This window comes from Notothenia rossii (assembly GCF_949606895.1).
Source record: "Notothenia rossii genome assembly, chromosome: 1".
Classification (NCBI taxonomy): Eukaryota; Metazoa; Chordata; class Actinopteri; order Perciformes; family Nototheniidae; genus Notothenia; species Notothenia rossii.
The window spans coordinates 24,649,774-24,721,862 of record NC_136912.1 but is presented as its reverse complement, the minus strand read 5'-3'; the positions used below and the strand labels follow the sequence as shown (position 1 = coordinate 24,721,862).

Genomic DNA, 72,089 nt, shown 5'->3' with positions numbered 1-72,089 from the left:
CAAGTAAACTCCTGAATTAAGTGGCAGGGAGGCCAAGGGAGGAGGGATCAAAACCTGTTTTGTCTATTTTAACGGAGCTGGATTTTTTTTTTAATGAATGACTCGCGATCTACCAGCATTGCCCCCGGTCGACGTACTGGGCACCTCTGCCCTACAGGGTTTACTTTGAGGGTTTTTGACTGCAGACCGTTTACATGCATAAAAACCTTCATAACACACAAGGGGACAGGTAATAACCGGAAAAGCATGACATGTCTCCTTTAAGTACCAAAATTCCTGAGGTAGCTAGGTAGGGTTTCCCATCCTGACAAGACTTTATAACCTAGCAAGCTGTTTCCACCAACGCTGTCCATGTCCATCAAGCATACACAGACAACTACATCGAAAAAGAGCCAGACAAATAAACAATCAGCACGTTTGGAAAGTCTTGACCAAACTGTCTAGATTCGTTCCACCTGTTGTTGCAGGAAAATGGTGATGACGCAGTCGAAGAAGACAGGTGCAACTCCAACTCGGACAGAGCAACAGGGAGTTAACGTTAGCAGGCGCTAGCTAACTAGCTAGGGCAAGTTACTTATTAATTTTCGAACGGATTAACTGTCTAATGTCTCCGTAACAGCTCAAAAGAATAAATAAACTACAGTCAGTGTTTCCAAATATCAATTTTGCGAATTAAGTTTAACCACTGTCCGGAAATGAAAATCAACACATTTTCCTTATTACCAGGATCCTCATGCAAAAACGGATTTACCGATGGTAAAAGGAAGGACCCTTTGAGGAGGAACACAAGAAAGAATAACTCCAGACAGGTACGATTATTTTCTTTTCGTTCTCTTGCTATTGATATTGTGTGTTTTTGTGTCATCAAATGAGCCAAAATGTAACTAATTCTGAGCTGCTTCACCAAGGAGTAGTCACTTATGTACATGTTTCCAAACAGGCAGATAAGGTGAGCAACATTAACAGTTTAGTTTACACAGGGTGTTGCATTGGGGGGAAAAAGGCTATTGTATGATTTTATATTATACCTATAGACTAGTGACATTATTCCCACAGTGATGGCAGGTTGAGTCTAGACTCTGATAGCTGATTTAATACAGGTATGATGTTGTACCCTGTGGCTTTGTGTGAAGCCAAAATGCTTAAAACATTAGCTGTGGACTGTGAAAAACAAAAGCTTTCACTTTATTAGTAAAATTGTACAATCTCATGCAGAGTGTTATCTACCTTCATTTACATACATGGGAGAAATAGAATTTCAGTATTATTATTCAATCCAACGCATCCAATCAATGCAGAATCACCAAAGTGTTGAATCAACACATGAGGCTGTAAAAAACACTGAATATCAGAAGCTTCACAAAATATTTATAGCAGGGATATTGAATCGGGTGTAGAGCTGCATCTAATAAACCAATAACTTAGTGCATGTTTGCTATCAGCAAAACGCATATTTCATCAGACAAGGAAACATATTTTCTCTATTTTCAAAATGAAAAATAACCTTATCTTGGCCTAGTTATTCTGAAACAAGTCTAAACTGGAGTTATCCTGTAGTCCAGGGGTGGGGAACCTCCGGCCTCCGGGGCGTATACGGCCCGCGAGACCATTTGGTACGGCCTTCGAGGTAATTTATAAACACACGCAAAAAAGAAAAAAATTCAAGAAATCTAGACCGCAAAATAATTAAACAAGCTTGTTTTTCCTGGCCAAGGTCAGGGTCCTTGAACACAACACGAGCCTAACGTGTCATCACGTGGTATATGTCTCGTCTGACGGGAGTGTAGTTCTAACGGAGAGCACCAGAACGCGGCTCCGGGCCGGGACTTCACAAATTGCAATACCATTAAGGAGCTGTACACATGCCGCAGTTTTTGCGTGGCTGTGTCTTTAGTTGTTAGCCCAGTGGCGATCTGTTCATCTGTCATACTGATCATACAGTCAATAACTTTGTTGTTATTAGCATCTGGTTAGCTAGCTATGCTAACGAATATAAGAAGCTTTTTCTCCAACCAGTGAGGTGAAGGCACATCTTTATATGATCATTATAGTTATAGAAAAATAAGAGAATAAAGTAAACAGGTATACAATACTAATATGACAGTAAAAAAAAGTTGTTATTAATAAACAAGAATACAGTTTAAAAGGGAAGTGATTTGTAAAATATCCATAAAGAAAAAAATCTGCTTACAGTTCTGTTTCATATGGGTGTTGAGAGATGTATCCATAGATCTCTTCATGTTGCTCTCAAAGTGCACCAGATTGATGCTTTTAACTTCAACATTTAAAAAAAATCTTCCTGGTGGTGCATGCCCCCAAACCCCCCTAGATGAGGTTAGATCCGCCCCCCCCCCAAATCATGTCCACATGGATATGAAACTAAATACATTTGCACACATCTTGTGTCCATATCTTTCTGCTTTGGTGTTCATGCCACGGTGCATGATTGCGCGGGTCATGGTCAAATATTTGGATTAAGAGGTTGCTTTTTCTTTGCACAGCATGGGCTGTGATTTGAGTTTTTTAAGCAGACGTTGAGTTCAATAATTTGTACGGCCCTCGAAGGATGTTGTAAAAATTGAAATGGCCCTTGAGAGGAAAAAGGTTCCCCGCCCCTGCTATAGTCCATAGGGACAGCTCAGTGTGTGTCTTTACAGTTGGTGGGATGTTTTTTCTTAATTAATCCATGATTTTTTTATCTAAATATCTCTAAAAACGCTGTCCTTGCACTATGACTACACGCATGTTTTGGCTCCGAAACAAACAATTAATGCTGCTTCTTGGAAACCTTTTTCCAGGCCCCTTATTTTATGGCACATTGTTTTTGGATTTAATAAATCCTTACCTTGCTAATCTGAGCAGAGTGGAGATTGATGTGAGATTAATGAGTGCTTGGTCAAAATAAGGAAAATAACGTTACAATCAGCAATGACAGTAATGAGCTCAACTGTGTGGGAGGTGTCATATTGAAACCATAATGCAGCATGTCATTTGTACAGAAACACTACGAGATAAGCATGCACTATCCATGCCAGTTATCTGATTGTGGGCCGCTGAATATATTGTTTTTTTTTATCTTCACCGCAATGTCAACTTGAGTGATAAACGCATCGCGAAAGACTGCAGTACTACACACTTAGTTCTGTGTGGGTAGATAACAACACTTGTAACAATATATATTTGTTGTGCTTTTTCTGTTCCACATATTGTTCAATGTGTTAATATGAAAGAATGTTGAAAATTATTTTCTTTCATTTTGTTTTGATCCATCAAGTAATTTGTATTTTTTTAAGTGAAAGCACCAGAAAGGTAGAACTGAGTCCATTTCAATATCTTTCAAGCACAATGGAGTGGGCACATGTGAATAACAATATGTTATCCAGTTAAAGCTTTAATCATCATGATTTGGCGTCACTTTTCCCCAAATCCACTATCATTTACTAATCTTGTACAAAATGGCTCCCACGCAAATATTTTCTTCTTCCCCGACATATTTAATCTCCTTTTGACCTACAGTAACTGTAAAGGCAACCGAACAACAAATATTTGCCAGTGAGGGATATGGTGTGAAGCTTTTCCAGACGCGTGGGTTTGACAGCAAATCAGGTCTTCTCTTTGAGTGCATTTAAGATGTTTATTTGGATTGCAGGATGATGACAGCAAAACAAGAGCCGGGTGTCTAACTGATAACTAAACAACTAACTGTGATAAAGAAATAAACCAAAATTAACTCAAAACAAACAGAAAATAAGTGAAAACACGCACGGTTGAAAAACTGTGTGGCTTCCCTCTGGTGATTCCTAATCCCTAATGCTGTGCATCTGTGTCCTCCCCAAATAGTAGGCTGTACCCTGAAATTGGCTGAGTCCCCGCCTATGCCCAGGTCAATTCAGTAGTACAGCACCTTCATATACAAATATTAAAATACATGAAATTGGCTGCAACACACCGGCTCCTAATTGTTACTGTATAATAATATAACAATTCAACAACCTACAAAACATTGCAGCCAAATAGAATAGTCCATATCAGTATTCTCAATCCATAATGTTCATTGTTCATGTAGATAATCCAATAGGGTTGGTAACCCCAATAATAGAAGTTGGGTTTCAGTCTTTATTCAGCTTCCAATAGAAGACAGATCTTCGTGATTGGTCGCTCCAGGATGTTGTACTTCGTCCGGACTTTAACCGTCCGCACAAGTCCTTGTCTGTCGGGAAAGGTCTGCAGTACCTTGCCCAACAGCCAGGATCCGCGAGGGGCATTAGAGTCCGCTACGATGACAATGTCTCCTGTGACAAAGTTCCTCTTGTCCTTTGGCCACCGTTGTCTCTCTTGCAAAAGTGGTACATACTCCTGAATCCATCTGTGCCAAAAGAGATTGGCAAGGAATTTAACTTGCCTCCATCGTCGTTTGGAGTAGGAGTCATTTTTGTCAAAAAGCCTGGGTGGTAGAGAAGGTTTGCCTTTTAACAAGAGAATTCGATTTGGAGTCAGGGGTTCGAGATCATTTGGATCCTCTGAGGTTTTTGTAATGGGACGGTCATTCAATATGGCTTCCACTTCGCCCAGGAGTGTTTGTAGTCCTTCATCATCCAAATGTTGCTGATGAAGAATAGAGTTCAGCACTTTCCTGACCATGCGAATTACTCTTTCCCATACTCCTCCATGATGGGATGCGGCTGGAGTGTTGAAACTCCATTTCACTCCAGAATGAAGCAGTGAGTTTTGAATTTTCTGATGGTTCAAATGAGATAGAGCTTCTCTCAGCTCACGTTCTGCTCCAACAAAGTTGGTTCCGTTGTCTGATTTGATGTGTGATACTTGGCCTCGCCTGGAAATGAATCTGCGTATTGCATTGATGCAAGAACTGGTGTCCAATGAATAGGCCATTGCAGGTGAAGATAACTCCATAGCGTTTGATGAGGCTGCTGCCTCTCTTCACTTCAAACGGCCCAAAATAGTCAATGCCCACATTTGTGAATGGTGGAAGATCAGATTGCGGTCTTTCTTTTGGCAAATCTGCCATCTTTTGTTCACCCAGCTTTCCCCTATATCGTCTGCAGACAACACAGGAAGAGAGGATCTTTCTAACAGCAGCATTTGATCTGGTGATCCAGTATTGTCGACAAAGTCTGGAAAGTAGGTGATTTCTTCCACAGTGTCCTAACTGTTCATGAATGTGGCGTAAGATTAGAGTGGCGATCCTTAGCAAGAATGACTGGATGTTTTGTGTTTTCAGGCATTGCTCCTTTGCTAAGCCTACCTCCCACTCTCAAGATTCCTTGTTTCAGCACCGGATCAAGTTTATAAATGTGACTGCTTTTCTTCACTGCAGATGTTCCCTTTTTCAAAGCAGTGATTTCATCACTAAACTTGTCCATTTGGCAGTACTGAATGATGACACTTTCTGCTGCGTCAATATCTTCAGGAAATAAGAGGTGACCACCCATTGTGGCTCTGAATCTTTTCATGTCCTCTTCCTCTTTGTTCTTCTGTTGAGTTGGGTCAAGTCCACTGCTGGACAGAGAAGCTTGTATGTCTTTCCTCTTTTGACTCAACAACTGCAACGTCTTTCTCAGCTGGAGAAACCACGCAACTGAGATCTTAAGCCTTTTCCACGAGGAGAAGTGGGTTATCAGTTGATTTACTGCATTCTGTGGGTCTTCATCAGAGATGTTATTTGTTGCATTTGGTGCATCATTAATGATGACAGTATTAACTGAAACTTCTCCTCTAACCTCTGGGTCATCACTGCTGATGGAAGTTGAATCCAACATGTTAAGAGGCCATTCCTCTTCACTCTTGGAAAGAAACTCTGGGCCATGGATCCATCTCCTGCAAGTGAGAATGTGTTCAACTTTCACCCCACGAGAGGCCTCATCAGCTGGTGTGAAAGTGCTTTGTTTCGTTCCTGATGTACTTTAACACTGTTGTGCTGTCTGTCCAGAAGATTGAGTTTTCCGGCTCTAGTTGCAACTCTGCTTTCAGGAGTCTGTCAACTCTCGCTGCCAGCACAGCAGCTGTTAGTTCCATCCTTGGGATTGTCACATTCTTTAGAGGAGCAACTCGTGCCTTTCCTAGAACGAAAGTTACATGGATCTTCTCATCATCACTCTGCAGCCTCAAGTATGAAACTGTGCCATAGCCGTTCTCGCTGGCGTCAGAGAAATTATGTAGTTGGGCACTTGTGAGCTGTCCAAATCCTTTGGGTTTAAAACATCTCGGCACAATGAAAGTGCTGAGTCTTCTTAGATCTTCTCGCCACCCCACCCACTGCAACTGGTAGTTTTGAGGAATGTGCTCATCCCAACTGTAGCTCATCTTACAGAGGTTTTGCAGCATTATCTTGACAGGTAAGGTGAAGGGTGCTAAAAATCCTATGGGGTCGTAGACCGAGCTCACCACCGACAGGAAACCTCTTGGTCTTTCTTGGACTGCCATCTTGAACCTAAAGGTGTCAGTTTCTGCGCACCACTGCAATCCCAGGGTTCTTTCGACAGGAAGGCTGTCTCTGTCGAAATCCAATTCTTTCACTTCCTTGGCTCTTTTCTCCACATAAATGGCTTCCAACACTGACCTGCTGTTGCTGATCCATTTCAGCAGTTGGAATCCTCCCAACTGGCATAGAGTGGTCAGGTCTGTAACCAAAGACATGGCTTCTGCCTCTGAAGACAAGGATTTCAAGCAATCGTCCACATAAAAGTTCTGCTTGATGGTGTCTGTTACATGAACTGGGAAGTCTGCTTTGTGGTCTTCAACCGTTTTTCTAAGGGCAAAACTGGCACAGCAAACAGATGAACAGTCATTCTGTACTCAGTGAGCGGCTGTGTAAGATCACCTCTTGGCCACCATAGGAAGTGAAGAAAGTCTACATCCTGTTTTGCCACTTGGACTTGATGATACATAGCTTTTATGTCAGCCATCACTACTATAGAGTTTAGGCGAAACCTTGTGAGAACTCTGAGCAAGGAATTTGTCAACTCACGTCCCTGGAGTAGTTTAGTGTTGAGTGACACACCTTTGTAGCTTGCCGCACAGTCAAATACCACTCTCAGGGTTTTCTTTTTAGGATGGTACAGCCCATGATGCGGGATGTACCACACCTTTCCTTCTTTTCCTTTCACCTGATGCTCTGGCACACTCTCTGCATTGCCGTTGTTTATGACATCACCAAGAAAGTTGGTGTATTCCTCTTTAAATGTTGGATTTCTTTCCAATTTCCTTTTTAGGCAGAGGACCCTTTGCTCAGCAAGATGGCGGTTGTTGGGCATGACAACATTGTCCTCCTCTCTAAAAGGCAACTTCAAGCAGTAATGTCCATTGTTGAGTTCAGCTGAAGTGTTGGCAATTTGCATGAACTTAAGATCTTCTATGGACATTTCTGGCTTGTCTTCTGCTGATTTCTCATTGAAGTCATGGTTGTACTGCTTCACCAGCAGTTCTTCTATGTGAGCAATGGATATGCGGTTGGCTGTGACTGTGGGGCAGCTTCTCCCACTCTCATTGCCTCCTCTCAATGGTCCGTTGACAACCCATCCCAATAGGGTTCTAACAGCGTAAGGTCCTTTACCCCTGCTGTTTATCACTTCCCATGGCTCCATTACTTCTGGAGAGTTAGTTCCAATTAACAGCTCCACATCAGCATCGATAGCAGGAATTTCCACAGAGTCCAAGTATGGCCAAGCATACAAGTCTTCCTGTTGTGGGATGTTATTACGAGTCACAGGCATCTTGCGTTGGGTGTACACATCAGGCAACTCAATATAGATGTTACCATTGAGTGCAGCTACCTCTAGTCCTGAGATGACGTGACTGTTGACAATGCTTTCTTTATTCATTGTTTTTACCAGGAATTTAGTGTTCCTTCCTCTCACCTTTAGCTTCCTCATCAGTTGCTCAGAGCAGAAAGTAGATGAGCTGCCGGGATCTATAAATGCATAGGTCTTTAGAATTGTGCTGCCTTTCTTTGCCTTGATCTTTACAGGCACAATTGACAAGACGCAATCCTGTGCTCCGACTCCTATATGGCCACATGTCTTGGGAGTAGTGGCTTGACTCATCCATGTTGTTTCTTCCTGTGTGTCCTTTGATTTGATTTCTTTCCATTCCTTTGCATGGATATGGAGAATGCTAGGATGTTTCAGGTTACACAACTTACAAGAGAGCCGACTGTGACAATCTTTACTCATGTGTCCAACTGATAGACATCCAAAACAAGCACCTTTCTTTTTTAGGAAATCAATTTTATCCCGATGCTGCTTCTTTTCCATCTTGGGGCACACTTCCAATCTGTGGCCCTCTTCACACAGCAGACAAGGTCCCTTTGTTGACTTATCAGGTAAGTATTTCTCCTTTTGAGTTTCAGAGTTAACAGCTGCCACAGATGTAGCGAAACTGCTTTCTTTCTCCTTTATGCGTCCCTGTGACACTTTATTTCCAACTTTGAATTTTGAGAAAGAGACAACTGTGTCTTGAATGTCTCCATACAGTGGGTCAGATGCAATAGACACTTGTCTCTCAATAAAATTGACCCAGTCACTGAAACCTGCTTGACGATGGCGTCTCTCCTGATGTTCAAAAGCAATGTTTCTCCATTTTTCCCTCAGTTTGTATGGTAACTTAATGATTATAGCACGTATGTTTGATGGCATATTCATTTCTGACATGTAGCTTATGTCCTCCATAGCGTTACAGCTGACGCGTAGGAATAGTGAAAATGCTTGTAAGGCTTTGATGTCCTCTGACTTCAGTGGTGCCCATCCAAGTGCTTTTTCCATATATGCAGTGGCTATTTTTTGCTCATTTCCAAAGCGTTCTTCTAAAAGCATTCTTGCTCTTTGATACCCCCTGTCAGATGGCATGTGTTGACAGCTCTTGACCAGCTCTCTAGGTTGCCCTCGAGTGTACTGCTCCAGGTAGTATAAGCAGTCTACACTGCTAGCAGCTTTTCCTTCCACTCCATTTTCAAAAGCTCTGATAAATAATTTGTACTCAAGAGGGTTTCCATCAAACACTGGTAAAACACTGGTATGTCCCTTGGGGGTTATGATAATGAAGACTGCTGTTGCACTAGTAATGCTGTGATATCGTTTTGCTTTTGCATGATGGTGAAAATATTGCCTTGGTCCGGTTCCTCACTGTTTTGGTTTGATTGCTGTTATGGCTGTGCAGTTGGATATGACTGACGAGATCTTTGAGGCACTCTGCCTTGGTCCTCATCGACTTGGATACATTGCTGTTGTGTATATGCACTGGGATATGACTGCAAAGACCTTTGAGGCATGCTTGGGATGTGATTTGAAGCATACGTTTTTGATCTGGTTCCTTGTGAAATGGTTTCTTTGCGCCGTGCCCCTGTTCCACTTGGCATTGTAGCTGCAGTATTGAACTGGTTGTATGGATCCTGTAGCTGCTGAGACTGTAATGGCATTGCAGCTTTAGCAGCTCTTGTTGGTGGATTGTACTGGTTGTATGGATTTTGATGTGATTGAGTGGGTTTTGTAGTTTTACTGCCTCCTGTTGGTGGATGATTGACGGTACAACTTGAAGTTTGTGGAACAAATGGCACAGCAGAGGGTTTGAGAGCAGACTTGTGTTTTGACACATATGAATTTGTTCCATTTGTGACTCCTATGTCAGACCCTCTGTTTCTGAGTACTGTGACTTTTGCTGTCTGCGCAGCAATCTGACTTTGCACTTCAAGCAATTCCCTTTTCTTCCTAATTTGAGCCTCTTGAGCTTCCAGCTCATGCTTTTCCTTGAGAGCAGCCTCCAAAGCCAGGAGTGTAGCCCTTTCAGCCTCTGCCTTGATACGTGCAGAGCACGTTGTTGACCTTGAGGACCTTGAATGGGCAGAGCTTCCACCTGACACATTCGTTTTGTCACCAATGTTAGAAATACTGTCATTTGGCCCAATATTATCCAGCTCTTCATTTGAATGTAACACATCATTTTCATTTGAGCCACTGTTATGCACAACCTCATTTACATCATTTGTCACATCATCGATTTCATCATCCACAACCTGTATGCATTTCTCCCTGTTTGCATGGACCCATTTTTCCATTTTGTGTATTACTCCTTTAACATTGTGCATTTGATTTTGAAACCATTCCGTTTGTTTAAACATTTCATCCTCAGGCAACAAAGGTTTTAATGACTCATGCAACCTTGTAGTTTCCCCAGACAGTTTCCACAACATTTCATGTTTGATTTGCATGTCAGAAACATTTCCATTTGAAATCATCATTTGTTCCAATTCCTTTTGCCATTTTACACAATTGCTTTATCCCAGAATTTCTGTCCTTTTGCATAGATAATATCTTTGCTTCCGCTGCTTTATATGTGAGTTTAGCTGTCCTTTTACTAAGCCCATGCTCCTTTTTTCAGTTTGATTGACAGCAGCGTTTATTTCTGCGTTCATTTCCTGATTTTCCTCGTTACTCATGGCCATTATTTAGCAATCCACGGAGGCTTTGTTTAGAATTACTTTATGGGATTTGCCTGTATCCCGTTGCGTGAAGGCCACTCTCCTCCGCAAACTTTTATTCATTCATAAATACTCCTACCGTGACTTTGATGTTTGGTCCGTCCCCGTTCCTCTTGCGGGTGCATAACGTGGATTTAAGTCGGGAAAAGTCAATGAATACAGCGCTGTCCTCCTGTGTCCATCCGTCTTTGGAAGCAAGTTTTTCAACAAATGTAAAGGCAACCGAACAACAAATATTTGCCAGTGAGGGATATGGTTTGAAGCTTTTCCAGACGCGTGGTGTTGACAGCAAATCAGGTCTTCTCTTTGAGTGCATTTAAGATGTTTATTTGGATTGCAGGATTATTACAGCAAAACAAGAGCCGGGTGTTTAACTGATAACTAAATAACTAACTGTGATAAAGAAATAAACCAAAATTAACTCAAAACAAACAGAAAATAAGTGAAAACACGCACGGTTGAAAAACTGTGTGGCTTCCCTCTGGTGATTCCCAATCCCTAATGCTGTGCACCTGTGTCCTCCCCAAATAGTAGGCTGTACCCTAAAATTGGCTGAGTCCCCGCCTATGCCCAGGTCAATTCAGTAGTATCACAGCACCTTCATATACAAATATTAAAATACATCAAATTGGCTGCAACAGTAACCCTATTTCTGACCATTTAGTCTCAATATCTGTTGCTAGGCACCCACTTGGTTATATCTCCAGGTGTTTTTCACTGAGAAAGACTTGTTCTCTAGCCTGACCGTGTATGTCAAAACTTAGACATAATAGATATTTCAGGATCTGCACTTACTAGCAGAGAGTTTGGGTATAATTTTAATATTTAAACAATCCAAAGAGCCTTACACTAGATGATTCTGCATCATATTTAGAGGAGACCTTCCTGCCATTATAGGGGGTGGCCTTTCATTTGTTAAATGCACATGTGACCAAAACTCTCTGTCAGTGATGCTACAGTGCACTGAAGGCCTAGTCTTTACCAAACACCTGTACGACCTGAATTATAGGCAACCCATGTAAAAAGTTAATCTGGTCCTAAAAGGAAAAAAAAATTAAATATTTGTTGATCGACATTATCTGCTTATCATTTGAGTTCTGGATTGGTGGGTCTTTAATCAATTGGTGGTGAGTAAGTGACATCCAATGGGATGCTGTGTTGCTTTTTGTGTGCTGTGTGTGGAATAACGCACATTACCCAACATATTTGTTTGTCCTGCTAGTGGTTACAAAATTCCTTGATTGAGATTTTATGCAATTTTTCTTTTATCGCATGGGTTTTGCATAATTACATGGTAGACAAATGTTCAGATATGTAAATGTTGCTACTTTCATTGAACAGTACAATTACATTTTCACAAGTTAATAAAGAACCTCACATATTATTACAGTCTGAGATTATTGCAAAACAAAACCCACTATATAGTAGCCACTGGCTTAATAATTGTGCTCCTTCTAATTTTCCATTTGACTATATATAGGTCCGATTTGCATGCAATCGGTAGAGCAAACAAAACAAAAGTGGAGGAAAGACAATACAAAAGAGAAGCAGTGCACCTGCAATGTGTACTGTTTTATATTTATGAAGGCTCTGCCAGGCACGATGGAAACAAATTACCTTCTAACAATGTGAAATAGAATTTTGTTTACAAGGCTACGCTTCCCCTTGCTTTTTCAAATGAGATTTTTCACAGCTTCCTCATTTGTATCTCACAGCATTATCGTCTCAATCTTTCAAAAGCAATCAGTCTCAAGAAAAGAACAGAAAAAAAGAAAAGAATGAATCACTGCTGTTCATAAAACAAGCCATTAGGTGTATTTTATGAATGCACAGCACATCAGCTACAACGCCTCAGACACCCTCCTCCTGCGTGCTCCTCCAAACACCCCATCAGTTCAGTCATTCCACTGACATACCCTCTAGAATTGTATTTAAAGCCCAATACAGTGTGCACCATGGTAGAGTGCCCTCTGTGAAGAAGGCTGCAGTAGGTGAGAGTCTGAAAATATATACACAATCTGAACATAGACAGGAGGTAAAAAGAGAGCAGAATGGATACAAACGCAGCTAAAACACTGCATCACAGAGCTGCCGTGAACAACCATTTCCAGGTCTGGAATTCATTTCATAGATTATCAGCATTTGATAAGGTTAACCAAGCGAAGTCTTTGTTTGCACAATACAGCAGTGGGATTTGGCAGGCAAATTCAACGACTGTTAAATCCTTTTTTAGCTCACTTTGCTACATTTCCTCTGTGTAGCCGTTGGGTTTGTGTATTTTTGTTTTCAAATTGTTTTATTTAGTCTGTTTCAAATATTCATTAGTTTCATGGGATATCTTTTTTTAAATGAATACTGTTGTTTTAGAACAACACCACGGGACATTACAGAAACGTTATCTCATAAAAAGTGATCAATGTTATTTATTATGTGTTGTATAGACATTTCTGAAACAAATTAGCTACACCAAAATGAGCCTATTTACTTTGGGAAAAGCATCAGCATCATATTGTAAACAAACACTTGCACCTTGAATTTAAATGTTTGGTAGGAAGATTACTATTGTTTCAAAGTCCAAAGAGAATACATTCCAGCTTCATATCAAAAATGCGAGATAAAAAATTGAAATACAGAAAATGACAAATTGATTTGTAATTGTCTATTTAAATGAATGAGGCAGGGTTACATAAATTGATTTAATGCTGGAACGAGACTATTGAGCGTGGTCGATACCGTATGTGCATTGGTGTTTGGTTTGTGTATTTTTAAACAAATATTTACTCTTATATTTCAAGAATTCCGAAAGTTAAGCATTTTGACCTTTTCAGAAGTTGTATCTTTTCTCTTTGATCACCTGCAGGGACATTGAAGTTAAACCCTGTATAAAGTGGATGATGATATCCTACTTTGATCTGGCTTGTGGCTCAGTGGGAATGTTTTAGCTGACCACAACATATATGACAACATATCACACGTAATTACCTTGATATTTAGCTAAACTTGAAAGTAAGCATGGCGTAGTGAGGTACTTGTCCTTTTTTTGCTACTTAATCAATTAATTTCATTATCACATTCAAATATTGAACTTTTACCATAGTGGATCTATCTGACAGCTTTAGGTACTATATTTTTGCAGATTCTTATAAACGTAATAAAATATGATCAAGTGTCCCCTAGCCTTCTATGCCTCATGAGTACTTTTCTACGATTGCAGCAGTTTTACCAACCAGCATTTTAGTAAGTGGGCCTTGTAGTTTTTAATTTAAATCATTTATTGTTTAGTCGGCTCATACAGAGGCTCGTAATGTTTTATATCTGAGCATCTACTAGAATGGGAAATGCAGTTCTATTTAATGCTTGCCAATCTCACCTCTGATCAACATCAACACGGCTGTAAAAACTAAATGGACAAAAGAGGAGGTATAACTAACGGAGATCAGCGTCCACACCAATGCCTCTCCCTGCAGTGGTCCTTGTAGGAGGAATGAGTGCTGTTAAAATTTAACAACCCAGAGATGGTGGAATGTATTGTACATTTGTTATAATCTAACAAACAGCCTCCTGATGATGTGTGTCCTGTAAAAAATGGGCCAGTATGTGTTCTGCTGTTCTCTGCGCTTGTCAGCAAAGAGGAGATAACATGTGGTTTCTTCACAAGCGTGCACTAATGTGCTCACTGTAGTGATACCAAACCTGCTGTGCTGGATGGAACATCAAGATGGAAGAGGTAGCTGTGAACAGGAGCCCCAACCCACCCTCCCTATCAATAGAATAGTGCTGATGGACAAAATGAAAACCTGATACTGTAACATGGCTTTCTTTTTAGTCCCGCTTGAGTCAGCAGGGACAAGAGATGACAGAGGTAAATTGGGATCATCTAAGGAAAAATAATACTTTGCTTTGTTACCAAAGTACCCAAGGCTAAGTGATTGACATGTTGTTGACTAGCGATCTTTTATAGAGTGGCAAAGTCACGCCCATCTACTTCCGGTCCATGGGACCTTATTTCGTAAAAATTATGCATTGAAGTCAATGAAGAGAGAAAACTTATCTTTCGTTCCCGATTGAATTGTGCCATGAATTACACATATGATCTTTGTCAAGCTTAAAAAATCATTTCCATGTCAAAAAAGTCACAGTTTGTCGTAAAACTGTTGAAATATAATACTATGAAAAATACGCAACTAGAAAGACTACAAATCCAAGGGTCGTGTAAGTGATGTCATAACTGTTTTCCTCCACTAAGAGATAGCTAAAATCAGCGCCATATAGATATAATCTATCTATATGGCGCTGGCTAAGATTAGATAACTTTAACAAGATGCCTGTGTGCTTAGTGCCAGGTTGTTATCATACCAGCAATGGGTCTTGCTCGTTCTTTCGCTTCCCATCTGATGAAAGGACCAGGAGTGGCTGGATCAAGTTAGCTACCTAGCTAGTAGCTAGCACGTTAGTTAGCAATATAGCCTTGTAATTTTTATTAGCCTTAACATGAAATAACATCAAGTAACCCAACATGTTAAACAGTAAGAGTAGTAGTCATATTTCGTGAACCCTTACTTTCACCGGTGTGATCATTATATAATTATAATACACAACACAACTACACAACAGCCCGGGGGAGAAATGCTAATGCCACATTAGCATTTGCGATCTTTTCTACTTCACGCTATCTGCACAAATGGTTGACATTAAACATTAAAAAGACCAGGTGGTTCAGATAGAATCCGAGGAAGGCAGGCAGGCAGGCAGGCGGCAGGCAGGCGGCAGGCAGGCAGGCAGGCAGGCAGGCAGGCAGGCAGGCAGATTTGCATGACATTCTTCTGGACGTGTTTCATTGTGGTGACAGTGAGGGTAGTCTATCCTTTTGTTGACAAGACAGTAGTGACGGCCATCCTGGTGACGTGTGTTGTTCTGCTATACCGGAGATTACATTACATTACATTGCATTTAGCTGACGCTTTTATCCAAAGTGACTTACAATAAGTGCGTTCGACCGACAAAATACAAACTTGAAGAAAACAGAATCATATAAGTACATCAGGTTTCATTGAGCTAAAACATTTCAAGTAGGCCTACTACTCAACTCGTTTTGGATAAGCCAGTTCTTTATTAGTATATAAGTGCTTTGTTAATAATTATATCGCTCGAAGTGGAGTCGAAAGAGATGAGTTTTCAGTCTTCGCCGGAAGATGTGTAAGCTTTCTGCTGTCCTGATGTCAATGGGGAGCTCATTCCACCTTTTTGGAGCCAGGATAGCAAACCCACGTGTTTTTGCTAATGGGAACTTGGGTCCCGCTCGCAGTGCGGGTGCAGCGAGCTGTTTGGCTGATGCAGAGCGGAGTGCACGTGCTGGGGTGTACGGTTTAACCATGTCCTGGATGTAGGAAGGGCCAGATCCATTCGCAGCATGGTACGCAAGTACCAGTGTCTTGAAGTGGATTCTAGCAGTTACTGGAAGCCAGTGAAGGAAGCGGAGGAGCAGCGTGGTATGGGAGAATTTAGGAAGGTTGAAGACCAGACGAGCAGCTGCATTCTGGATGAGCTGCAGCAGGGCCGGCCCTAGACTTTTGGGGGCTCTAAGCAAGCTTTGGTTTGGGGGCCCCCTCACTCTAGCGCGTTCTCACTACACACAACACGGAACCAACTTTTGTCTTATGATGTTAGCATAAGCACACATATTGTATAAATAAGCATGTAAACACCGTGGACCTAACATCGTCTAAGGGGGTCCTCACCTCCTCTAGGGGGGTCCGGGGGCATGCTCCCCCGGGAAGATTTTTTTTAAAATATTGAATTTAAAAGCATCAATCTGGTGCACTTTGAGAGAAACATTAAGAGATCTATGGATACATATCTCAACACCCATATGAAACAGAACTGTAAACAGATTTTTCTTTATGGATATCTTACAAATCACTTAAACTGTATTCTTGTTTTGTCATATAGTATTTCATAACTCTTTTTCATTTATTCTCTCTGGCTGTCCATCATATAATGTTCACATAGAAACTAGCTGTCAATAGGAATATCATTCAGAAGAATTATAATTTCTTGCAAAAATCTGTCAAAAAAAGAGGTTGCACATTTAAATTCCAGTGTTGTTATGGCAACGTCAGTGGCCAAACAGCCACATTTACTGCTGCAAATACATTCAAACATGCTGTTGACATGTAAAGCAGTGGCAACTATGCCACCATTTCAGCTGACTTTTTATCAGAAATACTGTCACATAACATCCATATATTTCAGTGCTAGGTTGATGCTTAGCTAAGCTAACTGTGAAACACTTTAACTGAAAGGACTCCAGATCAAATGTGTACTGTAAGGTAGCTTCTAGCTTCATGTCGAACAGTAAGTCAACATTTCCCAGAGAGCTTTCTTTGAAATCACCAGGTAACGCTAAAAAACATTACATTTAGATTATATGACAAAGTGTTTATTTAATATATCTGGCTAGCTATAGCTACTTGCTAACGGTTTAGCTTACCCCCGCGATTCAAAGTAACGTCAACGTAGCTGTAATTTATGCTTTGCTTACATGTTCGCATAACTTGGAAGTTTACTGACATGTACATACCTTGTTTACCTGGCTCAAGTGGTGGCTCTGGGGTTGTTGTGTGAGCCACCACTTGAGAATTGTCGTATTTTTTAAGAAAATGTTTTCTTATGTCCATCTTCAAAAACTCTGAGTCCGACTGACAGTTGATTTTAAACATTGTCACAGCTCACAGGATAGGTACCTGTCAGCCAATAAGACAGATATTTATTTCCATTCAACTCTCTGGCTGGTCTGGTGTCTTGCCTCTGTTGCATTCACTGAACACGGGAAATTACAATCCTGCCGTCCTCTCTTGTGTCATGATGAGGTTCAGGTAAAGCACGGTTAATGTATTATATTATTGACTCAATAATATAATACATTACTTTGAGAGTAGGCAATCAAGGCATATTAACACAATTAATTAAACATACTTATCACGGCGACGGTGTACTGAGATTTTTTTTTTTTTTTTTTTTTTAAATAAATTTTTTTTTTTTTTTTTGTTGCTAGGGGGCCCCTTAGTGGCTGCGGGGCCCTAAGCGGCCGCTTATGTCGCTTAATGGGTCGGGCCGGCTCTGAGCTGCAGAGGTCGGATGGCACATGCAGGTAGACCAGCCAGGAGGGAGTTGCAGTAGTCTAGGCGTGAGATGACAAGAGTCTGGACCAGAACCTGCGTCGCTTTCTGGGTCAGCTGGGGACATATTCTCTTGATGTTGTAAAGAATGTATCTGCAGCAGCGGGTTGTAGCAGCTATATTTGCAGTGAAGGATAGTTTGTTATCTAGGGTCACACCCAGATTCCTTGCAGTCTGAGTCGGGGAAACAACAGGGGTGCCGATGTTGATTGTTAGGTCAAGAGTGGGACAATCTTTTCCCGGAAGGAAAAGCAGTTCAGTCTTGTCAACGTTGAGCTTGAGGTGGTGAGCAGACATCCACTGAGAGATGTCTGCTAGACAAGCAGAGATGCGTGCGACGACCTGGGTCTCTGAGCGGGGAAAGGACAGAATTAATTGGGTGTCGTCAGCGTAGCAGTGGTATGAAAAACCGTGCGGGCTAATGACTGATCCGAGCAAGTTTGTGTACAAGGAGAAGAGGAGGGGACCAAGAACAGAGCCCTTAGGGACCCCTGTAGTTAATTGACAAGGGTCGGACTCCGACCCTCTCCAAGTTACCCTGTAGGTGCGGTCTTTGAGGTATGAGGTGAGGAGGGAAAGTGCAGAGCCTGAGACTCCAAGTTCTTGGAGAGTGCAAAGGAGGATCTGATGATTCACTGTGTCGAATGCAGCAGACAGGTCCAAAAGGATGATGACAGAGGAGAGGGATGCTGCTTTAGCCGTGTGCAGTTCCTCAGAGACAGCAAGGAGGGCAGTTTCTGTGGAGTGACCTGCCTTGAAACCAGACTGGTGCGGATCCAGAAGGTTGTTCTGATGGAGGTAACAGGAGAGCTGTTTAAAGACAGCGCGTTCAAGTGTTTTAGACAGGAACGGGAGGAGAGGGACAGGCCTGTAGTTTATAACATCAGACGGGTTGAGAGTGGGTTTCTTTAGGAGAGGGTTTACTCTTGCCCAAGGGCGCCGGAAGCGGGGGGGCCAGGGGGCCATTGGCCCCCCCACTTTTCAGCCCTGCCCCACGTTTTTGCAGCAGCAGATGACGTGGAAAACTGTACAAATCCCTTTTCAATAATTCCCCTAAAGTCGCATCTAAAACGTAATCTGATCTAGGTGTGTATATTTTGTTATTTTTGATTGTTATATTCAATCTCACTAGCTACAGGCATGTTTGAAGCTTGTAAAGGGAAGATGATAGCTCTCACTCGCCACTCTGCTGTTCCTCAGCACCGCTCCCCCTCCCTCCCGCTGAAATTATGAATGTAAGGTGTATAGTAATCACGGCAGTGTCCGTTACAGTTTGTTTTTATCTGATTTCAAATAAGCAAATTCTTGGCTTTCAGAATATTAAACTTGTTTCGGCAAATTCAGATGATAAATAGGCCTACAACTTTGAAGCTTGTAACGGCATAATTACAAGCGGAAAACGGAGTAATTTAACGTCACTGCAGGCATAACAACAGCCGGTGTTTCTCGTGAGTGTTTTCCCCGGGAAACAAACACAATACACACAAACGCAAAAATACACAAACACACACGTATATAGGCTACACGCGGCGCGGAACACTGTACAAATCCCGTTTCAATAATTCCCTTCTACTCTAAAGTCGCATCGAAAACGCGATCTGATCTAGCTGTGAATATTTTGTTCTTTTTTATTGTTATATACATATTCAATCTCAGTAGCTACACGCATTTTTTAAGCTTGTAAAGGGAAGACCACAGCTCGACTCTCACTGGCCACCTTGATCTTCCACAGCGCCGCTCCCCCTCCCTCCCGCTGAAATTATGAATGTAAGGCATATAGTAATCATAGATAACACGGCAGAGTCCGTTACAGTTTGTTTTCATCTGATTTTAAATACACAAAGTCTTGGCTTTCAGAATATTAAACTTGTTTCGGCAAATTCAGATGATAAATACAGGTTTGAAGCTTGTAACGGGCGGCATAACAAGCGGAGAACGGAGTAATTTAACGTCACAACAGGAACAACAGCCGGTGTTTCTCGTGAGTGCAGTAATCCAAACGAAAATATCTTCCCTCCGTAGTATTTTGATCATTTGCTCCGCTAATAATCAATCAGATCGATGGATTCCAGAGAAGAGAAAACTTTAAAGGCCTTTTTCTCAAAATGATGACTCTGTAATAGTCATTATATAATGTGACATATTTTGCTTAATATTTGGAGTAGCCTACAAAAACAATCCTGATATCATTAGAAAGCTAGGAATCAAAATGTGTCTTCGGTTCAATGCGACTGATTTCGATGGAGCAGGTCACTTTGCATTAGGTCAAATAAAGCAGGCAGACATAACAGGAAGAATATGTACGTTTTAACCATAGACTGTATATATAAATGGACGTAGTGTCCGTGACGTCACCCATAGGATTCTGCAGAGTTGCCGAGAAGCCCTTAGTAGGCGGAGTCGGTCACTAACGGCTCGACAGTGACGTCAGAGTTCAACTCCCGCCTTCTCCAGCCTGCTCCAAATAAGGGCAAAGAGGCAGAGCCGAGGCGGGACCCGCTGCCTCCAAACTGTAAGTAAACAGAGCTAGCTCAGGCTAAGAAGCTAAGCTAACATGAAATACATGCATACCAAGTTACTGCTAAAAGTGTAGATCCCCTATATAAACGAAGTACCGATACATAGCAGAACAATTGTGGCGATGTTCAGCTTAATAAGCCTTTTTCAACATAATTTATTTAGCTAATACTAAAGCAGGCGAACCAAGTCTGCGTTTCACTGCATTCCTTGATCTCCAGTTATAACGACGGACTCCATCGCCCGGACCTAACGGAGCCGCAGTGGGCTAGCTCCGGGACGCCGGCTGGAGCTAGCCCCTTGCGGCTCCGTTAGCTCCGGTGGCCACCACTGGGATAATTGGGTCCCCTATTAACATTTGCTCCCGTTTAGCATTATGGGCGTCATAGCCAGACTATAAAAGTCTTACCCAAGGCTGAATCATAAACTAAAATGTATATGTATGTATAAAGGGTTATTTACGTCCTTAGCTGGCTAGTAAGTAACAAGCTAAGCTACCAAGCAGCACACAAACACCTGCGAACAGGATTAACATGTATACTATTATAATTTTAGACTTCTTGGAAGTTCTGTTAGTACATTCAAGCGCACAGCACGACATCTTAATTGTCTGGTATTTGTAACAATATTCCCTAAAAGGCACAATCACCACGAACACGGCTAAAGCTAAAGGGTCAAGTACAGTACTATGACTAACTAACGTTGTAGCCTCTATGGTTGTAGCCTAGCAGAGTGGACAAGTTGCTGTTAGCTGACAGTGAGGCATGTACATGTCCATCAAAGTGACCACGCTCTAATTTATGCAAAAACTTTAAGACCTAATATAAATAAAAGGGTTGTGTTAGAAAACAATTCACTAACAGATTCATAATCATGAAGGTGGAATCTAACTATATCGATAATAATATTTATTGCATCCATGGGTAGAAACATGTTTTTTTCTGCTGTAAAGTTGGGCATTTTAACATGGGGGTCTATGGAAATTGCTCCTTTCTGCAGTCAGTCCCTAGCGGCCCATGTATGAACTGCAGTGCGTTGCACTTCCGTATTGGCGTCCCGGCTGTTCCCCAGAGTTTGCCGCTTGGTTTTAACCCAATCAAATAGGACATTGTCACACCATTCAAATGTATCCATGTAAATTACAACCAATAAAAAAGCTTAGATTTGTTTATTTGTTACGTTGTTTACTTTATGTGTTACGTTGTTCTGTGTGTCAGCCGTTAGATAGAAAGAATATATAGCCTACACTTTCAAACATGTCAGAAGAACCGACGCAGAAGAAAACTAAATACAGTCAATCTAAACTTAAATGTAACAACTGGAAGGTCACATCCCTGACATCCACATCTCCGGAGCCTGGACCTTCTTCAAACAGCGAAGCCAGATGAACCCAACAGCAGCTCTGCGGCCGCAGAAACGGTCAAAACCGCGGCCGCCCCCACCGCCGCCGTTGTTGAACCGAAACAGGCTGGTTCTGACTGCATGGAGGTTTGTTGTCGGGACATTGAGTCGGGTAAAGCTGTACAGCTAACTATTGGAAAAAAGGAGACCACTAGTAGATTATTTGGGCAAAGAGAAGGTACTTCAACGCAGAATGGTACAAAAACAGAGAGTGGTTAATTCTTTGCAAAACCACTAAACGATAGTGATAAATTGCGATGTTAACGAGCTCATGATAACCTCATATGTTTTTAATTTAGGATCATACCTGTGTGTTTAGTCTAGAAAAAGGTAAATGTGTGCATTTTATTATAAAGTTGTGTATATTTACAGACTGTTGCAAAAACTAAGAAGCGTATAAACATCAGGTTTAAAACTAAAAGAGCTTTACAAAAAAGTAACACAATTAAAGATGTTTGGAGTTTTATTTGAGTTATTCATTTACATTTTTTGTCAAAGAGATTCTGATTTGAAACCGTTGTTAGGCCTACATATTACGGTATTTCCTGTTTCTGCCGGAGAGAGGGGAGTTTGTCCCACAGCTTGTGCTGTATTTACTCCCTCCATCTGACAGGAGGGAGCCTCATGTGTCACTCCACGGAGTTCACTCCGTCACGGAGGGGGAGTGTGTAGGGGTAGGGTGTAAGGCGTGGTTTGGGATTGGGCCATACACACACGCACTTTTTTTGGTCCCCCCACTTCTAAAATGAATCCGGCGCGCCTGCTCTTGCCTCATTGAGACTGTTTGGAAAGTGACCAGAAGTTAGAGAAGTGTTGATGAAATGGCTGAGAAACGGTAGAATATCAGGAGCGATAGTCTGAAGGAGGTTTGAGGGGATAGGGTCCAGAGGACAGGTGGTAGGACGGGCAGAGGTAATGAGGGTAAGAACCTCACTTGGAGAGAGAGGGGAGAAGGAGGTCAGTGTGTGGGTGAAAGGTGGGTCTGGTGACCCAGCGGTGAGTAAAGGTGAGTCAGAAAAAGAAGAGCGAATATCATCAACCTTTTTTTCAAAGTGGTTAACAAAGTCGCTTGACAGAAGGGAGGAGGGGGAAGGGTTTTTTTTTGGGATTGGAATAGGAAGATTGGATCTTATCTTGAAAGAAAGTGCTTTTTGCCTGAGAGATGGAAGCAGAGAAAGAGGAGAGGAGAGCCTGATAGGTAAGGAGGTCGTCATGGTGTTTGGATTTCCACCATTTCCGCTCTGCTGCCCTAAGGATGGTTCTCTTAGCACGCAGTGCGTCATTTAGCCAGGGAGCATGAGGGGACTGACGAGGCTGCCGAGATGTGAGAGGACGGAGAGAGTCCAGAGAGGATGAGAGAGTAGAGAGGAGAGTTTCTGCAGCAGAGTTTGGAGGCAGGAGTTGGAACGAGTCAGGAAGGGAGGGCTGAGAGCACCGATGAGGCAAAGGTAGAGGGGGAGAGGGAACGAAGGTTGTGGCGGACAGGTGCAGGATGAGAAGAGATTAGTTTGTTATGTTTGGAAAGGGGTAGAGAGAATGAAATGAAGAAGTGATCGGATGTGTGAAGCGGGTTTACAGTGAGGCTAGAAGTAGAGCAGTTCCTTGAGAATATGAGATCAAGGACATTGCCAGCGTTATGAGTTGGTGGGGATGGAGACAGTGAGAAAGCAAAGGCGGTTAAAAGAGATGTTAGTTCAGCTATCTTCCCTGTCTGGAGGTTGAAGTCTCCGAGAAGTACAGCGGGAGGGCCAGTTTCAGGGATGTGTGAGAGGAGATTATCTAACTCCTCCAAGAAGTCCCCCAAGGCGCCTGGTGGACGGTAGAGAACAACAATGGTTAATTGTATAGGATGGGTTACTATGACGGCATGGAATTCAAAGGTGGAAGGAGTGAAGTTACGTAGCTTGAAGAGGGAAAAGCTCCATTTGGGAGAGAGCAGGAGACCAGCGCATCTCCTCTGCCAGAGGGTCTGGGTGTGTGGTGGATGCTGGGGTGGATGTGTTGGATGGAGTAATCCAGGTCTCAGTTAGAGCAAGGAAATCCAGAGACTGCAGGGAAGCGTAGCCAGAGATGAGGTCAGCCTTAGGAACAGCTGACTGGCAGTTCCAGAGGCCCCCTGAAACTAGATGTTGGATCTCAGTGGAGCATGTGGGATAGACGAGAGCTGGGCGGTTATATCGATTAGGAGATACACGGGGCCAGTGATAATTGCGAGAAGACACATGAACAGTAATGGAAAAAAAAAACATGATTATAGCATGAGGGGATAAAAGGGGAGCTGTAGTTCATTGAGCGTTTCACACAAACAAATGTGTTACTTCACAGTTTTACGACACATTTTAATTTTTTTGACTTGCAAAATTATCTTTTAAATTGACAAACATCATATGTGTAATTCGTGGCACAATTCAAACGGGATCGAAAGATAATCTTTCTCTCTCCATTGACTTCAATACATAATTTTTCCGAAATAAGGTCCCATGGAGGTCCACCGGAATGGGAGGGACTTCGCCACTCTATAACCCTCTCTCTCACCATCCTGATTAAAGTAATTTACTGTAGGGTCAGTGTGTAGGATTTGTGGCAATTATTCATTACAATATCAATGAATTCCTGCGGTAGTTATCTGTATGGATTGTTCAGCAGACTGTTGCCTCTTTAGCTAATGGAGAGAATTTCTGAAAGAATAGAAACATGTGAAAGAGTCACTGCTGGGAACTAGGGCTGTAGATCAATACTTTATCACTATTGTGATATGAGAGTATATTGTCTAAGATTTGGGATATTGTAATATGGCATGATTGTTATGCCTGGTTTTAAAGGCTGGATCCCAGTAAAGTGATTTATTTTTCTATTTTCTATTAGTTGTCTTTAACCACAAAGTATTGACCTCCACATTAATGAGGACTTTTATAAAAAATTTCATTGTTTAAATATGTTATGATAGCACCAATAGTCATAATATTACATAATATTTAACGGGAAAAAGTATTTTTGAGCAACTGTGCATCTTCAAATTTGAGTAGCAGGCACATTATGCTTTGACCCAAGTGATGAATTCAGCATCAAAATTGGCGATGTGTACTTTTCTGTCAATGGTGTAATTTAAGATAGTTTCTAAGATGTATAGTAACCTTGCTAATTTTAACATTTTGTTTATTTGACTTAATGTACAGCAGCGTGTGTGAGGGCAAAATACAATATAATTATACAAAATCAAATATTTCACAAAACCCTTGTCTCACAAGGGTAAAATATAAATCTGGCTATCATTTAAGTATCATTTTAATATTGCTCCTGAACTGTGACAATAGATTGGCTCTGGTATTGACAAATCACTACCCTGCCTGGTCTGCCAGTCCTTCTGAGCAGATCAATGAGAGGTGTCTGGCCTGAATTTCCTCCTCCTCCCTAGGCTTTAGCAGACATGTATTTATTATTGGAAATAAAAAATGTTGTTTGATATACAAGACGTTGTTAACCGAATTCTACACTTTCTTACTTCTTTTCTAAAGTGAACTGTATCTATGTGGTTTAGCACTGCTGTGTGAGGAACTCCAAGAGCACTTAGTCTCTAAATGTTGACACCCAGGGATTATGGATTTATCCATCTCGGGTTAAACACATGTTCAACACAGCATGTTATACTGTACATGGGCTCCTGTATGAACGGTGCGGTGACTGGCTTTTTTCTTTGTTGCTATGGAAATACTTAATCTACTTTTGCTTTTTAAACTGACATTCATTGTCAGAGTTACAATTTGACAACAGTTCAAATAACCCCCCTTTGAGGTGAGGGCATGCATTATGAACGACAGCCTCTTGTAATCTGATGTATTTTATTTGAAGGACTTTATAGGTTATCTGACATGAGAGGAGGTGAACCTCTCAATAATGGTACCTGTACAGCTGGGGAGAGGGGGGGCTATTGTCACCCATATATGCAATGTCCACTGTTTATACAGTGGACTTTGCATAGATGGCTGACAATGACACATAACAATTGAGGATTTCTACATTGGTATTTGCCTACTAGCCTTTCTACCACTGAATATGATTCAACACTTTATTCATTCTTTGTCCATTCAGTGTCCTATACCTGTATCGCCAAAACCTGTCAAATTAACACTGTCAAACATGTACAACCACCTTACCTGTTTGTGCCAATTATAAAAAAAGGTAAAGCAACAATAATGTATTTTGTGGTATTGCTACGTGACAACTACTCTGCTCTCTGAGACTCTGCAGTCTCACAGTCCAAGGAATGCCCAAACATATTTAGTAAATGCCCATTTCTTTTATTGTCTCATCTCTAACACAAACATATACATACAGGGGTTGTTTTTATTCAATGTCTGCTCTGTTTCTTGACATCTCTGCACTGCTTTGCACTTCATTTGAGTAACTCATAAAAGGGAAACAAAGACTGCCCTCTCGCCCTCTCTATCGCTAAGTCTTCCTTTCCTCAACCTAAAAGTTTGAATCCAAATCTTTCCAATTCCTAATTTGCTATTTTTCAGTTCCTGTCAGTATTCACTGTGCAGAATAGCAAGTACACTCTTCGGTGTTTCCGGATTTTACAGAAGTCTTACCTGACACTCATGAGACAAGCTACAGTAGAGTCTGAAATAATTTCCACTTCCTTTTTTAGACTCACTGACTCAGTTAACATAAGCTGTATTCATGCACACACTTGTCTCCTTTTGGTTCAAAGTAATTACATTGTTTTGTTCTTGTTGTGATATTCAGACTTGTCTAATGCCCGAGAGCACTCTTGTAAACTAGGTGAAACTTGGATTGCATCTTTCAGTTTCCTTTTTGTTTGCTGCTAACAAAAACATCAAAGTAAAGTCACAGCCGACTCTGGATTAATTAAGAGTTTGATCCTATCTGACAGTTCATTATGCAGCATGTTGTACAACTCTTTAGAAGATACTTTGGTTTGAATCACCCAACTTTTTCTCCATTTGTTAGCAGCATTGTGAGTAAAAAGAAAACACAAACTGCAAACCTGTGTTTCACTTTGTAGGACTGCAAACATATGCTCTTAATCGTATTATGTTAACAAAACTCTAAATCAAATAAGCAAACATCCGATTGATTTCTTGAAAGGAAATAATGTAATCAAATCAAGAAACACGCTTGTATTTCATCAGGAATCAGTCAAACCCACGTCTATATCTATGTTAATAGCAACACACAATTCAAATGTTCTTGACTTAATAGAGCCTGAATGCATCACAATATAAGTTTATAGCACCTGCTCCAGCTGCCACAACTAACATTAACTGGCTCTCGTTCAGTGTTAACATGGACTCGTTGTTAACACTGCAGCATTAGCAATCAGTGACAAAGCACTTATGCAGACCTCACAATCAGATTTGTTATTTGTGGGGTGAGAGTGCCTTTTGTGATGCAGATGCAGTGTTGAAAGAGGGAGACATGGGAGATGACATTGCTAAATAATTACGCAGGCCAGAGCCGAAACCAGCTCTAACCACTGAGTCAACAGGCGGCCCGCATTCCAATATTTGTACCGAATATTGGACAATAAATTTATTTCACTATGATGGTTTAACTGTATAATGAATGTCACTCACCAGTCGACCACGAGGGACCAGTGGGGGTGAGTGAAAAACTGGGTGAGAGGCAGTGGATGGATGCACTGAACCGCAGGTATCAGCTGTTTCCGAGCCGAGAGGAAATGACCACTAAAGAGCCTGATCTGAAAGTTGCTGCACCTTTGATAATCTGGAAGAAAAAGTGTGTGTGTGTGTGTGTGTGTGTGTTATAACTTGTGCTTTATATAACAAACAACCTTCCTCCCACGACATGCTTAGAGCTTCACAATTCTTCGGCTGCTACAACACAGCAATTAGGCCTTTCACCATCTCTCATCGCAGCTTATACATAGTCTTACCTCTCTTGATCAAAGTGCAATCATTCCTTTTAATTAGCCCCATAGGTGCAAACTGGTCATAGATGGGGCCGATGCAATAAACACATAACCTCCCCAATGCTGCATGCACTCGTGACTGTAATTTTACTGCTTGTTTTGAAAGTTAGAGCTTGCCTTACATTTTCTTTCTGCAGAGCTTGTTAACGATTGCACTCATACTGCATTACTGTGAGGTCAATATCACACCCAGAGTGCCTTTCCCGGATCTTACGTGGGCTGTTGATGCAGTATTGAGGTAACTGGCTTGGTGTTAGTCACATGCTTGCCTCTATTGATCTATGACATCACATCTACACAACATGTTTTAGATGGATGAATTGCGACTTAATCTTTACCAGACTCTGCAAAAAAAGTTTTCTTGAAGTGGATTCAATATACAACAACAAGGAGGTGGCATTTAACCTTGAGAAGTACTAGCTTTGAGGAGGAGATCAATTTCAAAACTCCTCCTCAAAGTCACAAGCTACTGGCCTCTTCACAAGGCTGAGTACAAAGTGGTCATCTTGATAAAGCCACATAGTGAAGGTGAGGAACACGTCATTTTGTAGCAGATCCTTTTTTAGCAGTCCTCCAGTCTTGTAATACGATTGCGTCAATGGTTGAGTTTTAAATTATTAATTGTATTCATATTCATCTGCTTGCTGATTTCTAAGGGGATTGTTTTCCTAACGGATACCAATCAGTTAAAACAATGACTTGATGGGCCTTGACACTCATCGGTCACAACATTCCTCACAAACATGGATGCATTTAATTCTATTTTACTGGATCGGTCTGAATTACAAACAATGCAGATCATCCTAAAAATGATTAACATGTCAGCCGATAAACACATGATGCCTAATACATTTAATGATCCAAATCAAGCACAACTTGTTCACCATTAGCAATAAAATCAGTAATATGGCGCTTTATTCACTGCCTTCACAGCATATACACCTACTGTATACAATGGCTCACAGATCGCACTCTGTAGAGGGAGAGCTTATCCCTCTACAGATACTACAAGGGTATTCGTACAAACTGATAGAGTGATGTCATTAGGTAATATAAAAGGAATTTCCTGTATATATTTACTATTGAATTGTAGAGACCTGCATCCTCGCAGCTGATTTAATGCTTTCAGTTTGTATTAAGGAACTCATAAGAAAGCTTCCTGTCTGTGAATAGGAATTCAATAAATTCCGGCTACAACATGTGTTTGCAAGGACATTTTGCCAACACATTCTTAAATACATTAGTGTTAAATCATTCTGCTTTGCCTTGAGCACTGAATCCAAGTCCTATTGAGAATAATATGAGAAGGGTCAACTTTACAGAGTATACAAAGTTAAATAAACTTCTGGCTGTAAGCAAGGGTTTTTTTCTAGAATGATTACAATAACATTCCTAATGAGTACACCTGCTAGGAACAGAAAACAAAGAGGGATTAGCTCTGGGACATGCAGCTATTTAAATTTCATTAGAGACCAGGGGACCGCTGCAGAATTAACTATTCAACTCGTGCTGGGACAATGCATATTGCCTCAGGAATAATGTAGTACAATAAACAACCAAGCACTTATTTTTTCCTCTGAGCTCCAGGCTGATTACACACAGACAGACGTGCTGTACAACAAGCATATCTTTAATGATAAATCAGTGTCTTTGGCACCAGCCTCCACTTCTTTAATTAAAAGTACAAGTGCTATAGCTGTGTCATTTAAAACCAAATGTGTTTTTATTTAATGCTTTTGAACTTCATTTTTGTTTCGAGTTATCTAAACAATTAGTCCGAAATGGATAAGTCCATTGACATAATTGATTTGAAACTTGGATTCTTTGGTTTATGCTTCTATTACTATAGTAAATGAAATACATGTGGTTTTTAGAGGGGGTTGTTTCGAGAAATAATACATTTTCTCAACTATTATCTTGGAATTGAGTTGGACATTTGAAAAAGAAAACCTTTTAAAGACTAAATGATTACTCATTTAAATGTCCAAAAATATATTAAAAACATTATTGAATTTCTTATTTGTATATTACCAATACTCAGGCCTTTAGTCTTTTGTCATATTAGAATAAGACAAAAAAAGACAGTGCTAAATCAATTATTTAAACAAAAAATGACTGGATAAATGTAATTAGTTGCCCTTTTACCTGCCGGTTAAACAGCCTGTATCTCTGTGTATCATGATCCAGTATGTAACTACAGTACGTCTCCATGCTTTATCACAATTACAATCGGCTTCATCTGTAACCTGATGCCTCTGGCTGTTATCTCTCCCTGACACGCAGCGAGTCCATACGTTGCCTCAGGGACTTGTCACTAGACGGAGACAATAATCTTAAAGACACACATGAAGAGTATATGATCTGGAATACAGAGTATGAACTAATGTGTTTTCTAGAAGTATCTCATTACAAGCACAGATTTTAGTTGATGGCAGCGTCAGGCATTTGAAGTTGAGTCTTTGTACCCTCATTAATGGCTCGGCTGTTTATTCCTTGGCAGGGTAGTTAGACTGTGCCTGTTGCTTAGCAACAGAGGAAAATGCCCCCCTTCCCCACATCTCGAGTGCACAGTGATGTTAAAGCAGTCCAAACAGTAGCAAAACAATTAAGTTAACTTTTGAAGGCCAAAACACAGATCAGAGAGGAGAAGAGACCATATGTTGGCCCCAGAGTGTTAACAGTTATGTGTGTGTGTGTGTGTGTGTGTGTGTGTGTGTGTGTGTGTGTGTGTGTGTGTGTGTGTGTGTGTGTGTGTGTGTGTGTGTGTGTGTGTGTGTGTGTTTGTATGCTTGGTTTCACACACATGTGTAGTGCAGGTGTTCTCACACACAGCAGCATCTTTCAGCTATCAAGAAATGAATGCCTCTTAACACAAGCATGTCATTGCTTGTCCTCCTTTTCATTATTTTAGAATACCTAACTATGAGAGGAGCCATATTACTATTGACATTTGACTCATTAAAAAATAGGCAAATTACACACTTGTTGTCAACCAGCAATAAAGACAGAAAAGCTAGTTTTGTGTTTTCCAGTCTCTTTGCCCATCTATTTTTCTCTCTCTCTCTCTCTCTCTCTCTCTCTCTCTCTCTTTATATCTATGAATCTGTCTCTGTCTCTCCTTCTCTGCCAGAGCTGACACCTGCTGGCTGAGTACCAGTGATACTGACTAATAAATCCTGACAGCTTCTCGGCGGAGCCAATATTAGTGCCCGGCTACCTGGCAGGCCAACCTGTGAGAGTGTTTCAATAAAGCAGTCCAACCAGGGCTTCTTATTGACCAGCCACAGACAAGCAGATTAAAGGCTGGCAACATTTTTTTTTCTCTTTCTGCCACAGCTTTGAGGTTAACATCCAGCCTGAGCCTCAGACACCTCTACTTTGCCCGCTACACCCAAAATGGCTTCCGCCTACCTCTGTTATTTTCTCAGATGTCTTGCCATTGAACTATTATTCCGCTCGTCTCATCTGTTTTGTGGCATTTGTCAACAAATGTGAAGAGGAGGTTAAACCTGCCCTCGTGAACATTGCGGCCCCCCTGGTCTCCCTTAAAGCTGGTGTTTGCGTTTGATAAGATCTCATTGAGGCAGCTCTTCATCTTATTTTGCATTCCCATCACTGCGTGCTGCTGCAGGCCTCCTGGGTCTGCTGTTCCTCTGAGTCTCAGCCATCACAGGCAACTCTTGAATTCCTCTGCAGCACAGACATATGCAGCCTCAGTTCCTTTTCTTTTATTTCACCTTCTTTCTCTCTTCTTCATTCTTTTTTTGGTTCTTTCATCTTTGTGGGAATTGAGTATCAGAAGTTGGCCGATGGGAAGAAAAGGAGCATCAATTATTTAGAGCGGGGGCTTGGTGCGTGTTATCATAATACATGTTACGCCAGCCATTCTTGTTGAAGTCTGATTGTTTTTCGACTTGTTTTCTTGTTGTTAACTGAAAAAAAACTCATGTTGCCTTTACTCCTATAGCAGTGAAATAAGCTAAAAGGACTTCACCATATGAGAAAAACATGCAATAATGTTGTTGAAAATCGTGAAAACAAATGTACTTGCGACAAATAACCCAATAATAGAGTAAGCTCAGCTGCACAATGCTTCAAAACAATCTTCTATTGTGTTTTCTTAGGCACCCCTTGTAGAATGAGAGTTACATTTTTAATGTTTCTCTTCAGAAAATCCCTGAGTGCTACATCGCAGACTGACCCTCTGTCAACCTCCTCTAAAATGAGCGCACTGATGCCCTTTGTGTGCAGCTGCTTCCTTCAGCTTTGTTCGTGATCCACTCATCGCTGTATGCCATTTGTGATTGGAATTCAGGTATCATTAGTGGTGGCGCAGTGATGGCTTCAACATAGATCATTGCTAGGTTTGCTTTGATAAATTGAAGACATTTCGATGGAATATTACCTAAGATTAAAGAAAGTGACATTTGAATGTGAAGGAAAAAGAGCGTCTCTCACACTGCTGAAGTCACAGCACGTGTTTGTCAGTTCCAAGTATTGCACTCTCATACTCACACAGGTCTACACACAGACAAACAAGCTTACCACCACCTTTGTCAGCAGTATTGGCGAACTACCCTCACCGCACACCACCCCCCTCCCCGCCCTCATGCTGTTTCTTGTTCCTTAAACCATTGCAGCATGCTCCACAGCTCTGTGGGGTGCTCAAGTAAATTCTTCTGTTGTCAAAGCTACAGGCCCCATAAAAGTGCCCAGTGTAAAACAATAGATTGTTTATATGGTACTTAAGCATGAGCAGCAGAGACATTTGCCACAAGCCGAGCACTGCTGGACCATTCTGTGTTATTTGTGTGTTAAGCAGGCGTATTTGCCAAACATGTGGTCCCCTCTTCATTTTTTGCTGAAGTCAAACACTGCCTAAAACAAATGTGCCCCAAGTGAATACTTAAACATGTCCTGAAATAATTAAATAAATACAAAAATCCTTTATTTTCCTGATGAAATGCCACACAGTGGGAGTGCTGAACGGTTCAGTGAAAAGGTCACAACGTAACACCCTTTTCTACACTCAAACAATAGCGGCCAGGATTCTTATTTCCACAACAGGCATGTTAGTTAAACTCTGAGGCAGAATGAGTCATGACCGTCATGACTTGGAGAGCGATTTGAATATAAATGGCTGTGATTGATGCACACTTAGCATCTGAGTTTACACTTGACCGGTACCAGCGAGGTTTTAATAAAAACTCCCTTTCTGCTGCTGAGGTTGTTGACCACATTATAGATGTTTATTTTTCCTTTTAGATTTTTGGACCGCTTTTGCTCTAGGGTGGTCGGATAAACCAACTGATGTGTATCCTATATGAATGTTTGTGTTTACTGTATTGCTTTGATATGTGTGGGGTGTTTGTGTATGGGTGGGGTTTATGTTTACACTGTAATTTAAAGCTGCCAATTTAGCAGAGCAAAACGTATGTCCTATATCTCTACTTGCAGCACCTAGACATGGAGATTGGAAATAACAGCAGGCAGTGAACCAACAGGCAGCGATGCATATATTTTACACAGATCTCAATGCTTTGCTAAGATCTCTGCAGCAATTATATCGGGAGGCAAGGCCCCTGTTTCGTTTTATGTTGCCGCAGCAAGGGCTTGGAGAGCACCCGCTGTCTCCTGGCATGCCGCTCCTCATCAGCGCCGTAATAAATCAATTTTCATCCTCACACAAGCCCCAGCAACACCCTCCTCACCTCCTGCTCCATTCTCTCTCCACTTCTATACCCCCACCTCTTCGCTCCTCCTCAGCACTCTTCAATTCGCCGATTTTTAGCTTTCTATAGGCTGTGGCTCAGTAGCTTAGTGCACTGATCTTCGAATCAGAGGATAGCAAGTTCGAGTCCCACTGCAGTCAGCGTGCCGTTGTGTCCCTGGGCAAGACACTTCACCCCAAATTGCTCCTGTGGGGATTGCCCACAGTACTGAATGGATGTAAGTCGCTTTGGATAAAAGCATCTAACAAGTGACATGTAATGTAATGTATAGGAGAAGGGGGAGGCTTAAGTCTCGACCCTCCTTTTCCATGTTACTCTCTGGACTGAAAATAAGCGGTTTTTCGTGCCTGAAATGTCATTCAGATTACCTGCAGCAAACATACGCTGTATTAGAGCGACTGATGAGCATGCTGTTGGTATGCTTACATGTTTTAGCAACCACTCGCTCCACAACAAGCAAGCACCATCGATATCATGCAAGACTACAGAAGCCTGGGAGCAATATGACACAGGGGCAAAATAAAAAAAGCGTAAAGTGCTCCGACATGAAACTAAGTGAAAGCTGGTCTGAGAGTTGTGTCTGTCAAGTAGAGTTCCTGCAGAGCACTGGAAAGAGAGAGGAAACAGAAGTCCAGGTCTTTCTTTTTAAATGTCAGGTGAGCTCCAGCCTCAGGACAGGAGCTGACGGAGGGCCACTCATGGTGGCCTATGTGTGTGAATGGCTCTCGATCAGCTTTGATCTCATCTCCATATTAACCTGAGGGCACTTCTTGATATTTGGAACTGACACACACAAAGGCACGCGCTTCCTGAAGTACCGTGTTCAAAGAGCTTCTGTTTGTCTCTGGAAACATGCGGGCGAGCATTGTTTACGAGGCACAACGCTACGACTTCAGATCAAATCCTTCTTCTAAGCCAGGGTTGGGGAACCTTTTTCCTCTCAAGGGTCATTTCAATTTTTTCATCATCCTCCGAGGGCCGTAGAAATTAACCTCTGCTTAAAAATACTAAAATCACAGCCCATTCATTTTGCCTTTCTTTCATGCTGTGCAAAGAAAAAGCAACCTCTTAATCCAGATATCTTACCATGACTCGCACTTGCATGCACGTGCACGGTTGTGGCATGACCACCAAAACAGAAAGATATGGACACAAGATGTGTGCAATTTAGTTCCCTATCCATGTGAATATGATTTAAGTGGGGGGACCTAACCTCCTCTAGACTAGGAGGGTCCGGGGGGCATGTTCCCCAAGATTTTTTTTTTTAAATGTTGAAGCTAAAAGTATCAATCTGGTGCACTTTGAGAGCTATGGATACATCGCTCAACACCCATATGAAACAGAACAGTAAGCGGATATTTTACAAATCACTCCCCACAAACTGTATTCTTGTTTATTAATAACAACTTGTTTTTACTGTCATATAGTATTGTAGGCCTATACCTGTTTACTTTATTCTCTTATTTTCGTATAACTATAATGATCATATAAAGATGTGCCTTTACCTCACTGGTTGGAGAAAAAGCTTCTTATATTCGTTAGCATAGCTAGCTAACCAGATGCTAATAACAACAAAGTTATTGACTGTATGATCAGTATGACAGATGAACAGATCACCACTGGGCTTTCAACTAAAGGCACAGCCACGCAAAAAACTGCGGCATGTGTACGGCTCCTTATGGGTACTGACATTTGTGAAGTCCCGAGCTGTCTTGAACACTATGCAGAGTAATGTGATCTCATCAATAAATAAAGATTCAGCCGATAACACGAAAGCACATGGCTACTTAACATGCAGAATGACGTCATTTTGCATGCTAAGTAGCCATGTGCTTTCTGAGGCTTAATCTTTATCGGTAAACCGATTTAACCGGTAAAAGTTCCTTCAAAATAAGAGTCCCAATGTTATTACTATCAAAATAAAAGTGCAAAAGGAAAACTTTACCATAGGAACATATTGGCATACAAATATAATCACTTCTCTAAAAGGTAACACATTTTAAATATAGTTAGACATATTGAAGGTCATTGACAATAATAATAATAATAATAATAGTATTAATATAGTAATATGCTTTATATTTGTATAGCACCTATTACAATAATTGTAGCCAAACTGGCAGCAGTTGAATAGACACATTAGTATAACATGACAGGATAAAAGCAATGTAGAGGAGCAGCTACATTTCAACACATTTATCCACGAAGATTAATACATGAAGACTTGTGACTCGGACTTGACTTGGACTCTTCTTAGGTTATTCAGACTTGGACTCGGACTCGACCAAAGGTAATGATGACTCAGACTCGACTCGGACACTCCTTGGGTGACTTGGACTTGGACTCGGACTCGAACACAGGTAAAGATTACTCAGACTCCACTCTGACACTCCTTGGGTGACTCAGACTTGGACTCGTACTCGAGAGTGACTTGGACTCGTGAATTGGTGACTTGACTACAACACTGGAACAATGGAATCAATTTTGAATATTAATTGTTGTATTTGTGGAGGGCTCAGAACTTTGGATTCATTATTGCTGAACTGCCCCCAGTAAATGAAAGAAAAAGACTGCCATACAAGGAAAAAAGTTAGAAGACGCTGGACGTCATAAAAATCAACAGAAGAACACAGAAAGGACTTAAAAACTGGAACAACTTATGGGCTCTAGCAGTATTTAATGATGGTTAATGGAAAAGAAAATGTGAACAGACTTGGACAGTTACATGGCAGAAAACCTTGATTAATGATGCCATCATTTTAAGTCATGTTGCTGTTGCCGCATTTCCAGCCGTTGGTACGCAGTGGACCATTTTCTTCTTTGTGGAAGCTTAATAGCCTAATTGTTTTAGCAGTAGACATAGGCACCTTTTTTGTTTATATTCTTTTATCTCACAAACCTTTTGGTGAAATGCGTCACATGAGAACTTTTTTCTTCTGTTTTGCTTTTTTGTCTTGTTTATTATTGCCTGTTTGTCGCTTGTGTTTTTAAAATGTAAAATAAAACGTTTTTTTCATTTCCCCTCTTGATTTCAATCAGTTTACTTTTCAAGCACTGACTGAATTGCTAAACACTCCAGCGACTGAGTTCTATTCAATTAATTTGCTTTAAAAGGCAACCTATAGGGTGGAAAGTTTTCTGCTTTACTGCTCCTAAATACTTTGAGAACTTTAGATGTATAACTTTTATTTATGATCTTTCAATCCATAAAAAAGGTGAACCAGCAAATAGAAAACTTGCAAAGTACCTATTTGTTTTGTTTCCCGTCTCTACCTAATGACATGTCAACAACAATGTCCCAGTGGCAAAAAGGGCTTTAGCTTTTGATAGAGAGGTGTTCTAAACTTTCTCTTCCACCGATCCAACTAATCTGAGGTGAAATATGTTATATAAATCCTTCAGTATCTCTATGAATAAGAATTTGGCAGACTTATTTCTTCAAGATACGGGCTAAACACTTACCAAGGAGTGATCACAAATCTTCTTTAATCGAGGTCCCTTCTACAGAAGGTTGCTTTGCCTTTCTCACAGCTGCCATTCTTTTTCCCTTTTATAAAATACACCTGACTAAGTACACTGCTTCTCTTAAAACCCTGATCTTCTTTGACATTTTGCATACAGGCCTTAAGTAGTTCTATCTTTTACATTTTTTTTGTTTTGCCACGAGAGAACGTGGCTTCAACAACAGAGCAGAAGTGCAATCTCAGAAATAGCCTCTAGTCTAGATAGATACTAAAGCATGGATCATAGTTAAAATAATATTATATTTTAGCTGAGAGTGAGGCTTACATCCTTCCTGTCCCTATATAACCTGCCAATAAGCTTACCAAATAAAATATTTCCCTATGGCCCATTTAGCACAACAGGGCTATATTGAACACAGTACAGTAGAGTAGAACATCTTGAGATGGGCAGTGAGGTACTGTTTGCTGTTTGTGAAGGAGGTAAACAAAATAACGGGAACACATGTATACTATGATTAAATCCAATAATCCCTGACCATTCTGTAAAAACTAACATTGTGCCGTACACAATACAATTGTGATATAGATGTACTTTATTTTGACGGTGTGTACTCTTAGAAAGGTGTTTAACTCATGGTTAGTGGTGGTATGTTAAACAACCTTAATAATGGCTATAATAGTAATAATATTAAATACAAGTAATTGTAAGTGTTTAATTCTAACATTTTAAAAGTTCTTTGTTTGTACATTACAATGGTATTGGTAAGCAGGGTTCTGACAGTGTTTTATTGAAGACGGCCACACATTTCCTGATATAAAGGGCGACAAAGAAATGATTATAATGTTATAAATATATTTAGGGTTATATGATCTCTCAGGAAAAAAACATCCGAGAGACTTGTTTAGAGTAAGTAGGAATATTGTTTAAATTATCATTTTGTAATTACATTGATAATGAGGTTGGATGTGTCCAATTTCCATATATAAATCTGACTAAATTTAGAGCAAACAAACTGTGGTTATATTGTTAAGAGTTAAGCAAATAAAACAATCAGTACTTTCCATCATGTGCCCTGATTCTATTCTGAATGTTGGACATACAGGAATATTGTCATTTATGAGTGACATTCTTGGGAGGACCGTGTTGGATGTTAATGCATTGCAAAGCACAACACTGTATGCTATTTGCGTGATTCAATTCAACCACTGTACTTTACATTGTGTTTGAAAACTACAATGAGCCTGTAAATCAATGTTTTATCTGCTGTTAGGTTCATCATTTGTAGATATATAGCTTCCAACTCTACTGACAGATTAGATTGCAGCAATTAAAAATAGCTATCATTTTTTGTTTGGCCATTTCAATAAATGTTGTTGTTCTTCAAACAAAGGTCAATATGAAATGATATATTGCAAACATATTGCAGTAGTAATAATTGCCTCACACATAAACCTGGAACAGTGTTGTGGTGCAGGCAGGGGTTGGGGACTGTCATAAAAGAGACGAATGCGCTAAGCCCTGTGTTAGATGGTGAGGCCATATCAGGCTACAGTTTAAACCGTATCCCTGTGTGACATATCCAGCTCCTATCTCAGCCGCTGGAGGCCCTAACATTTGACAGGAGTTGTTTGTCAGTCCCAAGCTAATGAGATTGGATCTCTCCACTGGTTCAATCGAGTAGCACACTGGTAAAGGACTGTAAACATCCTTCATCTTTTCTGGGATCGTTCGGGAGATACATGGTCTACAAAGAGAAAACGCTGAAAATATTGTTGTTCTGTTTTGCAACTAGGGAGAGAAAATAAAACCAGCTATGTTTTTTCGAATTAACCACATTTTGTTTCCTTTCATATGAAATATTGACCTAGATATTGTCACTATTTAAATTAATGAACACAATATATGTTTATAAAACGGACAAGTCAAATCAAGCAATCTGATTGGTTCTTAGCCGTGATATACTGAGCGTATACCACGGGTAGAATTGTAAATTACTTTTCACAACAAGTCAGTATCCCTCCGCGTCTGAGAAAAACAGTATACCGTTGGGCAGTTTGCTTTTCATACTGGAACAAGAAAGCAGCGGAGAAGTAACGGGGCAGAAGCCTTCCTTTTTGACGCAGCGGTCCAGACATAGACATCAAACGGAAAAACATATTCAGTGTGCAGTTCCTTTGGCATTAGGGCAGGGATATCTAGATACTTTTGAAGGTTTAACAGAATGAATTGTGCTACTTTTAAAGAAAGCAACGATGTTTTCAAATCTGTAATCAAAGAGGTCCGCAAAAACGCTATCGACCAATCAGATTGCTTGATTTGACTTGTCAGTTTTATAAATATATTTAAATTTCTTCCGTTACGAAACAAACTTACAAAGCATAAAATGGAAACATTTAAGATTAACTTCGACCTCCGGGGGGGTCTTAATATAGTATGAAGGAGTGGATTGAGCAGTGCCTATCTCCAGAAAAAAAAAAACACCTAAACTACGACATGCAGAGCTACGTGAAGAGCAGGTAGACCAACTGGAAAAGTAGCACCATTCAAAAACTTTCTGATGCGGGTCTTGAAACAAAGCAGAGAAATTATGACAGTTAGTGGCCACAGGTGCGAGAGCTCTCTCCAGAGCTACTGGAAGCCCAATCTCGGGGACCGGAGAAAGTGGAGCAATATTCTCGCCACGCCAAGCAACAGCTTTGAACAACCTCAACCTATACAAGTGACCACGTAAGCCATGCTACTGATGCTGGACAGTTTTTCAGTGGATGCACAATAAACAGCAACATACACATTAATGTAAATAAACAGCCAAATAATGGATCAACGCTCTCTGTCTAATATGTTCGCTTGCTGTTAGTGTTGTTCTGTAGCAACCACCTTGCACTATGTTTTGTGCAGAAGGCAACGGAGGGACTATTTTATTTTGAACATCATTATTTACTAATAACAATTATTTAAATTAGAGTGTGTATTCCGCTTCGCGTCGGGCCGAACCACGCCCCTTAGCTGTGATATAATGAGCATATACCACGGCCTGTCGTGAGCTATTGCTTAAATATATAATACAGTCACTAGCTATCCAAAATCATAACATTCCGGCCAAAGGACTATGTTATTTTCCGTTGTCCCGTTTATCTATCTTTTAAATGTAAAATAAATATAAAATGAAAAGATGCTAAAGGTTACAGACTGTTTACTGTTTGAAGGCTGTTTTACAGTACAAGTCATTTTCTAAACTAACTAAACCCTTACGAAAATGAACTATAGTATTACTATAGTATACTATAAGAGTTGTATAGTTTCCTATAGTAAGTTTGTAGTTTTATAATATTCTTCACCAGCTATCGTATTACTATAGTCTTTTCTGTAGTGCCATTTTACTAGCTATAGTAGCCCTATACTATTTCAATAGTAATACTATGTATCTAGATCTTTGTAGTATTCCTATATTATTTTAAATAGTATAATTATAGTATAATATAGTGTTTCTTTAGTTGTTTTTTGAACACACTGTAGACCACTCCTATAGTAATAGCATGATATTGTCATAGTGAATGCATATTATTATATAGTGTTTGTAAAAGTATTACCATAGTGTTTTTTTTGGTGTTTCTGTATTAAGACTATATTATTTTAAATAGTACTACTGTAGTATAATATTTAGTGTTTCTGTTGTTTTTTGAACACACTATAGAACACTCCTATAATAGTATGATATTGTCATAATGAATGCATATTATTACCAGTTTTTGTAGAAGTATTACACTCCTAGAATTAATGTGTCATTTTTTTTTAACACAGTGCTGTGTCAAAGGCAATTCAACACATTCAGTGTCATTTCTGAACTATTTTACACACACATGTGTGTATGTAGCCGGTCTGGGCCTACTTCTCAGCAGACCCTTGCTACGACTCTGCGTTGTGTTGGGCGTGTTTGATGGACAAGGAGATTCGGTTGTTGTCTTTAACCGAAACTGTGGCGTATTTATTCCTCTGCATGAAGTAAACACAATAATGCAGCAGCATTAATACACATGGACGTCTGCAACACACCAGTCTCAGACTGCCATACAAACAACTGAGAGACTAGTACTTATAAAACATTCAGATATCAAATCTGTCACAATAGATCACAATACACTGTACAATTACAGTTACACTGGAAATGTATACACTACCGGCTAATTAGTATTTTTAGACATGTAAATAAAACAATAAAATAAACACATAGTACAAAACACAATAGACCAAAAACATGGGAGCAACAAACATACCTGCATGAAGTAAACACAATAATCTAGCAGCATTAATACACATGGACGTCTGCAACACACCAGTCTGTGGTGGGGAAAAGACGCCATTAAACATGCTGCAGGTGCTGTGTGTGAATCCTCACAAGTGCTGCTAAACAGTACACTTAACTAAAAGTTTGCTAAAACGTTCAAACCTCTGCAAAACAACTACACAGCAACACATTAGCACCATGGAATGATATTATAACCTTGTTTCACAGTTTAAGATTATATAAACACTGTAAACATCATTTAGAACAGAAATCTACAAAGAGCACATGACAAACTCTCCTCACCTCAGTCTGCCATACAAACAACTGAGTGAGAGGGGGTACAACGCAGGTAGATGACGTCACTGCCGAAAGTGAAGACTTCAAAATAAAAGCATTAGCTCCCAAAACGGTCTTTTGTAGTAAACATACCAAAATAAAAGTGACAATAAATAATATTGGAACAATAAAATAAAACGTGAGGGATTATTGGTGGAATGCATTCCTGTATATTTATATACCTGCTACATGTACATAGAAAAAATAAAAATGCACATAGTCAACACATTAGTGTTGACTAACACTGGGCTAACATTGGGCTAACATTGGGCACTAACATTGGGCACTGTCCTGCCCAATCACGGTTGAGTTATTTCAAATGCATCATTTTTCAACTGTCCAACTGTCAATCAAATGTCCCAACTGCCATTTCACCTCTGGCTGCTGTGGAGGATGGATGTCAGCGGAGGAGAGTCTAACTCTAGGTAAGTTATACAGAAACAAAACGTTTTTAACAAAGTGAGCAGATATATTGTCATAATGTGAGCAAGCTAGGGGTCTAAATACATATTTTTAAACTTAAATAAATATGTTTTGCCAATGTTGAACAGCTAACTATTGTTTGAGTTTAGCTGCCTGGATGACAATTATTTTCCTTTAGGCCATTCTTCTTCTTTTTTATTATATTTATTTTTATCTTAACTTAATGTAGCTTACACTCTTTTCTGTGATCATTCTTCAATCGGCATTATATTGATAGCATTAGCAGCTATATGTTTAATGCTATCTAGCTATTTTGGCTAGGTTTCATTGTTCGGCCAGATGTGGCGAGAAAGTGCGAGTGAGGCTGCGTTGATATAGTCTCTTACAGTGCAAATACGTAACTTACTCGCAATAAAGTTATTTATTAGTAGTACGTGTACACTACAGTTTACCTGTTTCTGACTAAAACATCAGCCACAACTCTATACTTGCAAATATTATATTGTGTAGAAGGGAGATTTCATATCTGCCTCTTGTCGCTAAGGCAACTGTGTATGTGAGACACAGCGTCACGCACGGCAGTTAGGCCTTCCCGATTTGATTGGTCGGACGGGAAGGGCCGGCGGGCTTTCCTTCCGACCAATCAAATCGTTGGAAGGGAAGGCCGGCGGGCTTTCCTTGACATGTCCCTGACACAGCGGACTGCGGGTGTAGTATAGAGTGAGTGTAGCGTGCAATACTGTGTTTCACCACACATTAATTTAGAGGGACGCTGTTTCAGTCTTTGTAAAATACTCAATGACAACAGCGGAGAGATGTTTTTAAATACAAATAAAAAATATAAAGAAATACCCAGCCTCCGGGAGAAAACGCCACTGGAGGCTGAGCAGAATCTCCCCTGTGCTTCTCTAGAAGTTGTCTTTATGGGTGAAGTTAATTAATTTAAAATTACCATACTGCTTATAATTTATATAAGTTGTGTATTAATGGGTTTAACTAGAAGATGATAGATGATGGCATTTAATTTAATCTGGCATAATATGATTAGTCAACATCAGGATGAATTTGTCTTTTTCTTATAATTACAGGAAGCGGGAATGAGCTGCAGGAATCTGTTAAAGTCCTAACAAAAAGTAAATTAAAAGAAAAATCTACAGTGTCCAAATCACAAACCATCTCCTGGAAGTAACAGGTGAATCTGGATTTGTCCTTGATAGGATTTTAAAATACAACACAGACTTCAAAGAGTGTATAGATGTTGATATAAGTGAGAATCAGTAACTTTGACAGATTCCAAGTGCACTTTTCTGAATCACAGGATCTTCAGCCTGTCCTAAGAGAAGTCTGTCAAACTCAGGTATACATGTACCATGCTTGTTAAATTGTGTTTCAAAAAATCACACAGGCCAGAACTTTACTTTGTGCTGTGCTTGCTCTTATTGTTTTGTTCAGCCAAGAACCAGTTCTTCTGAATGGCCTAACTGATCTACTTAAAAAGAAAATTCCAGAAGTATTTCATGAACTGCAAACTGACATTCTTACCGAGATGACCAGCCTCAAACTTGTCAGAGTTTGCATCTCTGACTTGGTAGAGAGGCATGGGTTGTAAGTATATGAATGTGAAATGTGTTTATACTGTATATAGAGGTTGGGACACTTTTTCCCTTAATGTCATTGCCCAACCATTTCTGTTTCAGGCCTGAAATTATTCTTGTAATTTTTTTGCATTTAACTTATTCATATTCATATTCTGTTAACAATGCATTTTATTTTGTTAATAAAGACCCTATCTTTCAAATTGAAACTGCTCTGCCTGCTAACTTTTATTTGTTGATACCATAGTTACTATAGGGATGAATACATCATTATTAAAGCTAATTAACTATAGATTCACTATAAGATCACCACTCTATAGTATTACTATAGTAATGTTCTGTAGTGTGTTCCAAAAAAACATAGAAATAATATAGAAAGCACCATAGTGATACTACATAAAACTCAATAGTGTAGCTATAGTAATTTCCTATAGTGGCTGAAAAACCATAGAAATATTACAGGAAACACTATAGTATAACTGTAACTTTACTATAAGATCACCATAGCCAACTCTAGAGTATTACTAAAGTAATTCAGTATTACTAAAGTAATTCTCTATAGTGTGTCCCAAAACACCATAGAAATACTATAGCAGTTTTTTGTGGTGTTTCTATAGTAATTCTTAATAGTAATACTATAGTGTTTTTTCGTAAGGGAACTGTTCGTGCGGTTATGCTTTTCAACTTACTCCGTAATTTGTGCTTCTACTTTAATTAAGTATACAGTAGGCTATGAAGTTAAATGGTTTCTTTGTTTGATTATTGTTAATTTCCTTCTTTTTGTGTGCTCTATTCTACAGACGTATTACAAACACTACTCATCCTACTGTTTTACATCGCTTGAAAAAGGGGGGAATATTTGCAAGTCGCACTGGTGCTTCTAGCTATATAAATAGTTAGCATTGTCTCCAAGAAACGGGAACAAAAAGGCCCTAAATGTTCACAGTCTGGAGTCCTGTTTGAGTTAAGTTTGCTAAAATCTACTGTTCCTGCTGCTTTCTCTTTGAAGATTTAGGTCTTAATTGGAAATAAATGAGCTAGGGGCTGAGTGCCACAGACCGTTTAAGGAAGACAAAGTGTTTGGAGGCAGATTGTTGATTTTGGTTGAATGACCAATTTATAGAATAATGTATATTCATTTCCTAAGCAGCAGCTCACTTGCATGTAGACACATTAAAAGACATCTGCTTCCAATAGGCGCATTCACACCGCAGTACTTTTCCCACAAAGGTTCATGAGAACTTAGTTCATCAGAACTCTTTAATTCTGATGAACTAAGTACAGATCGCGTTCACACTGGAATAAATCCCTGGGGGTGGATTAGCCAAATGAAGCTGACGTAACTTCTTCTTCTTCTGCTTTGGGTTTACTGGCAGGCCGCAAACAACTTCACGGCGTATACTGCCGCCCAAAATCCCCGGCCGGAAGTCCCCGGTTGTTGGGGAATGGCTTCAGTAGAAGCTGCTGGGACTCCCAGCAGCTTCTACTGAAGCTTTCCGAGTAAATCGCCAGAACGCCGACACCTCCTCATCTCCACCGCTCCCATGTTTTATTTTGTGTTGCCATAAGTTAGTCTCTCTGCGTTTCTGCGCTGGGCTAATGCTAATGCTAATAATGCTAATAAAATGGTGGCTTCACAACACTTTTTTTGAGTTTTACGGGGCGTGGTTTGCAATCCGCCCAGCCAATCAGAAATATAGCTCTTTTCTCACAAGAGAACCGCATGAGAGTCCCTGCTCTCTAGCAGGGACGGAAAAGGGGGTAAAAAGGTTCTCATGAACAAATTTGAGTTCCGGCTCTTTTTGGTGTGAACGCGACATTTCTGAACTATATCGGAACTAAAGTGGGAAAAGTACTCCGGTGAACGCGGCTAATGATCAGAGAGCCTCAGCAGCAATGCCCTTTAGTTTAACTTAATGCCAAATTGTGTAACTCTAAGCTCTTTACCTGAACAACAGAAGTCTAAAGAGAGACAGATTAACTTGCCTAGCCAAACCAAGATAGAACAACTTGACACAATAGCAATAGCGTAAAGAGGGTTGAGCTCAGTCCCTCAGTGCTCTTTAACACCGCCTGCACCCTGCTGGATTTATCAGATGTCATGCTGTCTTTTCACCATGTCCCAGCAGCTCTTGTTACGCCAAAATGTCTTCCCCTAATCATTAATCTCACTGTAATGACAATGAAAATGCTTTACCCTTCTTCTCTCAGTTGGCTCATAGTTTCCTCCATGACCAGTGCCCTCCCTCCACCCTTGCACTTTAGAGTCTTTTACACTGTAGACATTGGTGATAAGGTCTAAATATCTGACGCAATTTTATTTTGTATCTTCCCCTGAGGGCTCTTTGTCAGCTTCTTATCAGAATGTCAGGCTTCTTCTTGAGTAAGTAAACAAATGTGCAGCAGCAGAAATGATGTATCAGAGATATGCCACCGTTTGGGGATGAGCTGTCAGTCGCTCTGTTGAGCTTATGATCACTGTTGGGTGCTGTGGGAATTGAAGGTCTCTAATTCAGGCCACATGTTTTCATCTCTTCGTGTTGTGGTCTCATTCATGCATTTGCTGTTTGATTCTGGATGTCTAGATTCTTGCTTGTGCGTCTGTAGTCAGTCCCAGTAGCGTTGTGGTTTGTGAGGTTTGTTAGCCTGTCCCGCAACTGACAGAGAACAAAGTAGATCCCCAGATTCTTTGATCAGGACTGTTAATGAGGGATGCTATCGTTATTTCACTTTTACTAAGCCCATGATGCAACTCCAAAAATATGAATGTATATTACGTTGATACAGATGAAATATCCAGTTGGTCTATGTTTTGCAGACAAGTTTATTAAGATTTAAGTGGATTTTTCTTGAAAGTTACATTAGAAAATGTACTGTTTTTGATTATACTGCATGTTCTAATATGGCTAGCATTCCTCTTCTCTCACGTATTTGCAGTTGCAACGCAGTAGTATGAAAATGTAATTTGTTTTAAAAAAATGTTGGGTAAATCTTCCAATACATATTTAACGATATGAAACTGATCAAAGCTGCGTATACTTCTATTATTAATTAACCAACACATTGTTTAAGCACTATGTTATTCCTAGAGCCTCTACAAATGTCAACAGTCCGTCTATTCATTTAATTTAATGCCCAAACTCTCTTGTTTGCAAACCAGATTCCCCAAAAAATATCACATTTTTATTTATTCTACGAGACATTTGCAGTATTACACCATAATGTTTTGTCAGTGAGACCTAAGGCTACATTCGGTCTGCCCCCAACATACCAACAACATCAAGAACATATTGCAAGACCAAAGAGTACACTGTATACCAGTAAATATATCACATTAACTAGATCAATAAAAATGTCCCTGCATGATGTAAATGATGGAAGCCGGGAAAAATTGTGCAGTTTGTCAAAAGCAAGGACAGGCGTTGTAAATCACAACATCCATCTTGTTTACACACACTCTAAAAACGAATTCAGGCGACCTTTCACCTCCACTTAATTAAATGCATGGTTGCAAGATAAAAATGTGAGTTAATTGATTTAGATAAACATTTTAAGTTGCAAACATTAATTTATAAGTTGTGTTGACGTAATAATGTTGGTAATTACATCAACTTAATATTGTGTGTAATTTAAACTCGGATTTCTGCGTTAATTGACTTAAAACAAAATTCAAGTTGTAGTAAGTAATGCAATTGGCTTGATAACTTAATTGTTCTACACCTTGAGTTAAGGATTTCAAGTCCACTCCCACTTAACATGCCTGGACAAGTTCCGACAGTTAAGACAAATAGAAATATACAAAGGATATTTTAAGGTGAGTTTCATCTTTTGTCATTCAAATACAGTAGTTCAATCAGGAGAGACGGTTTTGATGTAATAATACATATTTAATGCGCAGATACACAAATGAATGTGACAGTAGTTTTGGCGATTAGGTCCCGTTGTGCAGGAAGTATCATTCGGGAGGGTAGAACCGATCCGATGAAAACCCCCTGGGGTCTAGACACTGGTGGTGGTGAATGGATAGTTGGGTCGGTCTGAGGAGGAGTGGTTTAGCTTGACCCTGGATTCGGAGGGACGGGAGGTGAAAAGGGGTGGAGGAGGGTTGCGTTGAGTCACCTGAAATGACAGCTGTCGGAGGGGAAAGAGCAGAGTTTAAAGGGTTTGACGGCACGCTATGATAGGCTCTTGGGAATAGAGCAAAGTGATTGGCTAAGCTGAAGAGTGACGCCCCTGGTCACTTATTGAGAGGAGAGACAGTAAAAACATGGAGATAGAAATACATGAATGAGTAAAGACGGTCTTCCTGGTTGAACTTGCGCTGAGCTTCAGATAGCCTTGTAGTTGCACTGGATAGGCAAATTGCTGTTTGACCAAAATTAGCAGCCTTTTAACTGTGAATAGTTATTTGAGAGGATACAAAGTAGTAGAGGCTACTGTGAGAGTGAAAATACTTTGGTTACTATTGTTATATCGCTTTTTATTAAAAATGAATCTCGTGGTCATTTCTCTTTTTTTCCTTTTTCAAAAATAGGACAATACAATTGAAGTACACAGAGAATTATAACCATCCGCTGCCTTGTTGTGTACCTTGGAGAAAAGGAAGAGGACCTTTTCAAGGAGTTTAGCGATGTAATGGAAAATCTTGAAATAACATAAAATCCATGGTAATAGTGTAAAAACACAGGACAAAAGCACTGCTCTCTGTCAGTTACATTTTGAAGCATATTGCACTTTTGGCCACACCCCAATCAATAATGTCTTAGCAACGTTCAGCATGGATAGGTGTTGACAGCAATGGCATGGGAAAAGGATTGTGTAACATTTGAAAAGTGGCTTCTGCTCTTCTTAACCAGTTCAAATATTGTATGGAACCTGCAAAAAAGATGAGAAGATACACTAAAACTTGCACGGTTGTGATTGACAAAATCTGTCCACATGCATTTAAACACTAGGCAAAGTACTCAAAACCACCTCTGTGTGTCTTCAGGACCACATTGCCATGATGACACACACATGCAGACTCAATAGGTGAAAACTATGCCAGCGTTGCTTTAGCAGCTGGTAATAATGGCTCTGAATTAGCTAAGAGTGACGGTTTAAAAAGTATGCAATTACCTAATTCATTATCTCTAATGCCCTAACCTATTATTTAATGTGCTTCAAAAGGGCATGAATATCGCCTTCATCAGTGACCGGTTCACCCCAGGATCTGACCATACGATGGCAACCATGAATGAATGAGCAAGCATTCTGCGTTCAATGTGTTCATACTGTTTGAAATAATGACTGTCGGCAGTGTAAACATCTTTGTTACATATTTTGTAAAATTGATGTGTGTGATCTGCAGATTGGTGGCCAATGAGAGTTTGTTACTGTAGTTTTACAAAAACTTTACAGATTTTACATATTTGGCACTGGTTTTAAATATGCAAAGGCCTCTAACTTCGTTGTGATGGCAGCATTTATTTGCTGTGTCCCCTTTAATTTCCCATTGTAATAATTATTATTTGTGGGGCAATTTAAATTTGTGTTATTTATCTTTTTTTTCAAGATTTAAATGAAGCTCAGCGCAAGTTCTTTCAGGAAGACTGGGTATATACATATACATTCACTCCGCAGCTGCTTATAATCAGCTCATCACAGGCGTTCTCTTTAACCTTTTACATTTCACCTCATTCTCCAGCAGCCAATCAACATGCGGCAGCCAAACTATAAAATGGTTCTCCTCTCTCCTGCAGTCAGCTGTGATTTCAGGTGTTCATGCACCTTATCATATGGCATGTGTCAATACATGTTCAAACTAAAGGAATTATCTCCTGATTGAAACATCATGTGTTGAAATAAACAACTGCAGTTCAAAATAAAAAGTAAATTGCCTAATATTTTTGTTGTGGAATCAATTAATTTCTTTCTTTAAAAGGCAAAAACATGAAAAAGCTAAGAAAAAAACCGATTGAATACAATATATTTGGAGCAACTTAATTTATAAATGGTTGTCAACTTAAAAACGTGTGTTCACAATGATGGTAATTAAGTACATACAACTTAAAATTCCTTTTAAATCATGTGGTAAAACTAGTCGGAACAACTTAATCTTTTGAGTAATCAACTTCAAAACTTGTGTTTATGCTACTAATTATTAAGTAAGTGGTAATTAAAAACACCTCTGATTGTAGAGGAAAAGCCTTCTCCCCTAACTCAAATAACTTTGTTGACAATTTCATTAGAAGTTGTCTTAACTCAAAAAACATTGATGCAAACTGTTGCGTTGATTTTCTTTGTTGAGCCAAGGCATTTGTTTTTGGAGTGCAGCAAAGGATAAGAGTAATCCATGAGTTTAAACTTTGTATGTGTGTATGTTTTTCACATACATACAGTACCTTTGATCTTTTTTATTAACCAACCAATTGTCCATTGTGTGTTGGACTGAGTTTTAACTCCGGAGTATTGTTAAACTTTTCCAATATTAGAATTGAATGTTGTCTGTTTAATCGCAACCTCCTGGTAGTAAACTAAGACATGTCCAATAGCCTGATATATCTCATTTAACAGATGTTGGCCATTAATAATAATCATCCAATTGGCTACAGTACGTTTGTGCCATTCCCCCCCCCTGGCTCTGTGCTGTATTACCTCTTTATAAGTCCCCTTACAACACTTAATAACCAAAATGAAGCCAGCTATCCAATTAGCCTTAGAATGCTGCTGAGTTAATGATGGGGAAACTGCAAGGAGGAATTATATTGAGGCCTCTTCAAGGACTATATAAATCATTCATCTGTTAACATGAAACTGCACTATTTCAGAGCAACATTGTCGCTGAATCATGGGCTCAGCGCCGTTACTGATCGAATCGAAAACGTGTGCGCGTAGATCATTCTTTCTGCTGTCACTGTATAAACAAAACTTGGATAATGCTTCTGCTGTGCACGACTGGCGTGACCTTTAGCCTTATAATTCCCCCATCTCAACTTTTTTATTACTGTTTTAATAATTATAATGTTCCAGATGGAAGCGAGAGGATAATGTTACATGAACGGAGGAGGCTTTTTGAAATATCTGCTTGTATTTCTTCCAGCTTTTTTGTGATCTGTACCAACCCAGGATGATGCAGTAGGTGAAGAGAAAGACGCAAAGTGGTGTGAGTTCAAATTAACATGGTCATGCATGTGTTAGAAAATCAAAGGGAGGCTAGTTATTTTATATAGCCCACTGTGACTCAGAGTGATGGAGGCCGTTACGTAATTAAAAGCTGTAGAGGCCATGAATATTTCTAAGAACAAAAAATGCCGCTCGTCTTAGCTACCTTTTCTGCTCAGTGGCAACTTGCAAAAAGCATTTTACCCGCAGGAAAACTTTGGACCTGAAAAACGAAGCCAATACCAAAGTGCCTTTCAGCATGCATTCTCTCTTATGTGAATTAGGGGTTGATTCCACTTGTGGAAAAAGACACGTCCAGTTGTAAACAAGTCACTGAGGAAATGGTCCGGCTACTCCCCTTCTTATTTGAATATTGACCCTTTCACAATGTGTTTTCAGTTCATGAAAGATGTAACCGATTTGGTAAATGCCACGACGCCTAACGCAAGGCTTCGAAACGGAAGTCTACGTCCACTTCTTATATACAGTCCAATCATCTTCCACATATTATCGTTACAAAATATAAGTCTGTAGAACTGTAGACAGGACATGTCAAACTGTAAACCAGGTCAATTATGACTTTCTATAATAATTTTTTGAACATGGAGGTTTTATATTTGTGATGACGTGATCCACAACAGAACTCCCTGTCTAAATTGCCCTTCTACAATGGTTAATGAAGCGTCATCTCCTAGATAGCTGTTACTCAACTGCCATTATTTATGTGTTGTGAAATTATTTATGACACTTCTTGGGATAGATTGTACAAGGACCCACAAGCTTTCTGTTTTTACAATAGGAGATTCAGGAGAGGGAAATAAAACCACTAAATCAATAAATAAAAACCCGCTTTTTACTCTCGGTATGTTGCTGTTTTGTAAATGTCTGCTGTAAGTCTGCCCGGTGAGACAGTTTTCCACCCTGCTGTTGACAGGACAGCTGTTTTAAGATCAATGGTCCAAAAGAGGTCAAAGTCAGTTCAAGCATTGCTCATGTCTCACTTCTGCTGGGAATTCTCAGTAAGTAATGGCAACATTCACTGTCACCAAATCCTATGGTTGGACTGCTTTCCTTTTCACACCACAAACAACATGTTGAAACAACATCATGAATCTTGTTTTTATGGCGGTCTCTAGTCATGTTGTTTTTCTGAGTTTGAGTGACACCAGACTAAACAAAGCAAACCAAGCGTTATGTGAGAAAGCACCTTCATAGTAGACTAAACTTTTAAATGGTCTTAACACCAGCCTTGGGAGTTGTTACAGAGCACCAAAGAAAACATCCTATTACTTGTGATAAACTAACACAATCAGAATCGGTCATGGTGATGAGAATTGCTCTTACTTCAGCTGAATATTATACTCTGTATACTTTAAACTTGAGATTCCTGTCAACAGGCCCCTCTTTCCCCCTCTCTATCTCTTCAATCTACTGTTATGTATTTATTAGTGGCCCCAACGCCGTGAAGTTGTTTGCGGCCTGCCAGTAAACCCAAAGCAGAAGAAGAAGTAGTGACGTCAGCGGCTTAATTTGTCTAATCCTCCCCCAGGGACTTGTTCCGGTGTGATCGTGATCTGTACTTAGTCCATGAGAACTAAAGGACTAAGTTCTGATGAACCTTTGTGGGAAAAGTACTGCGGTGTGAAAGCGCCTCTTGGTTATGCTTTTCATCCTTCACCCATTGTATTATCTGTCAAAGAGAACAGGAGAGGTGGGAGTTGAGGGTTATAAATAGGGGATAGCTCACCCATGCATATGTATGAAACCTTTGTCCCTGCCTCACATGGTCATTTATTTCTAACTTGGTGAACACTTTACATTTGCTGGAATATTATTCAAATCACAGAGCTCTGTGAAACTAACACATTTGAATGAATTACATGAAAAGTGAAGTGTGTGTGTGTGTGTGTGTGTGTGTGTGTGTGTGTGTGTGTGTGTGTGTGTGTGTGTGTGTGTGTGTGTGTGTGTGTGTGTGTGTGTGTGTGTGTGTGTGTGTGTGTGTGTGTGTGTGTGTGTGTGTGTGTGCGTGTGTGTAAAGGGGATGTTATAAGTGTCTGGTATCTCTCTGATATGCAGTTTTTTTCAGTATAATTTAGAAGGGTGATCTTTTTTTGGTTTTGTGCAACACCAAGTGACCTGATGTTATAATGGCCCTCCTTTTTAAACAAAAACATGCTTTTTTCTTCCTAATTATAGACAAGGACTTTAAAATGATTACAATGAATTACAATCACACAAAATAACATATATTATTATCTCTACATTATGTGAAGCGTTGCTGACAGTGTTTTTCATTCCTTGCATCTACTGTATGTGCACAAATAGCCAAGTTAACGAAAACTAAAGTTATTATATCTGTCTTACAGTAATAAATCTGTGAGGTACGGAGAGAAAAATCCACAGCATTTCGAACTAATCTAACACGATAAGCTCCTTATGGATGTTATCTGTAATTTAAAATGTAAATATGTTTTATTTCTGAATTTGCCTGGATTTGACCTCTTGCAATAGTTAAACTAATGTCTATTTAAAAAAAGAATGTGAACTACAGTTTACATTAAATATGTAGGCCATTATGAGCAATTGAGTAGCTTGACAAAGCCATTACTGGCCATTACACTATACCAGAGGTTCCGCTAGACCAGTGTTTCTCAAACTTTTTCATACCAAGGACTACTTAACCAATAAAAAAACACTCGCGGACCACCTAACTCCACAAATACAAACAAACACATCGTTTTTCTAGAACAGATTACAAATCGCCTGAAAATGGTACAAACAAGTGACAACATGTGTGATGAAGGTGAAACTTAACCTCGCTCCATTGCGGAGATACTGAAATGTATTTATTTAAAATGTGAAATGTTACCAATACACTCACAGACCACTAGGGGGCCCTCACGGACCACCAGTGGTCCGCGGACCACACTTTGAGAAGCACTGCGCTAGACTTTTTCGCTGCCCGTCATTTTGACGCGCACAGCGTAAAGCAAATACTCACAGACATTTCAATGATCTGTTCGGCAAAGTTAGGTTTGGAAACGGTATTATTTCCTTTTGGGCGGACATGCATAACACGGCATAACACCGGAGCCTCGCTGCGGGGAAACTGTGGCGCTGTTCTGAGTTTGTTCTAATCCGTCAAAATGACGGACGGCTTTCAGATTTTTCCGTCATTGTTAAAAAATATTCGGTTAAAGCGATCTCTGCACTATAGCCTACATACAGTATAGTCATACAGTAATGTGCTAGCAAACACTATCTTATTTACATTATATCAGCAGTAATACAGTATGAAGTCACGTATCTAGCAAACGGGTGAATTTAAGTTAAATATTCAACTCTTTTAAAGCTCTGTTTTGGTTTATATGAATTCCTAACAAAACATATCTTGCTCTTCAGACGCTAAATCCCCCTAGCAGTTAATAACTTGTTCTGTTGTTTGGTGCTGGGCAGTGTAGTCACGTTTTCAGCTGAGAACTGCTGTGCCTGGTAACGAGGTCCATGTGAAGACATTTTTCAGCCTTGAAAACCACAATAACGAGCTTCAGGACACTAATGGCGCTTTTCCACTGCAGCACGTATACGGTTTAAGCGTTTTGCTTTTGCTTTTCCACTAGGGGTAGCTCCGTCTCAGGGCTACTTTTTCACCTTTTTTCTGGCCCTCCAAAATCGAGGTTCTTACCGGGCCAACAACTGGGAGGAGTATGCTAAACTAGTGACGTAAAACACTCTCGACTGCTGAATGGTGAATGGTCGGAGAGAATCGCTGGCAAGGGGGCTATATCTACAACAAAATAAACATATTTTACCGTGATTTAATTGTAATACACGTTTCAAAATGATGTAGTAAGAAGTAAGAACATACTGATACCGGTTAGTAAAAAACATGAATTAAGGCTTTGACAAGTCTTCAGACAAGACGGCAGGCTAAAAACCTTTTTAAATGCGTGTTTTCGGGTCTATCCGGCTAAGCTAATGTTGTATATGCTCCGACCGTCCACACTCATAACAGCGGCCTACAGACATAAATAAACCAGCGACTGTGGTTTGTTCTTGTTTAACTTTTGTCTAGTTTCTTCTTGAGAACTGCACTGAAAACATGATGTTATCCCAAAAGTGCTGAAATACGATTGGTCAACAGAATCCCATTCTGTGCGATTAATACTGCAGATTGTTGAATTCATGGTGCTTGCTGGCATCTGGGTTTCTCACTGCGGGTGTTGCCATTACTAGTCTACTAGCTGTTATAGTTTGGATTAAGAATTGAAACCTGTTGACCCGGATCATGACCCTGCTAGACCATAGGAATTGCAAAGCATCTTGTACCCTAGATCTATTATTTTAGTCACAGCAAATTAAGTACAATAGGTTGGCATTACTGATGCATTAATTACCATGTATATTTACCTCACTTAAATGTGCTTATTCTGTCTCATAGAGAAAATCAACATATGTTTCTTCTTCTTCTGATAATTACAGCCTGTAGAAAGACATTTCAAATTCTTGGCAAATCATGTTGGATTCACCTGTTCTCAGTTTTCTGAGGAACAATTTACCCATGAGAGGCATGCCAAAGGCAAGAACTCAGGGGAGGCTTGAAGTGGTTTTATGCAGCTGTTATCGTTACTATGAATTGGTTTGTCAAAACTTGTCAGAAAGAAGTGGGAGCAGACACCTGCTCTTGTTTGTTCCCCATCTGGCTATTGTGACCATGCATTATTTTAGCTGAGTTACAATATTATAACATAATATTTCCTCTATCCTTCTGAAGATGACTACAGCATTTTCAGCATACTTCAGGCAAAACCCAAGGAAAACACTTTTTGAACTCCCTGCCACAACTTATGTGTGTAATAGTTTGCATGGATTTACACGTTAATTAAATTATCTGAGCAGAAACTGAGACTATGGCATTAAACACTTCAATAGTGTTTCATGTAATTAACACACACATTGTACTCCCATAAATAGGCTACAACAAATACAGCATATGCACTTACATGTAAAGGTCCCCTATTATACTATTTTTCATCAATATATGATAGGTCTCAGATATATGTACAAACATCTCTCTGAAGTGTTTGGCTCGAAATACCAAACAGATTGTGCATTGGAGCATCCCATAATCCCCTCTGTTTCAGCCCTGTTTCAAAAGTGCTGATTCTCTGTCTGTTACTTTAGATGAAAATAAGGAGCCACTCCCCATGCCCCTCTGAGAGATATTTGGTTTAAAAGAACACAATGGTGCTCTAGGAGGAGATTCAGGTGATAAGGTGGGCGGGAATTACCTTGGTTGGTGATTGGCTAATGGTTACACAAGCCAAAAACTCGTTATGACATCATAAAGTGGCCAAAATCTGATCAGCTCCTTTTCAGACAGATTTTTATATAAATGGATCAGGACAACAAATGAGCTAATATTTTTTCCTGAAACTTTCAGAATCTCTTTACACAGAAGGGACACATGTTTATATACAAAATACATGAAAAAGTGGATTTTTCATAGGTGACCTTTAAAGACGGGTTCCTTAATGCTGGTTTTAAACTGGAGCTGAGGTGAAATTATTAAAGACTGAAGTTTGGATAAGCTCCAACGTTTCAGGTTCTTTTATCTGCACTTTTATCAAATATATATTTTGCAAGGCAAGGCAATTTTATGTGTATAGCACTTTTCAACACACAACATAAAAGTTATTATCACACTGCATCCTTTCTTTGGCTTCTTTGTCGGGGCTAAGCTCATCCAACTCAATCAATCAATCAATGTTTATTTATATAGCCCAATATCACAAATGTTACATTTGTCTCAGTGGACTTCACAGTTTGTACAGAATATCAGTATGACAATACGACACCCTCTGTCCTTAGACCCTCACATCGTACAAGGAAAAACTTCCAGAGAAAACCCAGTTTAAAGGGAAAAATGGGAGAAACCTCAGGGAGAGCAACAGAGGAGGGATCCCTCTCCCAGGACGGACAGACATGCAATAGATGCCGTGTGTAAATTGAAAAGATAATACATTTGCAACATAGGTAGTCCAAATGTTTGGAAATGCATAGTGTATAATAGGAAGATGAATCCATGAGTATATCCATCCAGGACTTATGATCCAGGACCACAGCCACGACTCAAGATCCAGGACTCGCAATCCATGACACAGGACCGCAGGATCATCCATGACTCCGGATCCCGGCGTATATAGACACCAAAAAGAAAGACATTTGGGGAAGCTGGGTTAATCGGAACATGAGAGTACACAGGTATAGACAGAGAGAAGGAAGAAGTAAGATGTCCCCCGACAAACTAAGCCTATATCAGCAAAACTAGGGGCTGAATCTAATCAGCCCTCACTATAAGCTTTATCAAAAAGGAAGGTCTTAAGCGCACTCTTAAAAACGGATAGGGTGTCTGCCGTCCGAACACAAACTGGAAGCTGATTCCACAAAAGTGGAGCTTGATAAAAAAAGGCTCTGGCTCCCATTGTACTTTTAGAGACTCTAGGAACAACCAACAACCCTGCATTCTTGGAACGCAATGCCCTAGTAGGACAATAGGGTATAATGAGTTCTTCAAGGTAAGATGGCGCCTGCCCATTAAGGGCTTTGTAGGCGAGAAGAAGAATTTTTAATTCTATCCTGTGTTCTATAGGGAGCCGGTGTAAGGCAGCCAGAACAGGAGTAATGTGGTCCCTTTTCCTAACTCTGGTTAGTACACGAGCTGCAGCATTTTGAATCAGCTGAAGCGATTTGACTGACTTCTTGGTACACCCTGATAATAAGGAGTTACAATAATCCAGCCTTGAAGTAACAAATGCATGGACTAGTTTCTCTGCATCGTTTTGAGGCAAGATATGCCTGATTTTTGCAATGTTACGTAGATGGAAGTAGGCGGTCCTTGAAATTGATTTTATGTGGGCGTTAAAGGATAAATCCTGATCAAATATAACACCAAGATTCCTTACAGTCTCACTGGAGGCCAAATTAATGCCATCCATAGTTAATATATCTTTAGATAATTTGTTTCGTAGATTCTTCGGGCCAAGTACAATAAGTTCAGTTTTGGTCGTGTTTAACATCAAAAAATGTAAGGTCATCCACGTTTTTAAGTCCTTGAGGCAGTCTTGAATTTTATTTAGATGATGAATTTCATCAGGCTTGATTGATAAATATAGTTGAGTATCATCCGCATAACAATGAAAGTTTACAGAATGATTCCTTATAATATTGCCTAACGGAAGCATATATAGGGTGAACAAAATAGGTCCAAGCACTGAGCCCTGTGGCACTCCATGGCTAACTTTGGTTTGCATGGAAGATTCATCGTTGACACGTACAAACTGAGAGCGTTCAGATAGATAGGACCTAAACCAACCTAAAGCAGTTCCCTGTATGCCAACTAAGTGCTCTAGTCTTTGCAATAGGATATCATGGTTGATAGTATCAAATGCAGCACTAAGATCGAGCAAGACAAGAATAGAGACAAGTCCCTTGTCAGAGGCTATTAGAATGTCATTTGTGACTTTAACCAGAGCTGTCTCTGTGCTATGTTGTGTTCTAAAGCCAGACTGAAAATCTTCAAATAAATCATAGTTTTTTAAGTAATCACACAGCTGTTTTGCGACTGCTTTCTCAAGAATCTTTGAGAGGAACGGAAGATTAGAAATAGGTCTATAGTTGGCTAAAACCTCTGGATCGAGGTTGTGCTTTTTAAGAAGCGGTTTTATCACTGCTACTTTGAATGATTGTGGAACATAGCCTGATAATAAAGACATATTCATAATATTTAATAAAGAAGTGCTAATTAATGGAAAAACTTATTTTAACAGCTTAGTTGGAATCGGGTCTAAGATACACGTTGATGGTTTAGAAGAGAGAATCATTGAATTTAATTGTTCAAGGTTTATGGCTGAAAAGCATTCTAGTTTACTATCTAGTGTAATATTAGAACTTACGTTTCCGGGAGCTGTTGATAACACTATACTGGTTAAAGGCAAGAGGTCATTGATTTTGTTTCTAAGAGTAACAATTTTATCGTTAAAAAAGCACATAAAATCATTACTACTGAGTGCTATGGGAATAGAAGGCTCAGTCGAGCTGTGGCTCTCTGTCAGCCTGGCTACAGTGCTGAAAAGAAATCTTGCATTATTCTTATTCTCATCTATTAATGAAGAGTAGTATGCTGCTCTGGCTTTACGCAGTGCTTTCTTATATTCATTGAGTGTAATTTGCCAAATTAAACGAGATTCTTCAAGTTTAGTGGAACGCCATATCCTTTCAAGTTGTCTCGACTTTTGCTTTATTTTGCGGGTTTCGGCATTATGCCATGGAGCTAATCTATGTTGTTTTATTTTCTTCTTTTTCAAAGGAGCAACAGAGTCTAATTGTATTCGCAGCGCATCTGTAGCACTATCAACAACATGATCAATTTGGGGTGGTGTACATTTTGTATAAGTTTCCTCCCCTACATGCAGACATGCTATCGAGTTAAGTATTGGTGGAATCTCTTCCTTAAATTTGGCTATAGCACTAACAGATAGGTTTCTGCTGCAGGAGCTTTTGGCTAATGCTTTGTAGTCTAGTAACAGTACTTCAAAAGTTACTAAGAAATGGTCGGATAAAGCAGGATTATGCGGTTCGACTAATAGTTGCTCAATTTCAATACCATAAGTCAGAACAAGGTCAAGAGTGTGATTATAACAGTGGGTTGGTTTATTTACACTCTGACAGAAACCAACATAATCTAATATAGAGTTAAATGCAACAGTAAGGCTATTTTTTATCATCGTCAACATGAATATTAAAGTCACCTACGATAATTACTTTATCTGTTTTAAGTACCAAAGCTGATAAAAACTCAGAGAATTCTGATAAGAATTCTGAATAAGGACCTGGTGCACGGTACACTGTAACAAATAAGATTGGCTGCAAAGTTTTCCAGGTCGGATGCGTAAGACTGAAAATGAGGCTTTCAAAGGAGGTATAATTTAATTTTTGTTTAGTATTGATAAGTAAACTTGAGTCAAAGATTGCTGCAACTCCACCTCCTCGGCCCGTGCCTCGGGCAATATGAGTATTGATATGGCTGGGTGGAGTGGCCTCATTTATGCTGACATATTCTTCATGTCTCAACCAAGTTTCAGTGAGACAGCATATATCAATATTATAATCTGATATTAAATCATTTACCAATATTGCTTTAGATGCTAGAGATCTTATGTTTAAGAGACCACATTTAATCTTCCTGTTTTGTTGCACTGTAGTAGTTGTTACATTTACTTTTATTAGGTTATTATGTATGACACCTCTATTAGGTTTTACCTTAAATTGTCCTTGGGCAGACACACACACCGTTAATATTGGGTATTTTATTGGGTTCAGGATTCCTATGGATGACTGCCTAGGAGAGAGCGCAGAGAAGCGTGTAAGACTGCGACTCTGCCTCCTGGTCTCAACTCCAGTTTGTCATGGATTAAGTCCACAGAGCCCTGAAATGTTTGCCGAAATGAGATTTGCACCTTCCAAAGTAGGATGAATGCCGTCTCTCTTAATCAGACCAGGTTTTCCCCAGAAGGCTGTCCAATTATTCACGAAGCCCACATTGTTTGCTGGGCACCACCAAGACAACCAGCGCTGAAATGATGACATGCGGCTATACATGTCATCATTGATCAGATTGGGGAGGGGACCAGAGAAGATTACGGTGTCCGACATTGTTTTAGCATAACTACACACCGACGCCACATTAAGTTTGGTGCATTCTGATTGGCGTAAACGAACATCATTACCACCGACGTGAATAACAATCCTACTGTATTTACGTTTATTTTTAGCCAGCAGTCTAAGATGCGCCTCAACGTCGCCCGCTCTGGCCCCCGGAATGCATGTGACTGTGGACGCTTCGGTCTCTAAATTCACGTGTCTCATAATAGAGCTACCAATAACCAGAGTTGGCTTCTCAGCGGGTGTCTCGCTGAGTGGGGAATATCTGTTAGATACGTGAACGGGTTGGTGGGGACCTGCGGGTTTCGCGTTATGCCCCTTCTGAACAGTCACCCATTCTCCCTGCTGCTCGGGAGTTGCCGGGGGACGGCTAAGAGGAGCTACCTTTTGCCGGTCCGCACCGGCTAACATGGGCTTTACTGTAGCTGAGTTATTTTCTAAGATGCGGAGCCGGGCTTCTATGGCTATGATTCCCGCCTCCAACCTAACAACTATACTACATTTAACACATGTATCGGTACCAGTAGGAGGTAGGGGAGTAACCAAACATGAGACAGTTAGAGCAGGAAATAGCACCCGAGGGTGGGGAAAGAGCCATGGCTAGCTATCAAGCTAAAGTAGCTACCGTTAGCAAACCCGAAAAGAGTGTAGGCAACTGTGGAGTTACAGTCGCTAAGAGAAGGAGAGTTTGTGAGTGCTTAAGCTGTAGTAACGTGTGATTACAACGTCAGGCAGTTGCCGTGATCAAGAGTTTAAAACGATCGATTAAGTTAAGATAATAAGCTATCAGCAACAGAACAGGCACACGGGATACCCGGAGATGACAACAACAACCGGAAGTTACAACATGCTTACCGCAATAGTGGTCCGTGTAGAAACTTCCTCAAACTCACAGTGACCTATGATGGCAAACTATGAAGAGACGGTAAAGTGAGGATTACTTGAGTTTACCAAACTTTGCTTGTTACTGTGGGTGCAATAAAACCTTTTTCTACATGCCTTTTCAACAAATATAAACATTCAAACATGGATTCAATCTGCTTTGTTTACAATCCCTCACCCACCTCCACTTTGTTATCACAATCACATCACATTAGCTCAGCTACAAACAAGCTACAAGCAGGTTTAAAACAAGCTTAAATGAAAGCTGTCAGTATGTACTCTAACTGTTAAGCTTAAACATGTATTTTAATTTTAATATGGCAAATATTGTAAACTCTGCGTACTGAGACAAAGCAGGCTCTCCTCATTCTGCCAACCGTACCTGCAGGCAGTGATTCACATCAGCAGAGGACAGACAGAGGACAGTGACTGACTGACACTGACTGATGTCTGTGTGCATCATTCCTTCTAAACTTCACTCAGGAATATTATTTGTTTTATTGACATTTTAGATTTTTTCCCAGTGAGAGATTTGATAGCGTATGCAGTTGTAAACATTACTTCCTATGTTGCTGCTCTATAAAAATCATTCAGTTATAGTTGAATACAAATAAATCCTAATATTTTGCTGGAAAAAAATATAAATAAATGTATATATATAAAAAGATATAGTATGTTGACAAAAGTTAACAATTTATTAATACAAATAACCAATAAGAGTTTCAATAAAGAACCTTACTGATTTTTCTGGTTGAGTATTTACAAAAGTAATAGTATTGATCAAATCCAAACAATACCAATTCCTATGTTCCCATCTGATGTAGAACATAATGATATCAAATAATAAGTGGTTCATTCGGCATTTGTCTCCAGCCTCACGATGATGGGTTCTGTTATCCTTCGGACTGGATCCCAAGACTTTCTGATTCATTACAAAAAAAAACACAATGGACACCAATTTAAGGGCAACGCCACTATAATTTGTGTAAAAGGTTGTTATTATGTGTCATGACAACAAATCACCACTTAGAACCTGAATAGCTGTAACTTACTATAAACAAACCCTTTTTGCATTTATTTGTTTTAGAAAAGTATCTGATTGTTTTAGTGCTCTGCCAAATATGCCAATGAGATGAAATTTAAGGCCTTAATAAGCCGCTTTATTTTTAATGTCATCAGCTGCTTAATAACATGGGATTAGCCAGGAAGAAATTAACATGATTGGCGGTGTTCTATTATTTGTGAAATGTGTTGACATTTAAGCATTTTTTCTCTCGTTTCTGTTGAGTTCATACAAATAATTTTGGATATACTGTATGTTGAGTGGTTCAGGTCAAACTTAAGCATTATTCAGTTTCTTTCTTCTAAAGTTAAAATTAAGTAAATATCAAACCATGTTGGGACTATTTTATTCTATAACTGTTAATCTAATCTAATCATCTGCTTCTGTCTTAAATTATTATCATTTATGACTTTGATAAGTATCACGTTCCCACATAAATGTTGATATGTTATCATGTTAGCATAATCAATTATTGGTAAAAAATATTATTGCTTAAATGCGTTATATACAGTCATTCTGTGCTCTATCAAATACGATGATTCCTTCTTGTGCTGGCACACATTAGTTTACAAATGCAAGACCAAAATATTATTTGAGGAACTCATTAATGATATTATAGCTTTCTATTGTATACAGTATAGACACAAAACAAAAAAACCCAAACGATATGATCAATACATAATGGCTACCTTATCTCTGTTTAGTTTGAATATTTTGAAGTGCTGTTACTCAGCAAAGCACATTGATATCTTGTAAGTCATAATAAGAACTGAATGCAATATCTGTACAATAAATTATTCTGAGTAATGGTAATATGGATCAGGCTCTGAATACTTGACGTGACTAAATGTCACAGTATGACATGCATGGCAAGCACTCGAGAATTAAACCTGTGTGACATAGCAACGTGATAATTGGACCACTTGGTATGTCAAGGATAACCTTTTTTTCTTTTTCCTTTTTGCCATCAGTGCTGCTGTGAAGTCGAACTCACATTTGTCACACTTTAAAGCTCATACTTTCGGTTTAAAATTGCCGTTTACCTTACCTTAAAAAACGAAGGTCAATACATTAAAAAAGCATGCCATCACAGCTCTTCCACTGACAAATGTAGTCCGCCCTTTTTATTCTTAAATATCACTGTTTCATTTTTTTGTCCCAGTATTTCCACTGAAACATTAGAAGTTGTTCTATCGTAGAAGAATATAAAATGAAGAGACTGATGCTGTGAATATTTCCCTCCCTCTTCTGCTCTAATTTGAGGGCAGGTTCATGCTGGGGCGTATGCTTTAGACAAAATGTTCTTATTGATGTTTTACTTGAGGGTTTAACATACAATCCTTTCAGATACATTGCCAGATGTAAAGCTGCAATGTCAGCAGTCATGCTTTTCATGTGAATCTGTTGCAGTCATGAATGAGGCTTTGATGGAAGCAGTGTATTTTCTTTGATACGTTTTCATTTTTTCCCCATTAAAGCTTGTAAACAGTTGCAGTACATTGTACAATAATTAAATCTGACCAGCTGTTACATCTTTAATGTCTGTACACAATTAATGCTACTAAGACAGCATGCTGATGTTAAGTATGAGTATTTATATACATAGTTATTCTGCACCATAAGTGTACGCTAATGGACTGTTTTCCATATGTTTCTTGATTTTGCAATATAAATAAATGTGTGAAATGTTTGCTGGAATAGTTCAAAAGGCAGTCAAGTTTTCAAATGTAAGCTAGTACATATTGTTTTACACATATTTGTTAGTGCTTATGTTGTGGATAAAGTGGGGGAAATGTTGAAAAAAACAACAACCTTTATTAAATAATTTTTATTTGTGAAAAAATACTTCATTGTTTTTTTTTGTGCTCCTTTTTCCAGTGCTGGCCGAGACCGGAAACACATTGATGCGCTTTTTTGCTGCAGTCTAGACGAAAACCAACAGTTCTCTTATTCCTCTTGCAATCTATGCGGCGCTTCTCCTGGTCCACTGGGCTGGTTAGGATACAGCCATTCTGCACCACAGGATTGCCACAATTTTCGTTACAGGTGACAGAAATCCAACTACGCCTGTTAGAAAACGGTGTTCATTCTGAAGACACATGTAAGAGTTTTTTTTCGCAAGCTGGAGCCTGTACGAGATATTGTTGGCTGCCTCATTATTGTCCTTGCTGGAAAAAAACATTGCAATACCTGCTACAAACACAGTCAAGTCACGTTATACTACAAATCACAGTGCGGCATAAACATGATCATAAACTGAAAATATAAATAAACATGCAGTCGTGGCTACCCGCATCTAGCAGGGATTCCTTCTGCTAAGATATGATTAACTCGACACAGTTTGTGTGTGTGTGTGTGTGTGTGTGTGTGTGTGTGTGTGTGTGTGTGTGTGTGTGTGTGTGTGTGTGTGTGTGTGTGTGTGTGTGTGTGTGTGTGTGTGTGTGTGTGTGTGTGTGTGTGTGTGTGTGTGTGTGTGTGTGTGTGTGTGTGTGTGTGTGTGTGTGCTCCTCATCAGTAATGGCATTGCACAGCCCTTCTTCGTCACATTAAGAGCAACAGACCTCCCCTCTTATTGTGCCAAAAAGAGTGAATCTCATTACCCACTGGGTGGAGCTGTCACACTCTCTCCATTTCGTCTTCTCTCTCTCTCTCTGTCTCTTTCTCTCCCTCACTTCAGTCTCTCTTGTCCCTATTGCCCATCCTCTCCCTCTAAGTAAATGTGTTCGTCACCTCATCCTTCCTTGGTTTTTCCTCTCTCCTGGTTAGGATTTCACATACCAATGAGGCTGCTCTCTGTGCATTGTTTTTCTTTTCCTCACATTGACCTGACCCCTTTCCTTCGAGTTCAATCACCTCCACCAAATCCAGTGTTATATGTATATTTAATTTACACACTTCAATCCCCAAGATGAAAAAGGCAGAGAACTCAGGTTTAATGCTCTATTTACTCATACAATATACAAGAAGGCTACAGATGCTGCCTTGCTCCTTGGTGTTAAAAAAAACAACTCAGAGAATTACAGATCTTATTTTTGATCATTGAAATCAAAAGCACATTTTGATCAAGTTTCAAATCCTGACACTCCTAATGTTTACTGTTAACATCGTTTTGTCAACAGAGCAAAAAACCCACAAGGTCACAGTTCTGCCACTGGCTCCAATTGTTTGGATATACTTATTTATTCATTATGGACTTTGCAAAATAAAGGTTAAGTATTTTTTGACTACTTTGTAGGCTATGCACCAGAGACTAGCATTAGCACAGGGGTAACTGAGACCCATTTCATCAGATGAAGGCACAGTAGAAGTAATTGTGGACTCACTGAACAGAAGTGAACAAATGGGAGGACTGTCATGAAGGAGTTTACCTTTCTATAAAAGTCCTGCACTTGACCTCTTAAGGCCCTGACACACCAAGCAGTCACCAGAGAACTCGCCGACGCTGACACCGACTGTTGCGTCGGCGTGTTCTCCTGCGTCTTGGCCATGTGTCGCACTGGAACAAACCGCAAAGACTTCAGCCGAGCACGTACGAACTGCGCATGCGTGAGTGGCAATAACTCTCCTTACCAGCAGGCGGCGGTAGTGTGTATTCGTCATTTAAAAGAGGCAACAACCGGAAGACAGAGAAGAAGAACAATCTACGTGATACAAACAAACAACAAATAGCGTGTGAGTTCCATTTTCACTCTCATCCATCGAAAACATGTTTCGTGCGGTACTGGAGCTATCAGCCATTGGAGTGTTGCTTGTGGAAGACATTCTCAAGCAACCGTTTCGCTTCTCATGCACTGATTCGCTAGCTGAACAGCCAATCAAAGTGATTTCTTTGTGCGTCGGCCATGAAAGGCCAAATAAGGTGTGTCACGGCCGACGGAGCGGGACACACCAAAGTTTTGGCCGATTTCGGCCTGGTGTGTCCGGGCCTTAAGCCTCACATAGCCATAATGCCGGTTGGCAGAAAGAAAGCCCTTCTCAGTGCATGTATTGTAAATCACTGGCAAGTGTATTTTTATGTAAGATAGTCTCTTCCAAGAAAACACTGAATATTCTGGCATTATTATTGGATTGATGACGTAAACCATCAAACATGTATTACCCTTGTTGTCATCCTTTCACTATGTAAACTTTCTCTATAGCAGTTTATCCATGAAACACGTTTGAAATAATTAGATATTCAATTGTTTTATTTTCTATTCAGATAGCTTATTTGTAGTGTTTAAAAGAAAATCTTGGCATTGGTAGTTTTTTTTGGTATGTATGGGTTTAATGCAGATTTTTTATTTCACTGTGTGTTAGGGGTGTAACGGTTCACATAATTAATGGTTCTGTATGTACCTCGGTTTGGGGGTCACGGTTCGGTACGGGTTCGGTGCAACAAGAAAAAGCTAAAAAAGTCCCAAATGCATAATTCCAGGTTTGGTGTTATTTATTTTTGAACAGTAGTGCAAGTTTCAGTATAAAAATAAGAAACTCTAACATTTTGAATAATTAACTGTATTGCAAAGTTAAAAGCAAACCACAAACAGTAGGCCTACCACCAACCCAGTCTCACGGCATTTTGTGTTATAGTCACGACATTTAATCTATTGATTCGTGTTCACCAACACGATTTTCCCCTTTTTTTCGTGTCACATAGAACGATTTTAAAAGCAATGTATTTCTATTGGTAGTATGTTTCGTGTCTGCGGCACGTCTTTTTGTCCGTTCGGGTCTTGGAAGACCGGAAGCTGTGGGGTTCATAAAAACATGTTCTTACTCAATATCAAGCCACGATTATTGTTTTTATTTTAAATCGTATAATGTCGGACTTTTGTTGTCATCTGTGAGGAAAAGAAATGGGGCTCAGAGCCTCAGAATACTGAAATCTGTATTTTTTTAAATCTTTTTTTCCTTCTAATTTGTTATTCTTTTCTAAATAACACACTGTTATTTACTCACCAATAACACACAATTATCCTTGTTTTTATTTATTTGTTTAATTCCATAATCTCTGGCTTTTTTGGCGTCCGTCAGGAACTGAATTTCAAAATAAAAATAACCGGAAACAGACGTATGTCACACTCCTAGGTTTATGTCACGGTTTTAGTGTTGTCTGTCTGGTTATGAGTTTTTTAAGTCTGTTCATTCGGTGTTTTGTCTTCCTCCATAGCCTCATCCCAATACCCCTCTTCGACTCCTCTCTTCCCCTCCCCCGGGACTTGACCCGGAAATCGATCAAGACACGCCATTTTGAAGGACGTCCCAATAGCTGAAATGCACACGGAGGAGTCAAGGAGGGGTGAGGGAGGAGGGGTGCGAGAGGAGACGAAAGGGAGGATACACGCGAGCAGAGTACGCAGAAGTGTTTTCACCACTCGCGTATAAAAGCCCCGCCCCCACCTTCACAGCTGGTCCATTTCAACAGAGGAAAACAGACAACTGGAAGATGAGTGGAAAAGCGTCACATAAATGTATAAGTGCTCACAGCTCCATGGAAATTATTATGTGCAATTCATTTCTAAAAGGCTTTCACATTACTATAATTATATTTGTATTTAAATGTAGGCTACATTTTACACCAAAACGGAACACAAAAACAGGACCAACCATCATACATTGAATTCCTTGACTAACAAGAGAAAGATTCATTCATTTAAATAAATATTTAACCAGAAATGGGCCGGTTCTAAAGGGTTATTCAGTTAAGCCCGATGAGAGGGGATACAGCTGTGCACATGTCAGTGAACGAGGACATCCCAATTAATACCTGAGGACTCCTCTGTCCTCGCGTCACCTCCTCGTGTCTCTCGCTCGCATCTTAAGGAGGCGGAGCTAAGACGCAAGGAAGGGAAGCGAGTGAGGGAAAGGAGGAGTCGAGGAGGGGTATTGGGATGAGGCTCTTGTGTTTTTTCTGGTCCTCCTCCCTGTCGTTAGTTTCCCTGGTGTGTCTGATTGTCTCATTGTGTTCACCTGTTGCCCTTGTGTTTCTCCCTGCCCTGCCCAGCTGTGTCTTGTCCTGTGATTACCCTTCTGTGTGTTTAGTCTAGTTTTCCCCTGTGTTCCATGTAGGTTCATTGTTTCCCCTCCATGTTTCCACGGTCCGTGTTCCTTGTGCTGCTCGTTTGTTTTTTTTGGGATATTTTGGATACTGCCTTTTTGCCACAGCTTTTATGATTTAATAAAGCTCGCTTTTTGTTAAATTCTGCATTTGAGTCCTACCTTTTCCACGCATCCTGACAACGTAGGCCTATAAGGGACATTTCGAGCATCATTGCGATACATAGCCACTGAACTGATTACCCAAGATCCTCAGCTATGGTTTAAGCTTGCTGATTGGATGTTTTAGCCGAAATGCATGTAGGGATATGGTGTTAATGCGAAAAACATTTCTGAGTTTAGGATGGCCGAAGACACTACACTACCCATAATCCCCAGCTATTGTTTAGGACTACTGTCCCCGTGATTAATCTTCAAGCTCTGGGATTGAATGTTGGAGTGGCAGTGCGCCAAGGTTACGCCGAGCTTCAAACAGCTGTTTGAAATGGAACGAAACCACGCCAGACTATCCATAACTGGAAAGAACATGTTTTTATGAACCCCACAGCTTCCGGTCTTCCAAGATCCGAACGGACAAAAAGACGTGCTGCAGGCATGAAACATACTACCAATAGAAATACATTGCTTTTAAAATCGTTCTGTGTGATACGAGAAAAAGGGGAAAATCGTGTTGGTGAACACGAATCAATAGATTAAATGTTGTGACTATAACACGAAATGCCGTGAGACTGGGTTGCTACCACACACACTCAGATGGCCATATTATCAATAATGGCTGATGTCAAACAAAAAGATGTCATCAAGCTGTAAAACTAAAAAGAATGTCTTTAAGATATTACAAAATAAATAAGAAACTGTTTCAAGGGTGCATAGCCGTTGAAATATATATGCCAATAGCTTCCATTATTTATTTTGGTCTCACGGCTTTCATCTCTATTGGTTTATTAAAAACAGTGGGTATAAGTTGATGAACTGCTGTTGTCTTTCACCAGGCTCCGGTGATTGTCAAATCTGGATGATGCCTTCTGATATGATTTAGCATGTTTGGCGTGTGTTACCATTATCATACCGCACTGCTGTCGAACAACGCCGACACACCGTCCTCCCGATCCACCACTTGCTATCCATCGTTATTGTAGTCCAAAGGGAACCCGAACTGTTCCCACACAGCTGATTTAAAAGAAGCAGGTGGATCTTCTAGCTCCTGTGTGTTATCTGAAATCGCCATACTAACTTATCTTATTCTTGTAATTTGTTCGTTTTTTTTTTTTTTTTTCTTGTTCTTCATTTGTTGTTTAAGTGCGGCTGGCAAACAGCTTTTAGGCGCAATACCGCCCCCTGGATTATATATAGTGTAATGGATACTGCCCAGAGCCACTATTTCAAGCATACTACGTCATCGAGTGCCGCCGAAGGACTGTTCCAATGTCCAGCATACTTGGAATTCTACCGGGGGTGCGTCTCACTTCAGTTAAATCATGGGTTAAATGGATTCCTTGCGTCCCTCACTTGCGTCGTTTCCCTGCGACTAGTCCCTCCCACCAGGGAAGCATGGAGAGACGCAAGGAAACCACGAGAAGCAGGGAAATTAGTTTTAAGAGCAATGGGACATCATTTTCTTCGTAGCGTCACGTGAAGTGACGTCTGTTTGTGATGACGCTGCACAGCTGATCGTCTGAGAGCAGCCAGATCAGTGCATGCGCTGCATCGTCCAATCAGTGAGCGATACACAGTAAGGGGGCGGGGCGAGTGTCTGAGGATTTCACCGGAGGATGGTCTGGTGGTTCCTTGATTATCGCTCTCCATTATCGCTCCTCGGTCCTCTGGCATAAATAAGGCCATTGGGACGCTACTCAAGATGGCGCAGACAAATCAGCTTCCGGTGATACCGAGACCGAGGAGCGAGGAAATTAATAATAAGAGAAGTGAAACGCTCCCCGAGCCCGGCGTACTTCGTAGCGAGACATTTCGAGGCTGAACATGTGTAGACTCCGCGGTCTTAAAATCCCCACAATGCTTTGCGCACGGACCAATTTCCCCAAATCTGTGGCGGAAAATGTAAGGCGGGGCCTCTCATATGACGCACACTTGCCCGCCTATTCCACTCTTTGTTTTTCAAATGCCAGGAAGTATTCTTGCCTCGCTTCTGAAGCAAGTGACTCGGAAGACATGTGCTCTCAAGCAATCGTACTCGACATTGAGAAACACCCCGTTACACCCCTACTGTGACGATAAAAGGAGGAGTGAAATCCTTCCAATTAAAATCCTCCAATTTTATTAGGAGCTAGAAAGTTGAACAGATCATAAAGCCCTCTCTAATATTTATTTTATATTTGCTTTGAATATATCCTTAAACCCCTTTCTTTATTCAAGTTTATCACCAAGAATAACTTTGATTTAATGAAGAATAATTATACAAAACCTTAATGCAAATCCTTTTTTCGTTTTGATTAAGGCACTTATTGTGGCGATAATGAAACAACATGCTCAATGTAAATGCTCAATTGAACTACAGGTTGATATTTTGTTGCACTAACAGCTTCATCAACACCCTCTCTTTCAGGCCCCGTACGTGTAATGCATCAATTGTAATTAATCATGGAAAATAACAAACAAGGACATAATGCTTACAATGTGTGGCTTACAATCTCTAGCACCCAATATAACATCAGCAAGTTTTGACCGAACATATTTCCAGAAGATATTGTTTCACTATCACATAAGACATACTGTACGTTCACATCAGCTTATCTTTACTGTATGAATGTGAATTTTGTATTTGTTATAATAATATGGCAGGATCCAGGCTATTTAATCAATATTCCCAACTAATCCGACTTTCAAATTTCCCAATTCACTTCCTGTGTTGCTGCTGTCTTTCTGTTTGACGCAGTGCTGGCATGCAGCATGCAGGCAGTTCAACTGTCATGGTGCTTTCAACCTGGATCTTGCTGGAATAAGATGAATGTGTCACGATCTGTCTGTGTTGTATTTTGTCTTGTCTTTTTCTGTCTTATGTTTCCTGTTTTATTTTGAAAAGTGTTCACCCCCTGTCTTGCCTGTTGCTTTCTGTCTGTTTTCCCTCCTCCCTGATTACCCGATTGTGTTCACCTGGTGCCCCTGTGTTTTCTCCTCCCTCCTCACCTGTCTCTTGTTTGTTTGATTAGTCCTGTGTGCATTTAGGTTCTGTGTTTTCTGTTAGTCTTTGTGAGTTCCTTGTTGTTGTTGGACTGTGTTCACTGGGAAGAGTTCTGTCTTTAAGCCTTGAAATAAAGGTATTCTCTGTTTATCTGCATTTGGGTCCTGCTTGCCTCACTCAACCCTGACAGAATGTTGTATAATTCGCAGACTGGCTTCTATTCTGCACTTCTGCATTTTTGTGGACGGATACGAATTGTAGTAATATTTAATGGCTGAGATTAGGCCCGTCATGTAAAACAGAGCCGACCAGTTTGTTAATCAGAATGATGACATGACTGCAGGTTTCATGTTTGATCATCATGACAGTAAATCTCACCTCTGTCCATCAGTGTCAGGGGTCCATTAGGAAGGCACAGAAGCATTTCCTATTCCATGTATTGAAAGGATGATGCGATTATCTTACTGAATTTAAAATACATATTTAAATTAGGAATTACTAGCTGCAATGGGTAACATCTTTCTTTTATGTGAGAGTACTTTGTAAATGCCTGTGCGTCATGTCTCGGAAGATCGTTTAAGTTAGTTTTGGCCTGTCTTTGTGTTGTTTCGTCTCTTCCTGTTTTTTTTGGGAAAGTAACCCCCCCCCCCCGTGTGTCACCCGTGTCTGTGATTGTCTACCCGGTCCTGATTGTGGCCCCCTGTGCCCCCTCACCTTGTG

The 72,089-nt window shown here is 40.1% G+C and overlaps 1 long non-coding RNA gene across 1 annotated transcript; it reads left to right on the top strand.

The window, feature by feature from the left end:
• Nucleotides 1–41,727: 41,727 nt before the first annotated feature.
• On the top strand, nucleotides 41,728–43,583 carry LOC307045776. Its single transcript, XR_013809991.1, has 2 exons — nucleotides 41,728–41,787; nucleotides 42,874–43,583. It is a non-coding gene; the product is annotated as an uncharacterized lncRNA (long non-coding RNA).
• Nucleotides 43,584–72,089: the final 28,506 nt, after the last annotated feature.